The 71240-nt window shown below is 42.4% G+C and overlaps 4 protein-coding genes across 4 annotated transcripts in view; 3 read left to right on the top strand and 1 right to left on the bottom strand.

Moving 5' to 3' along the window:
- Window positions 1-4734: 4734 nt before the first annotated feature.
- Window positions 4735-6178, top strand: Rrs1 (ribosome biogenesis regulator 1 homolog). Its single transcript, XM_042666450.1, has one exon. The coding sequence runs from the start codon at window positions 4776-4778 to the stop codon at window positions 5868-5870; it is 1095 nt and encodes a 364-aa protein (XP_042522384.1). The 5' UTR covers window positions 4735-4775; the 3' UTR covers window positions 5871-6178.
- Window positions 6179-7465: 1287 nt separating this feature from the next.
- Window positions 7466-44136, top strand: Adhfe1 (alcohol dehydrogenase iron containing 1). Its single transcript, XM_042666440.1, has 14 exons — window positions 7466-7551; window positions 11305-11342; window positions 13100-13146; window positions 14482-14535; window positions 15435-15589; window positions 15976-16172; window positions 17866-17943; window positions 19544-19649; window positions 26541-26693; window positions 29190-29288; window positions 31891-31969; window positions 32198-32294; window positions 35071-35228; window positions 42894-44136. Exons 1-14 carry the CDS (start codon window positions 7496-7498, stop codon window positions 42975-42977), a joined length of 1401 nt encoding a protein of 466 aa, XP_042522374.1. The 5' UTR covers window positions 7466-7495; the 3' UTR covers window positions 42978-44136.
- Window positions 44137-49813: 5677 nt separating this feature from the next.
- Window positions 49814-50316, bottom strand: LOC122096441 (deoxyuridine 5'-triphosphate nucleotidohydrolase, mitochondrial-like). Its single transcript, XM_042667000.1, has one exon. The coding sequence runs from the start codon at window positions 50299-50301 to the stop codon at window positions 49879-49881; it is 423 nt and encodes a 140-aa protein (XP_042522934.1). The 5' UTR covers window positions 50302-50316; the 3' UTR covers window positions 49814-49878.
- A 9170-nt stretch (window positions 50317-59486) lies between these two features.
- Window positions 59487-71240, top strand: part of Vxn (vexin) — a 20233-nt gene continuing 8479 nt past the window's right edge. The window contains exons 1-3 of the mRNA XM_042666945.1: window positions 59487-59553; window positions 63571-63626; window positions 68309-68465. Of these exons, the coding sequence (XP_042522879.1) occupies window positions 59487-59553; window positions 63571-63626; window positions 68309-68465 (280 nt within the window). The remainder of the gene's footprint in view (window positions 59554-63570; window positions 63627-68308; window positions 68466-71240) is intronic.

A 71240-nucleotide genomic window follows, 5' to 3' on the forward strand; every position in this document is an offset into this window, starting at 1 on the left:
TTCGATTCCCCAGTATCACATAAGCAAAAAGAAAAAAGCCGGAAGTGGCCCTGTGGCTCAAGTGGTAGAGCGCTAGCCTTGAGCTGAAGAGCTGAGGGACAGTGCCCAGGCCAGAGTTCAGGCCCAACGACCGGACCCAAAAAAAAAAAAAAAAAACCTACCTTTTCACCATAAATACCCAATATCAAGCCAGTTCAGCATATCTCACTTGGGTACCCACATTCTAAGAGTATCCTTAGGGCCTGGAAGTATAGTTCACATTGTACAACACCTACCTACCAAGCACAAGGCCCTGAGTTAAGCCCTGAGTTAAGCCCCAGTACTACATAGATATAAGAGAGTGTGCTTTTGCTTCTCGGCTTGCTTTCTCAGTAACTTTCACAAAGGTAACGTTATAATTTGTCTGGAAGTTTTTTTCTGAATTCAAAGTCAAGGACCTGCATAAGGTAAAACCTGAGTGGAAAGTCCCTGTTTGAAAATGGGAACTCCTCAGACCCTCACCAAAAATTAGTGACAGAAAGAGGGTCTGAAGAACCAGTATTGGTAAGGTCACTGCAACGGATATAGAAAGAAAACAATACAAAGACAAACCTAATATGACTTCTGGAGATAAGAAGAAAAGAATCAAGAAAGACTTCTAACATCAACTGAGACTGTTTTCACAAATCATTGCATTTTCAATGGCACAATTCCTCAGGCATCAAAGGGAATCTATCAACATTTGCGGGAGGAAAAAATGGTGGGTTGGTGATAGAAGAAAATGCAAACTTGAGGAAAGATTATGTGTTATGTAGTGTTAGACATGGTTAGAGTTTGAAGAAAAAGCCCAGCAAGTAGTTGGAGATTTCAGACTAGAGCTCGGTAAAGGAATAAAGATGTGCCTCTAAAAATCATATGCAGCATAGTAGCTGAATAAACACCATGCCAGTGTATCACAGGCCACAGGGAGCAGGTACAGTGAGAAAGAAATGAGGTCTAATGAGCACACTTAAGAGTCTCTCTGAATTTACAGAACTAAAGTACCTAGTAGGCTTTCCTTAACTTTTTGTACATATGTGGTGTACACCAGTACTGGGGCCTTGAATTCAGGGACTCAGGGCCTTGTGCTCTTTCATATGGATGAGCTGGTACCATTTTTTAATTAGCTTCTCAATCACCATCTGGAAAGAAAACACTGTCAAGTAAAATTAACTCTGATAAAGAACAAGGCTTTGAGCTGGGAAGGTGGCTTAGTGGTAGAGTGCTTGCCTAGCATGCATGAAGCCCTGGGTTCAATTCCTCAGTACCACATAAACAGAAAAAGCCAGAAGTAGCACTGTGGCTCAAGTAGTAGAGTACTAGTCTTGAACAAAAGAAGCTCAGGAACAGTGTCCAGGCCCTGAATTCAAGCCTCAGGACTGGCAAAATAAAAAAAAAAAGGACAGTGCTTCATGCTCTAACATGGCTTTTTCACTCACGGCTGATGCTCTATCTCTTAAGCCACACCTCCAGTCCGGCATTTTTCTGGTTAATTGGTAACAGAGTCCAGAGGATTTTTGTGCCAGGACTGGCTTCAAATCTTCACCTACAGATCTCCAACCCTTGAGCAGCTAAGATTATAGATGTGAGCTAGCAGAGCCCAGCTAAGATTCTTTTGTCTTAACACTGTATATAGACTTGTCTAAAACAAGGATTATATAATATAAGCTAGAGACCATGACTTACCCACTCACCTCAATAAAATTCTTTTAAGTCCCAAATATCAGCCTTTGTTCAGTTTGAATCCAACATGGCCAACACCAATACCATTTTAATTTAGTAGTTTATTCATATATTCAATGGTGTTATGTGTCCAGCACTATGAGGAAATAAAAATCAGTCTTCAAGTAAATTAAAATGCATTTTTTATTTTAAAAAAAAAACACTGACCATCTGCCCATGTAATTGTAACCCCTCTGTACAGTATGTTCTCAAATAAAATAAAATTAAAAAAAAAAAAAAAAAACACTGACCATAAAACAACCATAGTTGAATTAAGAACTGACCTTAGGATAGGATATGGTAGTAAACCCCTGAAGTGGAGACAAGAAGATCTGAATTTGAGGCCAGCTTGGTCAAAAGTCAGCAAAATAGGCAAAGCTTAGTGGTGCACCCCAGTAACCTCAACTACTCCAGAAGTACAGACAGAAGGACTAAGGCCCAGGCCAGCCCTACAAAGTTACCAAGAGATTCTATCTGAAGAACAAACTAAATATAAAAGGATCAGGGGTGTGGTTCAAGTGATAAAGCACTCCACAAAACAAGTTCTTCAGACGCTGGTGTTTCACACCATCCTAGCTAATCAGGAGGCTGAGATCTAATGATTGCTGTTCCAAGCTAGAAAAAGTCCTCTGAGACTTTTATCTCGTATCAACCACTCAAAAACCAGAAGTGGTGCATGGCTCAAGTGGTAGAGCACTAGCCCTGAGCACAAAGAGGCTCCAGGACAGTGCTCAGGCCCTGAGTTCATGCCCCACAACTGATAAAAATAGAAAAGGAAAAGGAAAAAAAAAAAAAAGAAAAACTCCTAAGAGCAATCCCTAGTACCAGGGGAAAAAAAAAAAAGTACCTGTATAATCAGGACCAATTCATCCAGTAAGAAAGAAGAAAAAGGGGCTGGGAAGGTGGCTCAGTGGTAGAGTGCTTGCCTTGCATGCATGAGGCCCTGGGTTCAATTCCTCAGCACCACATAAGCAAAAAGAAAAAAGCCAGAAGTGGCGCTGTGGCTCAAGTGGTAGAGTGCTAGCCTTGAGCTGAAGAGCTGAGGGATAGTGCCCAGTCCCAGAGTTCAGGCCCCACGACTGGACTCAAAAAAAAAGAAAGAAGAAAAAATTACTCTTTTTCCTCTCTACTTCAGAAGATTAACAGAAGAACTAAATCCTACATCATTGTTCTTCCTATTAGAGGTTCAGTTCCATGGGGTGAGAATGAAGAGCAGTACAGAGGACTTCTAAGCAAATGCAAGGCCCTGACATGAAGAAAGGAAGAAAGAAAGAAAGAAAAGAGAGAAAGAAAGAGAGAAGAAAGAAAGAAAGAAAGAAAGAAAGAAAGAAAGAAAGAAAGAAAGAAAGAAAGAAAGAAAGAAAGAAAGAAAGATCACTATTTCTCTTTACCTAGCTATCTTACTTTCCCAGTGTTGTACAAAGTCTCAATTACCTCTATTTAGAATGTCTGGCTTATAAAAAAAAGTCATTCAATCAAATGTTTACTGAATGAATGAGTCAATCACTCAGTTGGGATTTCAGCAAATCCCAAAAGTTTTAAGCTAAAGGCTTAAAACTTTGAACCTTGTCCTAGACTTGGCCTCATAGAATTACTGATATTAAAGACTTGATGCTGAATACTAAAGCAAAGGCTCAGGGAAAGGAATAAATGAATAAAGAAATAGGTAATTCCCAACACTTTGGGTTTGAACTAAGGGTATCAGGCTTGTTTGCTGGCCTTCAAATACTTGACCCATACCTCTGATCCAAATTTTTTACTGGTTCATTGGAGATGAAATCTCTTGGAATTTTCTGCCTAAGCTAGATTTGAATATCTATCCTCAGATCTCAGCCTCCTGAATAGCTCACAGGTGTGAGCCACTAGCACCTGGTATGAGAATATGTATATATTCTTAATTCCAGAATTTAAGATCTACTGCTTCCACATACCCTAGTTGTAGAGCCTCACATAAAATCAATTCATTTCCTAACCCTTCCTTTTTCATCAATGGAAATTAACACAGCTAAAAACAATAAGAGTAGCTGGGCACTGGTGACTCACACCTATAATCCTTGCTACTCCGGAGGCTGACATAGAGGATCACGGTTTGAAAACAGCCTGGGCCAGAGAGACTTATCTCCAATTAACCACCAAAAAGCCAGAAGTGAAGCTGTGGCTCAAGTGGTAGAGCATTAGCCTTGAGCACAAAGAGGCTGAGGGGACAGTGTCCAGGCCCTGAGTTCAAGCCCTAGGACTAGGAAAAAAAAAAAGTATATTAACCTTTGGGAGTGTTTTTGTTTTTGAAGGGGGGGACTGTTTTTGTTTTGTGTTTTGTTCTCTGGTAATGAGGTTTGCACTCAGTCCTCACCCTTGCTAGGAAGGCACTTGAGCCACATGCCCAGGCCTTTTGCCTTCTTATTTTTAGGTAAGACTCGTGTTTCCTCCGCGTGGGTCTTAGATTCTAAACCTCCAACCTACTACCTTCCTGGTAGCTGGGATCGAGAACGTGAGCCAGTACGGGGGGAGCACCCTCTTTACCAGAGCCCCGAGAGGCGAGTGCTATTCCTCACAGGGTCTTGTAAACGCCTAAACGAATGAAATGGCCGAGGGTTAACCCGTGGCACAGCTCAGGACCGGCGTCCAGACCGTGTCACTGCGCCTGCGCGGCGGCTGGCTGGTTCCTGCCGGGACAGGGCGCGACCCCAAGCTGGTCGGCAACTCACTAGCTCCCGGTGCGCGCCGAGCACGCGGAGGGCGGTGCGGCCGTGCCCCCCGCACTCACCTCTTCCACACCCGGCCCGGAGCTCGCCCGTCACACCGGGTCCGCCCACCACCGCGCTCCGGCCCGAAGGTTCCGCTGCGAAACCCATGCGCTCTCCAATGCCGCCCTCTGCCGGCCACTTCCCTCCGCCATCCGGCTGGGGAGGCGGTCCCGGTGCCCCGGAAGTGAACCTTCGTCTCCTCTTCCGGGTTGAGCGTCCGCACGAGGTGGTGCTGTGCCGCCCAACTTGAGCCGCGGTCCCGAGCGAGTGAGGGGTTGGTGCGGGGCCGCCATGGAGGGTCACGGCGTGGAAGCGCTGCTGGCCGAGGCGGCGCAGGCCGAGGCGGAGACGCTGCGGCGCATCACGGTGCACAAGGAGCTGGAGCTGGAGTTCGACTTGGGGAACCTGCTGGCGGTGGACCGGAACCCCCCGACGGCGCTGCGGTCGGCCGGGCCCGCGCCGGAGGCCGAGCTGCGGGCCCTGGCGCGGGACAACGCGCAGCTGCTCATCAACCGGCTGTGGCAGCTGCCCAGCGCGCGCGTGGACGAGGCGCTGGTGGCGCAGCTGCCCGAGCCCACCACCCGCCTGCCCCGGGAGAAGCCGCTGCCGCGGCCGCGGCCGCTCACGCGCTGGCAGCAGTTCGCGCGCCTCAAGGGCATCCGCCCCCGGAAGAAGACCAACCTGGTGTGGGACGACGCGAGCGGCCAGTGGCGCCGCCGCTGGGGCTACCAGCGCGCCCGGGACGACACCAAAGAGTGGCTCATCGAGGTGCCCGGCGGCGCCGACCCCCTGGAGGACCAGTTCGCCAAGCGGATGGAAGCCAAGAAGGAACGCGTGGCCAAGAACGAGCTGAACCGCCTGCGCAACCTGGCCCGCGCGCACAAGCAGCAGCTGCCCAGCGCCGCCGGCCTGCGCCCCACCGGCCACCAGAGTAAGGAGGAGCTGGGCCGCGCCATGCACGTGGCCAAGGTGTCCACCGCCTCCCTGGGGCGCTTCCAGGAGCGCCTGCCCAAGGAGAAGGCACCCCGGGGCGCCGGCAAGAAGAGGAAGTTTCAACCCCTTTTCGGAGACTTTGCAGCCGAGAAAAAGAGCCAGTTGGAGCTACTTCGAGTTATGAATAGCAAGAAGCCCCAGTTGGACGTGACCAGGGCCACCAATAAGCAGATGAGGGAGGAGGACCAGGAGGAGGCCGCCAAGAGGAGGAAAATGAGCCAGAAGGGCAAAAGGAAAGGGGGCCGGCAGGGGCCCGGGGGCAAGAGGAAGGGCGGCGGTAGCGGCCCCCCCAAGAGGAAAGGAGGCTTGGGCGGCAAGATGCATTCCAGGCAACCTGGCGTGGGTGGCAAGAGGAAAGGAGGGCAGCAGCAAGGAGGGAAGGGGAGGAAGTGATCCTCTCCCCCCTGACTGGTCTGGAAAGCCAGGAGAGGACCGCTTACATACTTAAGTACTGTACTAGGGGAGTTGGAGGAGGGTGACCCTCCCCTCCAGAGAATGTACTGTTCATCCACCATTAACACTTTGGTTGACTTTGGCTGGATGTATTTGAGCACATATGAATGGGGGTGCAAATTGCTGGGAACTGGGAATTCTTTAACAGCTATCTTTACCTTTCTTCATTGTAACGTTCTGTACGGGGTGAGACTTGGTCCTATTTGAAAGATTTCACAGTTATTTTTAACAGTAAACTTTTAATGAAAGAGTGCCTGTACTCGTGTTGCTTATAACTTTTCTACCGTTGGTAGAATTGGTACTTGAAGCCTGTGGTCCAGATTCCCAGTATAGGGTATTTTTGTATATTTTCTAAAACCAAAGCAGTTAAATGTATAATGGTTTCATCAAGGTCACTTTTACTTAAAAAAAACTAAACCGTTCTTTTTTATTTAATAAACATACTAAAAACAGTGCAACTGGCGTAAGAAAAGACTTCATGCTTTCCAACATTGAACACATTCCTGTAAATAATAACTTGGAACTACACTACAGATAATGGTGATTGGCTGTGTTTGTAACCTCAAGTTTTTCAAGGAGAGTCTGGGGGAAAAGAGATCCACAAAGTCTTTATTAGCTGAGACATCACCTTTTCACTTGTCTCCTTAACTTGTACTTTCTTTTGGGGGGTGGGGGGGTTCGGTCGTGGGGCCTGAACTCTGGGCCTGGGCACTGTCCTCAGCTCTTCAGCTCAAGGCTATCACTCTACCACTTGAGCCACAGCGCCACTTCCAGCTTTTTTCTTTTTGCTTATGTGGTGCTGAGGAATCGAACCCAGGGCCTCATGCATGCAAGGCAAACACTCTACCACTGAGCCACCTTCCCAGCCCTTAATTTTTAACTTTTAATGTTTTGTTTTTAGTCTTTGTTTTAGTGAGTTACACCCTTAGATTAGATTTTTTTTCAGACTTTTTACAAGGTTCTTGATTGCCTTAGAAAAGTATCCATATTAATGCAATGACTTGCCAGTTTTGCTCAGAATGTTTTCAGAAGGGAAAGCATTGAGTGGAAAAAGAACTCCTCCGACCCTCTACCTTTCCCCAACTTTGTGTGTGTGTGTTGTCGGTCGTGGCTTCTGAACTCTGGGCCTGGGCCCTGTCCCTCAGCTCTTCAGCTCAAGGCTAGTAGTGCTCTACCACAGGAGCCACAGTGCCAATTACAGCTTTTTTCTTCTTGTGTGGTGTTAAGCAATGGAACCCAGGCCTCATGCATGCAAGGCAAGAGCTCTGCCACTGAGCCACCTTCCCAGCCCCCCAAGTCCCCAACTTTTAAAAAATTAAAACAGTGAGATAAAGTGACACTTGAGCCTCTGGAGCCTTTCCTGTATCAGAGGTGAGACTCAGCAGCTGGCGCAGCTGTGGTCCAGTTCTCAAGTCCTGAGCCACTTCTGCCCAAGTTGGGCCAAATGACCTTGCCAAGCGGGTAGGCAGGCCTTAGGCAAGGGGTGGGAGGAGGGCAGTGGCCAGGATTGGACAGCAGCGGGGGTGTGGCTTGCCGAAGGCCAGGAGTTCTCTGTCGGTGCAGCCATGGCCGCCGCTCGGGCTCGGGTGACACACTTGCTGAGGCTTCTGCAGAGCACAGCGTGAGTGCGGGCAGTGGGCGGGTGGGGACCCAAGATGCAGATGCCTGGCTTACACTCCACCTGGGCTGCGCAGCCTTCGATAAGAAAGCAGGTACTGCAGTGTTTGCTAGGGACATAGCCTTATCATATGCCTCGTAATGGGACAAGTTTTACTCTTCTCAATCTCCCATGAAGGAAACTGACCATTGGAAAAGAAAAGGCCTGGTGGCATACGGTGACAGTACAGAACTGGGCACAACAGCCTGGACATATGTATCCAAGTGACACATTTATTGGGCAGATAGTTATGCTGGAAACTACTTTTGTTTCTCAGTATACATCAATGAAAGGCTTAGGAGCCAGTCTAGCTGATCAGATGAGGGAAGAGATATAAAATCAGCCTGCTACAGATTCCTGCAGATCACCGCAGATAGACCAGAAAGGGAGAATCCACAAGAAGTTAAGACAAATATTTTTTGAATTGTTGTACAGGAAGGGAGTGTAGTATGAGTAGAATTATGTCAGTCCACACTGGGAACAGGATGGAGAGAGCCGAGGCCTGTGGCAAGACTTGACGGCAGTTTGGATGGTAGGGGGCGGGGAGGGTAAAGTTGTGGATCATAGAGAAATGAAAGAAGAAAAGTTACCTAGTAGGAAAGGGAAGGGAAGTACATTCCAAACAAGGAAATAAAAACAAGTTTCTGCAACCAGGAGGGAAGAAAAAGGATTACTGGAGGAAAAGAATTTTTCCCCCCAAAGCTAAAACCCAGAGATGAAGCAAGATGAGAATAGCAGGACCTGTTGACCGGGCTCAGTCTGAACTTTATTTGCCATGGAAGCAAATACAGGCAAAGAAGAGACATTCAAAATATGCCCTGATCACACCAGAATGAAGGTGACAATGGTGCCGCCAGGAGAAGCCGCTTAGGAAGTGAGTAGAAATCTAGATGAGGAGGCAGCAGAGCCAGAGGAGCAAGGACCCAAAGAAAAGTGAGTTCAAAAGAAGTATCTGCAGCCTTGGCGCATGGTATAGAGTAAGGACAAAGGAAGGGTCAGCAGGGCAGGGGCAGCTGAGGACAGCATCTAATAGTGAAGGAATGGGCAGAGTGGAGAAGGAGGCAGAGAAAGAACAATGAAGGCAAGGCCCCAGAGGCTCACACCTGTAACCCTAGCTTCTCAGAAGGCTGAGGTCTGAGGATCAAAGTTCAAAGAGCCAGCTAGTGCAGACAAAATCCATAAGATTCTTACCTCCAATTCACCACTAAAAAGCCAGAAGTGGAGATACATCTTAAGTGCTGGTGCACTAACTTTGAGCAAAAAAGCTAAAGGACAGCACGAAGCTTCTGAGATTGCCAAGATCCTGAGTTCAAGCCCCCTGTACTAGAAAAGGAAGGAAGGAAGTGAGAGAGGGAGGGAGGAAAAAAGAGAAAGAAAAAAGAAAGGAGAGAAAGAGAAAAAGAAGGAAAGGAAGGAATGAGCAAGAGAGGGAGGAAGATAGGAAGGGAGTTCAAAAGGAAGGGAAGAGAGAAAGTGAAAAGAGCAGAACAATGAATAATGAGAGGCAACTAAGATAAGCAGAGAGTCTTACCCTGTTTTACCCACTCAAGAAAAAGGTGGCTAAAATCTAAGGGAGGGTGATTCAGTGTTCATTGCTACACTCTGAGAGCCAGGTGCTGGAATGTCTAAGAAGTGAGGGTCCCACAAGACAGCTGGGCTTGAGGCACAGTGGCCTGATTCGGGGGCTAAGGAATGTACTGGTGGTAAGGAAATGGAGCCAGCAAATACAGGACAGGAGGGAGGGGGATCAGGGTGAACAAGCCTGAGCATTTCAAACATGACACTGTAAGTCTCATAGAGAAGGATGGAGTGAGGAGAGAGCTAGGAAATACAATACCCATGGTGGTCCTCAAAAGGCAAGAGGGGACAAGACAGGATCCTCAAGTAGTCCCAGAGCTTGAGAGAGATGCAGGCAAAAGGGTAGGAGGAAGACATGTGCTATCAGAAAGTTCAAGTTTTGATATTTTGTTAGGAAAGTATGGCTAGCTCACCTGAGAGGGAACAAGCCTTTGTCTCTTGTGGGTCCAGCCACTAGGTGGCAGCCTTGACTCATGATTGTCTTGACTTCACAAGTCTCAGGAAGTTTGAAGATCTAGAGGACTATTGAAATCCGCTTTTTCTTCCTCCCTTAGATAATTTAATTACAAATTTGAATTTTGGCGGGGTGAGAGGAAAATGAAGTTATGTACTCACTTGAGTAGCTACTGAAACCACACAAGGTTCCTCTGTGCCATAAAAAGAAACGTTGAGCAGAGAAGGAAAAGCCAGGAAAGGAGGGACTGGACTATTCAATAATTAAGACAGCCAGGGACAGAGAAGGATGGATGTTTCCAGAAAGGAAGACATGGACAGTCTGTGAGGAAGACAACTGAGAAGTGAGAACGGGTGCAGGTTTTTGGGAAGCAGATTGTGACTTTTACCCCTGGGGCAGTGATCTGGTGACATCTCAGAACAAAGGGAGTGTATTTAGCCTGGGGCTGCGGCCAGAGAGACCTGTGGGTCCAGAGAGGCCTGGTTAAAGAGAAACTAAACACCTTCAAGAGGCAGGGAAAGTACATAGAAAGTCCCCAGAATGGTGGAAGATGACAGTTAATCACAGGTCAATGTGATTGAAGTCCCTAACCTTTAAGAGCTGGGGCCTCAAGAAATGGGGAATCTAAATGCATTCCCAGAGTGCTTATCTCAGCCCCCCCCCAACCCCCCCCCCCACCCCCCGCAGGCCTTTACTCCACACTACTCAAATAAACGTGTTTGTGGAGGGGAAAATGATCTTAAAGCTTTGGAAAGACCCTAAGTCAACTCCCTCCGTCTCCCTCCCTCCCTCCTTCCCTCCCCCCCTTTCCCTCCCTCCCTCCTTCCCTACCCCTCTCTCTTTCTTTCTTTCTTCCTTCCTTCCTTCCTTCTTTCTTTCTTTCTTTCTTTCTTCTCTCTCCAATGCTGAGGTTTGAATTCAAGGCATGGATGTTGCTGTCCCTTAGCTTTTTCACTCAAGGCTTGTGCTCTATCACTTGAGCCATGCCTCTACTTCCAGCTTTTTGCTGGTTAATTGGAGATAACAGTCTCATGGGTTTTTGTGCCTGGGCTGGCTTTAAATTGGGATCCTCAGATCTCAGTCTCTTAAGAATCTAGGATTATAGTCATGAGCCATTGGCACTGGGCTTCCAAGTCAACTTGTTTTGGGTTTTTTTTTTTTTTCGGTTGTGGGGCTTGAACTCTGGACCTGGGCGCTGTCCCTCAGCTCTTTGGCTCAAGGCGAGTGCTCTACCAGTTGAGCCACAGCACCAGTTCCAGTTTTTCTGATGGTCTATTGGAGAAGATTAGAGTCTCACGGACTTTCCTGCCCAGGCTGGCTTTGAACCGTGTCAGCCTCCTAAGTAGCTAGAATTACAGGTGTGAGCCACCGGTGCCTGGCCAAGTCAACTTTTTATCCACTGTGATTTCTGGGTTCTTTTCAGTGCATGGTATTTGCCAAAAGCTACCAGTTCATAGTCTCTTAGGGCTAGAACACAATGTGAGAGTTACTTTAAAGCTTCATGTGTGTGTGTGCACGCATTTAGTTCCAAATGAATTTATTACTTTTAATTTATCGAGGCTATGATAATGAAACAACACCCCCCTCCCATCTTGACTGATACTAATTTGTTGCACAATATTGCAAGGCTTCTCATTTTTTGTGTTCCAGTTTCACATTGTGTTGTCCTGTTTTCTTTTCCCTAGATGCCAGTGTCCAACTCATTCTCATACTTACTCCCAAGGTAATACATTTGGTTTTTTATATCACCACAATTTTTGTTTCTGTAATCAGCAAGTATAATACTCGTGGGCCAGTCTTGGAAGAAAAGAAAGAAAATTATTTTCCTTCTTGGAAGAAAAGATTAGATCTAAATAGAGGAGAGGGACAGGAAGGAGGGGGGGGGGGCCTAACAATAGAGGATCCTAAGCAGAGGACCTCAGGGAAACCTATGGAGAAGAGGAGAGAGGGTAACCAAGAGAACAAAGAAACAAGGCTGCCATGGGGCCTCGCTGGTCACTAACCACTGTGCCTGAGACAAAAGAAGCAGTAATTTTATATTTGGAGGGAATACAATTAACAAAGATAAAATTCACTAGTAGGCCTTCCTTGTTCCAACTACACAGAAAATTGTTTTCACTGTAACTAAAACCTGGTACTTTACAGAGAAACAGTTTATTTTAAGGTATTTTTTATTACATTTCATCAAGAAAAGGGTTGGACACATGGCTTAGTATTAAAGCTCCTGCCCTGCAAACATGAGGCCCTGATTCATATCCTAGCATCACACATAAACACACAAACAAAAATTCAGGTTGAAATTTCACAAAGAAAACTAGATTTGGTTTATAAGCGTGTGAAATGTAACTATCTTTTGTGCTTTTTTTTTGGCGGGGGGCAGGAGGGAGGAGGTGAGGTGGCGAATGGGAGGAGGTGTGTGGAGGGCAAGGCTTTGTAGTGTTGCTTATCTTTTCCCTGCTCAAGGCTAGTGCTCTACCTGGTGCTCTACTGCTTGAGCCAAACCTTGACCTCTGGATTTTGGCAGTTCATTGGAAAAAATAGTCTCACAGATTTTTCTGCCCAAGATGGCTTTGAATCATGATTCTCGGCTTCCTGAGTAGCCAGGATTACAAGTGTGAGCCACCAGCACCCAACATAAAATATAATTATCTTACTATGCTAAGTCATTTATATGAAAAAGTTAAATGATCAAAGCGGGACTTTATTTAATTACTAATAGTTGTTCTCAAACAATAATGTGAATCTATAGGACTTTTACACTACATTTTCAAAAGTATTTCTTAATTTCAATGGAGGAAATATTTTTAATCTCCTTATTTTCACAAAATCAACATCAAATCATTTTTATATTTTATCTTTAAATGCAAATGTTGGCTTCAATTTGATGTGCGATCATGAAGCCTGAAAATTTTGGGGGGGAGGGGGGCGGTATCGGGTCATGGGGCCTGTACGCTGTCCCTCAGCTCTTCAGCTCAAGGCTAGAGCTCTAATCACTTGAGCCAAAGTGCCTCTTCTGGCTTTTTCTTTTTTGCTTATGTGGTGCTGAGGAATCAAACCCAGGGCCTCATGCATGCAAGGTAAGCACTCTACCACTGAGCCACCTTCCCAATCCCCTGAAAAAATATTTTTTAGGCAGCTTTAAGGAATTTATAAGACTAAGAGTGGTGTGGTGAACACTTGCAATTCCAGATACTTGGGAAGACAAAGGTAGAAGGAGAGTGGTCCCAGGCTAGCCAGGAAAAAAAAAAAGTAAGACCTTATCTGAAAAATAAAGCAAAAAGGGCTGAGGCATCACTCAGATGGTTGACCCTTGCCTAGCAAGCTCAGGCCCTTGCCTTCAAACCCCAGGGCTGCCAAGCAAGAAGGAAGGCAAGACAAGGCAAGGCAAAGCATTTATGTTTATTACTGGTTTTTACTATTCATAACCAATATTTATGTTTATTTTAAGGCCTATGCTAATGCTCATTTCTCTATTTCTAGTTCCTGGACTTTCACCTTCTGGGAAAACAACAGACTATGCCTTTGAGGTAATTTCACCAATCCACTCTTTCTTTTATGAGTGATCTTAAAAAAATCAAATATAGTATAATGCTAATTGGTGTATATTTCATTTGAAATCTGTTATTAGCCAATGTTCCATGATCTCTATTTGATTAGGTCCTATTTGTAAAGAAAATGGAATATAAATTTTCTGAGAACATGAGTAATATCTAACATAATATCTTCCATCTTCTTTATATTTGGAGGGAATACAGTTAGTAACTTCAGGAGAAAATTCCCACAGTGTTATTATGGTTTGATCTAATTTTAGTAGTAGTAACTTTTTAAAGCCCAGAGAGATAAGAGAAATTTCGATCTTAATAAAACTACCTTTGTCCTCAAGAAACCAATGTTAGATTATTGCCTAGAACAGGTCTATTTTTTAACATTAATAAGAAAAAATTGAGAGAGAAACTTATTCTGTAGGCTTTTATTTATTTTGACTGATTATAAATAACTAGATTAAATATTATTATAGGGTAATTAATTAATATAGGGCAAACTTCCAGTAGTATACACTCTCCAAATTATATATGATATATGCTGAATCTTTCTGTTATAAGAAATCCCAAAAGGGATCAAATTAATCTGTTGAAGCACGAACAATTAATTCTGGTATATTTTTATCACACTGCAATTACATAATTAGTTATAATTATTTGCTTAAATCCCTGCCCCCTCATAAGTCCAGGAGCCATAAATCAAAATGTCATTGAAGGTTATGGCCTCCTCTCAGCCACTGAGGAATATAGTCCCAGTGCTGCTGGATTGTTCTAGAGAGACTGAAAAATAGCAATCATATTAGATATTTTAAATCTTCGTTTTTAAAGAGTTATTGGCATATTTGAAAACAATTTAACTTAACATAGATCAAATAAAATCCATCTTCCATCTGTCAGCATGAGATCTCTTCGCTCACCTATAAATGCCATCTTTCTCTTAGTCTTTTATGCTATCTTACATGCGTGCAAGGGTGTTTGGGTGGAGGAAGGGGCAAAAAATATATATAAATGAAAATAAGAAAATTGAGAGTAAATTTAGATGTGGAGGTAGAGGAAAGCAGGCTTTTGAAGTGAGAGGAACAATTAAGAATTTATACCCTATTTGGGAAAAGACAAATACAAAATTCCAATGTGACTGAGGCCAAAGTTCCTTACAGCAGTGTGAGGCCAGATGTTAAGTGACATGGGAGTGTATAGTATAATATAGTATTTGGACAATGAGGAACCATTTCGGTTTTGGGTTTCTGTATTTTTTAGAAATGAAGCGGCCAACACTCTATTATACCCTAGATATTCTTGATGTTTTTCTTTCTTTTTTAGATGGCTGTTTCAAATATTAGATATGGAGCAGGAGTGACAAAGGAAGTGGGCATGGCAAGTATTTGAGATGTCTGCAATCTTCTACTGTAAATGTTACACACCTTATAAAGCAATTACTAACACACGCAGCAGTGCTACTCACTGGACACTATGTTGAAAACTTGTGGTAGGGGTGTGAGGGGAAAACAGAGTGTGGGAAGGGGTGACATTGTCTAAAAAGAAATGTACTCTTTACCTGACTTATGTAACGATAACCCCTCTGTACATCACCCACCTTTATAATAACAATTTAACCCCCCCAAAGAAATTACTAATGGACAAAATCAAGCCTTTTCTTTCTTCCTCTTTCTTTCTTTTGTCCATTCTTTCTTCTTTTTGTAGTACTGGTGTTTAAATTCGGGGCTTCCTGCTAATATATATTATCAATATGTAAATAAATTTATATATATTATAAATAGGCAAGAACTCCTGTTTATGCTTCCCACCACAGGTGGGATGACAGGCTCACACAACCATGCCCAGATTTTTCTGTTGAGATGGGGGTAATTTCATGAACTCCCCCTCCTTCCTCAGGCTGGCATGAAACCAAGATCTTCCCAATCTCAGTCTCCTAAGTAGGTAAAAATACATACATGAGCAACCCATTTAGTGCCAGTACTGGGGCTTGAGCTCAGAGTCTGGGTGCTGTCCGTTAACTTTTTCATTAAAAGTTGGTGCGCTACCCTTGAGCCACAGTTCTACTTCTGGTATTTTGGTGCTTAATTGGAGATAAGAGTCTCGCAAACTTGGGCTAGCTTCCAGCCAGGATCCTCAGATCTCCTGAGTAGCTAGGATTACAGGTGTGAGCCATTGGCAATGGACTAGCAGCCTTTTATGTTTAAGTATCTGTAATGTTAAGATTATCACCGTTTTATTTCAGTTAAACCCAACTTACAAATTATTTGTTATTGTAGGATCTACAGAACATGGGGGCCAAAAATGTTTGTTTGATGACAGACAAGAACCTCTCCCAGCTCCCTCCTGTCCGAATGGTTATGGACTCCCTAGTGAAGAATGGCATCAACTTTCAGGTTTATGATGCCGTGCGAGTAGAACCAACAGATACAAGGTAACTTGGCAATGTAAGCCAGCACAGCTCATTGTCATTGCACACTTGACCTAGGTTATATTTAATGGCTTCACAACTGTTTCTGAAAAGTATGACATAAAGCAGGGAGGCTGTGGCTCATGCCTATATGGAAACTCAGGAAGCAGTGGGATCTGAGGATCAAAGTTTGAAGCCAGCTCAGGCAAGAAAGTCCCTGAAACACTTACCTCCAACTATCCACCAAAAAGTCAGAAGTGGAGGCATGACTCAAGTGGTAGATAGATTGGATAGGTAGATAGATAGCCAGACAGACAGACAGATAGATAGATAGATAGATAGACAGACCAACAGATGGATAGATAGATAATGTATATTACATAATGGTTCTTTGTTTTCCATCCTCCAAGTTTCATGGATGCAATAGAGTTTGCCAAAAAGGGAGCCTTTGATGCCTATGTTGCTGTGGGTGGTGGCTCTACTATGGACACCTGTAAAGCTGCTAATCTGTATGCATCCAGCCCTCACTCTGAGTTCCTTGATTATGTCAATGCCCCTATTGGGAAGGGAAAGCCTGTGACGGTGTCTCTGAGGCCTCTCATAGCAGGTAAGACACTGCTTTTGTTTCATTTTGCAACTAGTTAAAAAATAAAAATGACAGTAGGAAAGATGCCAGCTCTCCATTTTAAAGTCTGTATTTCTAAACTTTCTGATTTGTTTGCTTCGACTGTGCACTTTATCTGGAGACCCAAACAGACAGCCATTTTATTTTAAAATTCTGATCTTCATTATTGCACAGATAGAGGCAATTTGGGTCAGTGAGAGGGAGTGTGCAGAATGAGGCTATTTTGTCCCCCTGTGGAAAAGAGGGGAGACCCCAGGTGACATTTGGTCCATCCCTCTGTGGGCAGACTTGTCCTCTAAACCCATCTGCTTTGTCCCATTTTCGCCCGCCACTGTGGAGTTAAGAGAATACTCATTGTCATTTTTTTCAATGACTCAACCCTTTCCCCAACATAATGGCTCTACAGCTGAGCTCAGGCTTTGTCTCCTTCCTGGGACATGTGACCCACAAGGCCACACCAGTCTGGATGACATCTGCTCCTTGGCTGTCCAAGGCGTAGTACACAAATCTATATCAAAATAGTGTGTGTGTTCCACAGGGGACTTTGAGGTCTTCCAGTCTTTCTTCTGTGCTCATTTTGATGACTGTGGGACTATTACTCTTCAAAGTTTTATAGCTAAAATGCATGAACTGATAGTGGGGGAATAGCTTCAGTGAAGTTTTTTCCTCACGTTCCCCCTTTCCTTCCCCTATTGTAAACAGTCCCCCAGAGCTGGTGGCAGGTGAACTGCTTTGACGTAAATGAGGAAGCAGCAGGAAGCAGCATAATTGGGGGCTGGAGAATAGAGCCCTCTAGGGGAACTGTGTCCTCATCACAGAGAGGGGTGATTAGTAAACTTTAGAAATTTGACAGAGCTACAAAACCACAGGGTCCAGCCAGGCCAGAGCATTCCTGTGCTGGCTGCCAAGAAGGAATAAAGATGTCTTTTAGGACAGCAAATATGAGTGTTCCTACCAGAGGGTGAGAACAGCCAGCGTCTGAATACCTGGCTCAGCTACAGCTGCAGGAGCTGGGGTGCTGGGGGAGCCTGAGGCTCCTACAGCTCACTGCTGCTAATACAGACACAGGGATCACAGATACACGGGTGATCAACACCCGGGCATGTGAACACACACATGCACACTATAGCATGTGTGTGTATCAGCACCAACACAGAGAATACATATTCAACACACAGACGCACTTCATTCATATTGATACATGTAGGTTTGTGCAGAACAGAGAGCACGCACATTAAGCACACATGCATGCTAACCACCTACACAGGTTAACACAGACGTGAATATTGTACATGTATGTTAACACAGATATAGAGACTGCACATTGAATCCACGTGTGTGTTAATAATGACATGGCACACATTAGACATAATTGTGTGTTGATGCAGACATCAGCACACATGTTAAATATATGCATGATGATGTAGATACACATGTCACATATGCTAATTAATATAACCACAGACCTCGTATATTAATACAAACACAGAACATCCAAAATGCTAATGAAAACACATACAAATAAATACAAATACAAGCATACATGTTATACAGATGATCAGCCAAACAGAAAGATCAGCAAAGCTTCTTTCTCTAACTTCTTAACTTCTAAGGCTGAAGAGCTCCGTGACGTTTGTTTAAATGCTTTCCTAAAAGTAATATTATTTTGTTCAAGTCCCAACTACCTCAGGAACTGGGAGTGAAACGACTGGGGTGGCCATTTTTGACTATGAACACTTGAAAGTAAAAACAGGTAAGAACTTTGCTCATGATTAACTTTTAATTCTTCTGTTTCTTTTCCATGTCATTCCCTTTTCTTTGTATGTGTATGGGGAGGAGAGGATGTAGTTGTTTACCAGGATTTGGACTGAGTTCCATATACTTGTTAACAGGCACTCTACCTCTTGACCCACACCCCAAGCCCCTTTCCATTTTAGGATTTTTTTAGATGGATCTACATGTTTTTGCCCAAGGCCCATCTCCAAATATGATCCTTCTATTTAGGTCTCTAGAATAGCTGGGATGACAGGTGGCCACCACACCTTAGCCCCTCTGCCCTTTTTTTTAATGCTGTCATTTAGAAATCAAGGACTTGTGAAGTTAAGGAAAGAAATATATGTATACCTTTTCTTTCTTTTTCCCAAGTACACAGTAAACGTCTTCTGAAAAAAAAAAAAATTCTGAGATACCATGACTCTTAATTGGCCACTCTACTCACATTAGTGACTATATCAATGATAAAGACATATTCCTTCTCTCCAACATTTTATTTTGTTTTTCTCTCTGTTCCTATTGTTTTGAGACAATGTCTTGCTATGTAGCCCAGGCTCTGAACTCACCATGCTCCTGTCCAGGTGTTAGGAGTCCAGATGTAGACCAACATGTCTACATTCATTATATCTTGCATCAACTATACTGAACTGTGATTTTTTAATGTAATAAAAATGTACCTGTTTGAAAAGTCTAGTTTAATAAGTTTTGGCAGATATACATGCCTATGTGACCAATACCGGAAGAAAGACACTGAACAGTCCCAACATTCTATAAAGTCGTATCATGATCCCTCTTAGCTAGTTCCTGATCCCCATTTCTCTTCTCCTTTCTGCCTTTTTAGTCACTTGCATCCTATCTTCTCAGCCTCTCATTGGCTCTTGGTTGATTACATAGAAATGTTCATCTCCTCAAGTCTGCCATTGTATAGACATTTATAGTAACTTCTTTAAATTAAACTATGATCCCTGGATAATGTTAAGTATAATAATAGTAGACAACATTTAAATTCTGCCTTACTGTTCTTAAAAGATTTTTATATCTTTATATCATTCAGTCTCGACAACATCTCTGTGAGAGAGAAGGTCTGTGTGTTATTATAGTCTAATGTGGCTCGAAGGTGTAGCACAATGGTAGAGCACTTGCCTAGCATGTGCAAGGGCCTGGGTTCAATCCCATGCAGTGAAATATGGGAGAGGAGTTAATTCTAATGTCAGAGAGATCAAAGTGACTTGTCCAATGACATGAAGTAGGGTGTACAATGGGTTCAGTTGTATACTAGTAAACCAGCTCTCTGGAATTTAATAAAAAAAATAAGCCCTGATTCTCTTTACTTAAACAATGGTGTCACTCTTCTAGAAAGTAAGAAGAAATAATCTATACTTCTCTCTTGGGATCTACTAGGAGCTAGCTTCCAGCATAACACTGGAAAAGCCAGTTTTCTGCTCCAAATCTCTTTCTACTTCTGGCTGCCTAGCTACATAACAATACACCTTGTCTGGTGCTTTTCCTTTAGAGTAATTTATTGTCTTAAAGTTATTTAATCTCTTTAAAACACTGCCCATAACTTTCACCTCTATTAGGCATTGCTTCAAGAGCCATCAAACCCACCCTGGGACTAATTGACCCTCTGCATACCCTCCACATGCCTGGCCAGGTGGTTGCCAACAGTGGCTTCGATGTGCTGTGGTAGGTACCAATGCCATCTAGAGGGTCTTTTTCAGGACCAAATCTATCACAGTATTTTACTAAGCAAATACCTATTTATAGGCACTATCACAGTATTTTACTAAGCAAATACCTATTTATAGGCACTAATGATCCTTCATTGATTAGTGATCAGCAATATCCCCCACATTGATTGTCATGGCCTCCCTTCTTAGAAGGACACACTGAAGCTGGAAAGGTGGGTGATTAGATGCAATCTAAGGGGAGCCTCAACCCTGTTGGATGGACTACTGCCTCCACCATGGCCTTGGGGGTCACAGCAGTTCAAGGTGACATGCACCATATCAGGACCACACTACACAGAGCAGGGAAGGCATAGGCTACACCAAGGAGGAAGGCAGGGAAGGGAGCGAGTATCTTCAGAACATTGGTCCAGACATGTGCTTGGAGACTGCATCTTTTTAAATTTAATTTAAATTGTATTGTAAAGGTGATGTACAGAGGGGTTATAGCTACATAGGTAAGGAAATGAGTACATTTCTTGTCAAACAGTGTTACCCCTTCCCTCACTCGTTTTCTCCCACTTTCCCTTCCTCCAACTACCCCCACCCCCAAGTTGTGAAGCTCATTTCCATATAGTGCCTTATATGTGTCACTATTGCATTGGCTCACATTTTATCCTTTGTCTCACCATTTTGTGATTCCCCTTCCCATCCCCAAATCAGCTAAATGTATTTACAAGACACAGGGTACCAAAATAAAAAACAGTGACAACAGGGGAGAGACCAAAGGAAAAAAAAGAAAAAAAAAAATAACTTCACACAGTACATTAAAAAAAAAGCCTCTTGTTTGCATATCTTAGAATTCATTTTGTTTAGCATCATTTTATATGGTTATATGTACATAGCTATTGAGCTATTGTGATCCTCTGCTAGGACTATCCTAGACATATACTAATGAGTACAAATGAGGGAAACCATGGAGCCTATGTTACTTTGGTTCTAGCTTACTTCACTTAATATGATTTTTTTCCTAAGTCTTTCCATTTCCTTATGAATGAGGTGATGTCATGTTTCTGATGGAAGCATAGAATTCCATTGTGTTATCTACCACATTTTCTCAATCCGTTTATCTACTGAGGGGCATCTGGGTTGGTTCCATATCTGAGCTATGGTAAATAATGCTGCAATGAACATAGTTGTGCTGGTAGCTTTAGTGTGGCCATGTTTGTGATCATTTGGGTAAATGACCAGGAATGTGATTGCTGGATCATAGGGAAGCCCTGTGTGTATATAATCTTTTGAGGAACCTCTATACTACTTTCCAGAGCGGTTGAACGAGTTTACATTCTCACCAACAGTTTAGTAGTATTCCCTTTTGGTCACATTCCCGCCAGCATGTGTTATTTTTTGTTTTCTTGATAATGGCCATCTTAATTGGGTGAGGTAGAATCTCAATGTAGTTTTTTGATTTCTATTTTTTATGGCTAGAGATGTTGGATATTTTTTCATGTGTCTATTAGCCATTCTTGTTTCTTCTTTGGAGAAGTCTCTTTTTAATTCTTTAGGCTACTTGTTAATAAGGTGGTTGTTTCTTTGAGGATTTGTTATTGGGAGGGTTAATTTTTTGACTAGGTATATTTTTTTATATGAGGCCTTCTCTATTGTAAAGCTAGTAAAGATCTTCCAATCTGTGAACTTTCTATTTATCTTGCTAGCTAGGTCCTTTGCCATGTAGAAACTTTGCAGTTTAATGCAGTCCCCTTTATCCAGCCTTTGTTTGATTTGTTGTATTTCTGAATCTTTAGGAAGTTTCAACCTGTGCCAAGGAGCCCTAGTGTATCCCCTATTCCTTCTTGTAATATTTTGAGGATATCTGCCCTTATCTTGGGTCTTTGATCCATTTGGAGTTGATTCTGGTGCAGAGTGATATATAAGGATCTAACTTCAGTTTTCTATACATGTATAGCCAGTTCTACCAGTATCATTTGTTGAAGAGGCTTTCTTCCATCTGATGATTTTGGCTCCCTTTTAAAAAATTAGGTGGCCCTACATCTGTGGGTTCCTTTCTGGGTCTTCAATTCTATTCCACTGGTCCTCTGGCCTGTTCTAGTTCTAGTACAAAGCTGTTTTTATAACTACAGCTTTATAATAGAGTTTGAAGTTTGGTATTGATATTCCTCCAGCAATGTTTTTCCTGCTAAGGATTGTTTTTTTCTATTTGGGGGTCTTCTATTATTCCATATAAATTTTTGGGTTGCTTCTTCTATTTCATTAAAGAATATTTTGGAGATTTGGTGGGTATTGCACTGAATTTGTAGATAGCTTTGGGCAGTATTACCATTTTCATAATGTTAATCTTCTCAATCCAGGAGGATGGGAGGTTTTTCTACTTCTTTAAATCTTCTTTAATATCCTTTTCCAGGTTTTTAAAGTTTTTCATCATAGAGGTCTTTCACCTCTTTGGTTAAGTTAATTCCTAGGTATTTTTTGAGGCTATTACAAAACAAGTTGCTTATCTGATTTCAGCCTCGATCTTCTTTTTGTTGGTATACAGAAAAGTGACTGACTTTTGTGGATTAATCTTATACCCTGATTTTTGTTTGTTTGTTTTTGTAGGTCATAGGGCTTGAACTCTGGGCTTTGGCGCTGTCCCTGCACTCTTCAGCTCAAGGAGAGTGCTTTACCACTTGAGCCACAGCACCACTTCCAGTTTTCTAGTGGTTTAGTGGAGATAAGAGTCTCATGGACTTTCCTGCCCAGACTGGCTTTGAACCATGATCCTCAGATCTCAGCCTCCTGAATAGCTAGGATTAGAGTTGTGAGCCACTGGTGCCCAGCTTATATTTTGCCAGAGTTTGGGATCAGCTCAAGTAACTTGGGCGTGGAGTCTATAGGATTCTTTAAATACATGATCATGTCATCTGCAAAAAGAGAGCGTTTTACTTCTTCTTTCCCTATTTGAATCCCCTTTATGTTTGTTTCTTACCTAATTGCTCTGGCTAGGAATTCCAATACTATATGGAAGAGGTGTGGAGAGAGTGGATATCCTTGTCTCATTCCTGATTTTAGAGGAAATGGTTTAAATTTTTACCACTAAGTATAATGCTAGCTTTAGGTTTGTTGTATACAGCCTTTATTATATTGAAGAATGTTCCATGGATTCCTAGTTTCTCCAGAGCTTTCATCATAAAGAGGTGTTGAATCTTGTCAAATGCTTTTTCTGCATCTGTTAAGATGATCATGTGATTCTTGTCCTTGTCGGAGCCCACACCATATATATATTACTACATATATATATTAGCACTTCCCTGTAGTGCTATGAGACAGGATACTCTCACTGATAGAAAGAGAAAACTGAGTTCCAGATGTTTACTGATTTGCCCAGTCTCATTGTGCATTTCTCTGGCTCCAGCTGCAATGTACTAACAACCACAAGTCCACATTTCTCCATAGACCTTGCTCTTGAGGTCCAAAACATTCGTTCCCTGGCCTCACAGAGTTCCCACAGGGCTTTACATTCAGCACACCCCACCCCAAATTCATCCATTCACATGTGCACATTTTGTTATCTCTGAAATCAGGACATACCTTAAAATTCGTGATTAATTATTTTTATCTTCAGCAGTATGGTTTATTTAAACGGTATATCTTATAAATGTATTCAACAGTATGATTTTAAAATGGTGGCATCTCCAAGTTGATAAGAAATGTTGTAATTCTATTCATCACACTATACACACCAGAATTTCTCTGGTCTACTGTCTCAGAGCATAGCAGGACTCAGCATGAAATGTTCTTGCATTCACACTCGGTCAGCAGATTCTGTCTCCTGTCCTGCTTGAATCTCTCTAGTACCCATTTTTTCAAGCTTCGTTGTTCCTATCTTTGTTCAGCTTTGCCCCAGTTCATGCTTGGACCATTGCAGTAGTCTTTTCTTATTGTTTTCCTTTATTCTGTCCTATAAGCCTTCCATCTCACCTCCCACATGGCCTCAACAAGTTTCCCATATTGCAATATGACTGTCACATGTACAGAATCCTTGACACACATATACATGTACATACACACACATCTTTCTACCTTACAAGTTTTGGCAGGTGGTCAGGGTTGCTTTCCATGTCTAATATCTGAAAGTAAACTTCTTATAGTTCAGTCTGTTCCAGTGCTCAGCTCTTTACCTTTGATAATTTGTCTCCAGTTCCAAAGAGCATCAACTCCTTGATGGAGCCCTTGCTGGCCCTCCCATGGGCTCTTCTCTATTGGGTAGCCATCCTCTCTTCACTTGCTTGTCTCCCTGCTACACTAAGTTTGATCAGGACAAGGCCATCTTACTCCCTTCTCTAGCCCTGCCAGAGGGACTGTCACATCACAGGTACTGAGTTAGCTGCTGCTGAGTGACATTCATGCTACCAGGAGGTGACAGTTCTGGTCTATACCTAATTCTATCCATGTCCTTCATCTACCTTTTCAATTGTGGTCTGCTGCCCAGAAAACTGTTCTCTTTTAAGGACACACCCCTAATTACCTAAATTCCGTGTGTGTACATGCGCTCACGCACACACACACACACAAGCGCATGCACCATGTATGCAAATACTAGGACTTAAACTCAGGGCCTGGGTGTTATTCTTTTAGCTTTTTTGCTCAAGGCTAGTATTCTATCATTTGAGCCATAGTTTCACTTTTGATGTTTTGGTGGTTCATTAGAGATAAAAGTCTCATGCCGGGCGCTGGTGGCTCACACCTGTAATCCTAGCTACTCAGGAGGCTGAGATCTGAGGATCGTGGTTCAAAGCCAGCCTGGGCAGGAGAGACCGTGAGACTCCTATCTCCAATAAACCACCAGAAAACCGGAAGTGGCGCTGTAGCTCAAGTGGTAGAGCGCTTGCCTTGAGCTGAAGAGCTGAGGGATAGCGCCCAGTCCCAGAGTTCAAGCCCCATGGCCGACCAAAAAAAAAAAAAAGTCTCACAGCCTTTTTTGCTCAGGCTGGCTTTGAACCTCAGTCCTTAGATCTTAGTCGTAGCTAGTAGTGCCTGACTTAATCTAACTTTCTTCTAACTAGGCCCCAGTACTAAAGGTTTTACCACTTCTCAATATTAGTTAGGACTATTAGTTAGGGAAGCAAGCCTTTACTCCATGAGGTTAGAAGAATATTTCAAATTCAAACTAGAATATTGCTCTCCCAAGGGCTGGCCAAGTGAGACACATAGCCCAAAGAATCTGCCTCTGAGACTCAGTGGTCTTGCTAAAGATGGTCATAGTCTAGCCTTGAGCTTCAGAGATAATTTCCCTTGTGAGGAGGACTTCATGGGCCTTCATCATAAAGTGGCCATCATATGGCTTTTATGTAAGAAGGTGCTGGGAAACTCACATACCTGCACAAGTTGCATTTCTTATTATAAATGGATCATCTGACTGCCATGTTTTGCCCATGTTTGTATGAGCTCAGCTCAGCATGTGAGTCTGCTCTTGAGAAACAGATCAACCCTTGAATTTAGAATCTACATGTAATATAGACATGCTGCCAGGTAGGGGTATGATTTGGGCCTTGTGGACCACCACCTTATCTTCCCTGAGCATGCACTTCATGCTTGCATTTCTCATACCCTTCCCTCTTCAGAACCATGATGCCATAGCATCCATCTACAAACTGGGGTGTTTTTTTTTAACTTTTCCAATGTTTTGTTCAAAATAAATCCAACACTGAAAGGTAAAATTGATGCAAAACACAGTTTATATTCTATTGTGTCCCCAGACCTTGATGGTGCTGTTTTGTACCATCTTTTCATTTTTTATTTATTATTTATTTAATTTAATTTAATTTTTTTTATTTTCAGGGCTTGGGAACTGTCCTTAAGCTTCTTTTGCTCAAGGCTAGTGCTCTATCACTTGAGCCACAGCTCCACTTCCCATTTTGTTGAGTAGTTGATTGGAGATAAGAGTCTCGTGGACTTTCCTGTCTGGGCTGGCTCTGAACCGTGACCCTTAGATCTGAGGGTTACAGGTATGAGCCACTGGCACCCAGCTTATTTAATGCCATATTCTGCAGATCAGTGCATAATGCTTTCAATAGAGGAGTCTGTAAAGTGAGGATTCTCTTTTTCTGGTATGGTATTTGACCATTGTGACATTGGTCTACAACAAAGTCACTTTTTAGATTCAGTGCTTTGTTTTTTGGCTCAAATCTTCATTAATCCAGCCTCCTAAAGACTTTTAAACTAGAAAAGGGCCAAGTGTCATATTTTTTAATTAAATGCATTTCACTAATACATAAAATCACAAAAAAATATGGATGATGTGGCTTAGTGGTAGACTGCTTGCCTGGCATGCACGAAACCCCAGGTTCAATTCCTCAGTACCACATAAACACAAAAAGCAAGTGGTGCTGTGGCTCAAGAGGTAGAGTGCTAGCCTTGAGCAAAAGAAGTGCAGGGACAGTGCCTAAGCCCTGAGTTCAAGCCCCAGAACTGGCAAAAAAAAAAAGGATCAGGTACTAGGTGACATCGTGACACCTTACACTATGTGATCAGGTTAGACACATCGGTCTTCTCAAGCATTTATCACTTCTTTAGGAGGAAATAACATGCAAAATCCATTCTTTTAGCTTTTTTTGAGCTGTTCAGTAACCACCACTCTGTATAGTCACCCCGCTTTATAGGATCACACCAGAAACTTCTTGCTCCTAATTTTGTGTACCCATAGATGGGTCATACACATACTCATTAAAAACCCTGCAGTGCTGTGAATGTAAACTTGACTTGAATTCCGTACTAAGCAATGACTATTGTAGACAAGAGTTGAGTGGAGTGGATTAGCATATCTGCAGGACAGTGAGTGCTGGTTTGTGATTGGATGGGAGGAAGGCGGGACACAATGCTTTAACTCTGTATTTTAAACATTTCTCTTTAGCCATGCACTGGAGTCCTATACTGCCCTTCCTTACCACATGAGGAGCCCCTGCCCTTCCAATCCCATCACTCGGCCAGCATACCAGGGCAGCAACCCAATCAGTGACATCTGGGCAGTGCATGCACTGAGGATCGTTGCTAAGTATCTGAAGAGGTATGTCACCCTGAAGGGACAGAGACAGAACACACATGAAATATGATGTGCCTGCTCCTGAGATATCCTGAGGGAGTTTGAGAACCAGATCAGTCATGCAAGTGGAAAACTGGATAGTCTGAAAATAATCATTTTCAGGAGACAGTGGAGGCCCCTAATTTATGAAGGATACAGATATAGTCAAAGCAGGTTTCTTCATGAAAGCCTCAAAGCCAAAGCTAGGCTGAGGTGAGATGCCTTTAGAGATTTGGCTACCAGGGCAGAAATGAAAGCACACTGGCCATCCAGGCCCTCCTAAAGATACATAGAAATCAGCCATTTAACAAACTCACATATACCAAAACTCAAAAAGTAAATGTATAGAACCTTCTGACCCAGGAGATTTAAAAGGCAGAAACCATAAAAATAATTTCTGAAAGGTTTTGAAGGATTTAAGGATATAACCAAGTACGGTGGTGCACACCTGAAGACTCAGCTACGGTGGGAACTGAAGCAGGAAGATAGAAGGAATCCAGGAATTTAAGGCAGCCTGGGCAACATAGTGAGACCCCTATTTCTTAAAACAATAACTAATTGCTGATCTCTGGTGGTTCAGCCCTGTAAGCCTAACTACTCAGGAGGCTGTGAGACCTAAGGATCACAATTAGAAGCCAGCCCAAGCAAGAAAGGCTGTGAGACTCTTATCCCTGATCAGACACCGAAAAGGCAGATGTGGAGCTAAGGCTCAAGTGGTAGAGTACTAGCCTTGAGCACAAAAGCTTGGGGGCAGTGCCCAGGCCCTGAGTTAAAGCCCCAGGATCGATACAAAAAAATTACAATAAAAATTTAATAATACAGATGCATACACTCATTTATAGCCATACTTTTGAGAAGACAAATAACAATAACTTTCTGAGGAGACGAAAAATATAAATCCATCCCCCCTCCCCCCCAGTATTCATGGGCATTGATTCAAGGTCTCTCAGACAGGAAAATCCACTGGTACTCAAGTCCCTTTCATATAAAATGGAGTGACACTTACATATGAACTACATACGCCTTCCCATTATAACCCTTAACATAATGTAAGTGTGTATAAATAGTTATTGTGCTGTATTGTTTAAGGAATAATAACAAAAAAATCTGTACAAGTTCAATTCAAATGCAATTTTTTCTTTTAAATATTGTGACACAATGCCTCCTCTACCCTTGACTTAGAAGCTCCTCTTGTACAGAGGGGCCTTGGAATCAAGAGCTGAGCAAGAGGAAAGGGACATAGAACCATATCAGACTCCTGAGAGGCCCATTTAGTTGACAAATGAGCCAGTTTGTTTAACCAGGACAGAAGGTTTGGCACAGCTATAGTAGGAGGTGAGGGGGTAAGGACAGTGGAAGGCTAAAACCCTGGCATCAGCTGCTTTGCCTTGTTATAAGGAACTAACACTGAGTTTTAGAAAGAAGACACAAACTATTAACTGTTCCAAGGAAAAGCAGGGGGAAAAAAGGTGCCAGCACTTTTATGCTATAACAGAAACCCTTCCTCCAGGAAAGATCGTGAAACACCCAAGTAGAAGTGATTTTCTTGGCAGCCTTCAGACTGCCTTCCTGGGGCTGAATTTTTAAGACATGCATGCAGGAAAGGCAGTGCTGGAATTCAAAGGGGCTTCTGAGAATTGTCTTTTCAAAAATGACACTGAAACTGGGTGCTGGTGGCTTACCACTACTCAGGAGACTAAAATCTGAGGATCATGGTTCAAAGTCAGTCCAAGCAGAGAAGTCCATTAGACACTGATTTCCAGTTAACTAGCAAAAAGCCAGAAGAGGGTGTGTGGCCCAAGCGATAGAGCACTAGCCCTGAGCAGGAACAAAAAAAGCAAGAGCAAGAGACTTTGAGTTCAAGTCCCAGTACCAGGATGAGCCTTATCCTAGGATAGCATCACATTTCCACAATCTGAGGACAGGAGTGCAGCTTCCATAAGTGCCAAGAGGGATCCATGTCACAAGTAGATAGATGGCTGGGCTGGCTGCAGCTTCTATAAGTGCCAAGAGGGATCCATGTCACAAGTAGATAGATGGCTGGGCTGGCTGGAGTTGGCCTACAGGTAGCCCTTGGTGACAGGCTCAGCTTTGTTTGAGAATGTGTTTCCAGAGTCCATTCACAGCTACCATCAGGGTCATGGACAGTGGAAGAGAAAGAATGAGTCCCAGGCCACTGCCCTTGAGCAGCTGTCCCTCACAGTCGCAGGACCCCAGCTTTGCTTCCTGCAGGCAAAGGTGCTTTTGTATTACATGATCAGCTGACAATGTACTTGTTATGGCTTTGGTGAAATCTCATTGATGAGAAAGTGTTTCCCTTCAGTTTTCATTTCAAAGACAAGGTGTTGTTTGAATAGCTTGCCTGTTTTCTTCCTACTGAATAGCATTTCTTTTTCCAGATCTTTCCCTAAGGCAGTTCCTTTATTCAGTAGGAAATACCAATGTTGATGTGTTATTGTTTGATATTTATATAATTCACAGGGCTGTCAGAAATCCTGACGATCTTGAAGCAAGGTCTAATATGCATTTGGCCAGTGCTTTTGCTGGCATTGGCTTTGGAAATGCCGGTGTTCATCTGTGGTGAGTCAATATGAGATTTCATTTCTTTACCCAAACTATTGCTTTTCATTTTTTAAAAATATTTGTAATTGAGGACAAGTGGTAAAATTGAAGCATGCTATAATAGGAAGACAGTAAAGGTCTCTAATATTTTCTTAACTTGAATACAATTGATTGTGTCATGGATTTTTTATAACAGCTTTTTAAGATATATCAGATACAGTGCAATTGACATATTTAAACTATATGAGTCAATGGGTTTCAGTATCCACACTAAGGTCTACAAACATTAACTTTAGAACATTTTATTACCTTCCAACATTTTATTACCTTATCTGTCATCCACCAATTCCTGGACGTCCATCAGAACTAAAAAAACTACCCCTTTCCTTCCCTCCCCTCCCCTCCCCTTCCCTGCCTTCCCCTCCCCTCTCCTTCCCTTCCTTATCTTCCTGCCTGCACCTCCCAAGTTGCTAGGTTTACACACATCTCTACGGCATCTGGGTCGGAACTGCTTTTTATCTGTATAGATTTCCATAGTCTGAGTATTTCATATAAATGACATCACAGAAGATGTGGTCTTATGTGTCTGGCTTATTTAATGTTAACAAGGTTCATTTGTATATAAGCACTTCATCTTGTTATTGTCAAATACCATTCTGTTAGATAAACAGACCATACTTTATTTATCCATTTATGAGTTAATGGACATTTGAGTTGTTGGCTATTACAAATCATGTTGCTAGGAGCATTCCCATACAAGTTTTTATGCACACATGTTTTTATTTTGCTCCTTTTATTCCAAGGGGTATAATTTCTGGGTCATGTGGTAATTCTGTATTTAACTTGAAAAAAAAAAAACTACCAGTGAGTAGAGCACACCCAGAACCTAAAAAATATTTATACAGCTTGGTCTACTAACTCACTTCTAAGAACCTAGCCTAAAGAAATTCCCACAATATGATCAGTTAGTTTCCTTATAAGGATGTTTGCTTAAGTGTTATTTATAATTGAACTTTTTTGGGTGTAAAGATTCCCAACAACAAAGTGACTAACTAATGTACAGTACTTCAGGAATAAAATAAAAGAGGATTAAAGTATCATTTTAAAACACATTATGTGGGAAAATGTTTACAAAGAATATTAAGTGACAAAAGCAATTTATAAAACTATATGCATAATGATTGTGAATTAAGTATCTGAATAACTAGAAGGAAAGAGAAGCATAGATCATTTTTATTTTCAACAAAGAACACAAACAACTATTCAAAGCAGTCAACCCAAAGTTTTCAATATTTCTAGAGAGCTACATATTTCATGAAGAATGAAATATTTAATAAATAATAAATATTTAATAAATATTCCTATAATTCATCAAAATATTTCTCTCTATAAAATGTAACTCATGACAAACACAGATCATCCAATATTAACTGCCAAGCCAAGCACTGGTGGCTTATGCCTGTAATCCTAACTATTCAGGAGGCTGAGATCTGAAGATTGAGGTTTGAAGCCAGCCCAGGCCAGAAGCCCATAGGACTCTTATCTCCAAGTAATCACCAAAAAGCCAGATGTGGAGCTGTGGCTCAAGTGATAGAGCACTAACTTTGAGCACAAGATTGCTAGTACAGTGCCCGGACCTTTAGTTTAAGGCTCAGGCGTGGCACAAAACAAAACAAACAAAAACCTACCAAGCATTCTGTTAATGTGAAGAATTTCATCTTCTCTATATGAATTGCAAATATATTCACCTGTTATATATCTTCCAAGTCACCTATATCACTGTAATATTTTCCTATTTGTTTACTAAGAATTGAAGAGCATATAAAATTATTCTTCACCTGACTTATGTAACTGCACCCCTCTGTACATCATCTTTATAATAGCAATAAAAAATTTCTAAAAGGATATTTAAAGATTTTTTTCAGTTAAAAAACACATAACTGTTTCAATGGCAACTACATCTAAATACATCCTTAAGGTAAGAAAATCAGGCAAGAGTAATCAGTTAAACTTAAACTGACAAGCCTAGCCTCTCAGGCTGGAAGAATGCATTAGGATCCACTGTCACTTGGCACCCATGGCTCATTCATGTCCTCCTGGCTACTAAGGAGACTGAGATCTGAGGATCTTGGTTTGAAGCCAACCAAGCAAAAGAGTCCATGAGCCCTTATCTCCAAAAAGTAGTCAAGTGCCAACCTGGAGTAAAAAAGCTAAGGGACAGTGCCCAAGCTTTGCGTATAAGCCCCAGTTCTGGCAACACATACACACACACACACACACACACACACACACACACACACCGGGGGGGGGGGGGGGGAGGGAAGGGGTCATTCATATATAACAGTTGAAAGGATTTATCAATTATTGGTGGGATAAATTACTGGCAAGTCTAGTTTGCATGTCATTAAATGGCATAGATTTCTATGATCATTTAATCTGACCAGTTCAGAGGTTGGAGTGTATCACAGTACATACTTATATCCAAGATAAAGAACATATAACTTTGTATAGTAGCAGTACTGTCCACAAACTGAAGGGCAGACTTAAAGAGTGTCTTTGTGTTATTGACTTGAATTCTGGGATCTGTATTCAATGTAAGAATTCTTGTCTTCTCTTCTAGCCATGGAATGTCTTACCCAATTTCAGGTTTAGTGAAGACGTATAAAGCAAAGGATTACAATGTGGATCATCCATTGGTGGTAAAAATAATAACTAATTTAACTAAATCATATATTCCTTGCAATGTCCATAAGTATATTTGTCGACTTTTTTGTAGTAGAGATCAAACCTAGGGCCTCATGCATGAATCCCCAGCTTAGTGTGCTAGACTCCCTAGCCCATATTTGTCAATTCTTAACTGCAGGGTAAAGTCTACATATGTAGAGTACTAAGAAGGAAGAATAGCTTTTCTGTCCATCTCTCCCCAGCCCCATGGTCTCTCTGTGGTGCTCACATCTCCAGCAGTGTTCACATTCACAGCCCAGATGTTTCCAGAGCGGCACTTAGAGACGGCAGAAATATTGGGTATGAACCATTATTCATAAATCTGTTATCCTTGGAAATGGGGGTGTGGCTCTATTGGTAGAGCTCCAACCTTGAGCAAAAAAGCCAGGCAAATGTGTAAGGCCCTGACGCTCAGCCCCAGTACTACTAGATAGATAGATAGATAGATAGATAGATAGATAGATAGATAGATAGATAGATAGATCTGTTACCTTCATGGGTAGGGACCATTCCTCTGAATTGCTTTTGAAGATAACATGAGGAATATAATACTGCTTTAAGGTAGTGTAATAATAAAATGTCAGTGCTGCCCAAAGCCCTAGCCAACACTAAAATACTGTCTTTTCTTTTTCTTTTTCTTTTTTTTCTTTTTTTGGGGGAGGGATCCGGTTGCGGGGCCTGAACTCTGGGCCTGAGCACTGTCCCTCAGCTCTTCAGCTCAAAGCTAGTGCTCTACCACTTGAGCCACAGTGCCACTTCTGGCTTTTTTCTTTGTGCTTATGTGGTGCTGAGGAATCGAATCCAGGGCCTCTAGCATGCAAGGCAAGCACTCTACCACTGAGCCACCTTCCCAGCCCCTGTCTTTTATTTTTCTAAGAGTCTGTTAAAAATGAGAGAGCCAAATATTAATTCTGCTAAGTTTGTATAATACTATTTCCTCTTTTCATTCCCAAAAAAAGTATATACAATTCTGTATATACTATTAATGTTACAATTGACTTTTGCTAGAGTAAATGGATAATAAAAATGCATCTAAGTCAGGAAGCAATGGCAAATTTCCAACCATAGAGAAGTTAAACAACAATAAACTTTATTAAAAGAAAGATCTCAAATAAGGGATCAGTTTGTATACTGTAATATGTTTAGAAATAAGATAGCCAAATGCTTTTTGAATCTTACCAGAAATAAAATCATGTTCAGGGTAGATAAAGTGGAAAGTAAAATATAGGTATTTTCTGAAATGAGAACTCTTTTAAGTAGACTTGAGTACTGTATTAATTCTACAAATCAGCTTATTCCCCTACTCATGTTTAGGGTAGGCAGGGAAAGAACTTTTCATTATGCTCTCCTAGCTCTAGCCGTTGGAAGGATGCTTTCCAAGGGGACAAGGATGACCACAGAAATCCTCTGTGTACCGCCTCCTTCCCTTCCCTCACACTCGCTGTTTGTGCTCAGAAGCCCAGGATTGAGAGCCAGCCCCAGGGTTGATTTTCAGAGTGAGCTGCTAGAACACACTGCCAAATGTACCACGTATTTTTACTTTGGGATGAGTACTATATTCCACTATATGTGGCATACAGCTGCCTTTGTAACACCTGTTGGCATCAAAATAAGGAAAGTCTTAGAGAACTTAAAGGTCCCATTCCAGACAATCATCCACGCTACTGAGAACGCAACTACTCTGTTGTTAGACAAAGGCAGACTGGAAAAACCCACTGCTGCTTCTTGCACAGGAAACTAAAATTATCCCCTACTTTGCAATTAAATATTTGGATTATGTGATCATTGATTATCTTAACTTTAAGCCAATATAGTCTCTTTCCTTCTGTCCCTCCCCCCCCCCCCCCCGCAAAAAAAAAAAAACTTCATAGGAAATCCCAGAAGTTTTGGTAATGTGTTTTATCACAGCCTCCTAGGAACATAAACGTATCAGAAACCCTCTATCATGCGTCACTGAATTCACATGTTAGCTGCTGGTGAATATTACAGACCAATCTTGTCAGGTTAGTTTTGCCTTTTATCCAGTTGTTCTTTATGGAACCTGTGTCTGGTTCTGTTCATGCCATTTCCTGTTTACTAACACATTATAACATCATAGAAAGGAAAGCTTAAGGGCTGGGAATGTGGCTTAGTGGTAGAGCGCTTGCTTAGCATGCATGAAGCCCAGGGTTTGATTCCTCAGTTCCATATAAACAGAAGAAGCCAGAAGCGGTGCTGTGTGGCTCAAGTGGTAGAGTGCTATCCTTGAGCAAAAGAAGCTCAGGGACTATGCTCAGGACCTGAGTTCAAATCCCAGGACTTGTAAAAAAAAGCAGGAAAAGAAATGAAGGGAGGAAGGAAGGAAGGAAGGAAGGGAGGAAGGAAGGAAGGAAGGAAGGAAGGAAGGAAGGAAGGAAGGAAGGAAGGAAGGAAGGAAGGAAGGAAGGAAGGAAGGAAGGAGAGCTTAAAACCGATCCCCTGACGTGCTTCCCTGTGGAGGAAGACTGCCCACTCTCATCTTTCTTGCAGGCATTTAGATTGACTTCAGGCAGTGTGAGACTTCATTTTTTAGAGTTGTAGACATTCCACTCCAGTACATGGCAACAGGGCAAATGCTAAGTGATGCGCTAAGAAAAGACACGGGACATGCACACCTCAAGAGGTCAGCCAATTCCAAGCCTTGAAAGTCACATGAGAGCTGTATTTCTTCTACTAGTGTGCCTTATGCCTCATCTCAACGCCATTCCCTTCCCCACCCTCTTTCTGCACCTCTTTGGCTCTGTTCCTCTTCTTCCCAGCATACTTGAGCGAGCAGGTAGGACTTGGTTCCTTGGAAATGTGAACAGCAAGGAAGTGACCTAGTGACTTCTCCTGCAGTAGCTCTTAGCTTCTCCTCTGGCCTTGCCAATGCATCTTCTATGTGCTTGACCTGCCCCCACCCCATCTCCGCTGGAGGAAAGCCCAGGGCTGCCCTCATCCTGGAGTCTGGAGATAGCATTGAGTGGGCATTATGTGTTCGGTCTCATATTAAGAATATGACATCCAGAACCTGCTTCCTCTCTTGCCTCTCTTCACAGTCTGCATTTGTGTCTTCTAGGGGGCAATACCCGCACTACTAGGATCCAGGATGCTGGGCCTGTGTTGGCAGACACGCTCCGGGAATTCCTTTTTGACTTAAATGTGGACAATGGCCTAGCGGCCATCGGTTACTCCAAGGCTGACATCCCTGCATTAGTGAAAGGAACCCTACCCCAGGTAAGAGGTGCAGTGTGGTGCTGCCAAGCAGAGATCTTCCGGAAAGACATGCTCCACTGGGGTATATTAGAGGGCATGGAAAACCTGGGGTCTTCCAATGATTCCCAGGTCTTCCCCAAGCCACACAGCATGACTCTTCCACCCTGGGCCCAAGCTCCTTGACTTTTATGTCTCTTCTATAACACCATGAAACTGGCAAACTAAAAAGGTCCGTTATGAAAGTTCAGGACAAAAACAGCCAAATTGATCTCAAGTTATAGCAAGCTCCCCTTTCCCATTTCTTTCTTTTTGTGGTACTAGGGTTTAAATTCAGGACCCTGTGTTTACTAGGCAGGTTTTCTACCACTTGAGCTATGCCCCCTTTATTATTCTGTAGGGTATCAAAGTTCTGTCCAGTGCTAGCCTTCAACTGTAGTCTTCCTACATATTCCTCTTGAGTAGCTGAGATCACAAGTGTGCACCACCATGCCCAGCTTATGTGTCTTGACTGGCCTTTAATTGTAATCTCTTTCTCCATTCCTCTCTCTGTCTCTGTCTCTGTCTCTGTCTCTTTCTCTTCCTCCCTCCCACCTCTCTCTTATGCCAGTTCTTGGCTTGAACTCAAGACCTCAGTGCTATTCCTTAGCTTTTATGCTCAAAGCTGGTGCTCTACCACTGGAGCCACAGTTCCACTTCTAGCATTTTGCTGATTAATTGAAGATAAGAGCCTCACAGACATTTCTGCCTGGACTAGCCTTAAACCATGATCCTCAGATCTCAGCCTCCTAAGATTATAGGCATGAGCCACCTGTACCCAGCTCTACTATCCTCTTGATCGCTACCTCCTAGGCATGAGGCACCATGCCTAGCCCACTTCAGCCTTATAAGGGTCCTCTAATAAAACCATGCAAAGCTGTTCCTGAAAGACCACTAATATTACTTCTGATTATAAAGACTACTACTACATGGGCACCAGTGTCTCATGTCTGTAATCCTAGCTACTCAGAAGTCTGAGATCTGGAGGATCAAGATTTGAAGCTAGTCTGAAACATTTACTAGACTGCCTCTCCAATACAACCGGCTAAAGTTTTGAGCTATAGTCGTGGTTCAAGTAGTAGTAGTAGAAGAAGAATGCTAACCTAGCAAGCATGAAGCCCCAAAACATAGTACCACCAAAACCCTATTACAAAATTGCTTTTGAAAGAATTTAGAATATTGCCTATTTTGTATCTAGATTTTATTTCATTTAGTTAAATGTTAATAAAGACCATCCTTTATTCAGTCATTCTATCAACCTATGATGACTGGCAGAATCATAACAGATGTAAAAGTCTCTCTCCCAAGAATCTCATGAAGAGAGCTAGTCTTTTTACGGATCTATTTTGAGCTGGTACTTCAGATCCCAATGTACCAAGATCCTGTTCACCATAAAGATCCCTTCACTTCATAAGTGTTTCAAATGTTGATGACCTCTCCACTTACATAAGATAATATTTATGTAGATTGAGTTTATGTCCAAAAGAGCCAAGTAGGTAAAAATCAATGAACAGCCAGACAGAATTGCCATGAAGCCTGTCCAGGGACCACAGACTTTAATGTAGCATAGTCCCAGCCAGACTATTTGTTCATCAAAGGACCATATGAAAAGTTCTATTTGTTAGTCCAGAAAAGTATGCAGGAGTATAGTTGTTTGCCTACTTGCAAATATGCCATCCATGATTTTCAGATGAACATGTGTGGTATTCTTAGTCAGTAAGTGCTGGTTGCAATGCATCTTGGAACTATCAACTCACACCGACAAGTGTTGACTGTTCTGATCCTCCTCTGCTCACATCTTCACTTTCAAAAGCAATTCCAGATTCAAACTAACACTTGAGACCATCCACAAGTTCATTAGGTATTGTTTGGAATGCTTGTCAATAGTGGGAATCCCAGAAACAAAACCGGAATTAAGAAAATGAGTTTTTTGACCTTCATAAAAGATGGGAAGCAGAGGCTTGGATGGAAGTCCAATGTAGAGTAGAAAGCCAGGTTTTCCTCAAGCTGAATCTGCAAAGCAGCCAGAAGGCAAAGACTGCCTTTCCCCACCTATGACCACATTTTCATGCTTAGGAGAAACATGGTTAATTTTAATTAAATTGCACTGATTCCCAGTTGGAGCTGATAAGATTGAGATATTATGAATTCACAGACTTAAGAGGATTTTGGAGGAAATCTTAGAAGAAATGAATCTGTCCATTCTGCAGATAAAGAATTATATGGGTTTTGTTGTTGTTGTGTTGTTTTCTGGCAGCAGTGAACATTGTAAAAGAACACCAGGGCAACCTCAGAATGTCACATATACAGCGGACTAATCTTCACTTATTAGTATTTATAGGATTTAAGGTGGTGAGGGAGTATGCTATTCCCTGTAATGAACATTGCCAGAAGGGTTATTGCTTGCAGTCCAGGTTTGATAAAGGTTCGTTTATGTTCAGCCGCAGCTGGGGGTGGGAGAGCGGGGGAAGGGGTCAGTTTTCTCTGGAAAGAACAACCTGGCCTGTATTCTTGACCAAACACCATAGCTCAATGCTGGTGGCAACACACAGCAGCCCTGTGTACAGAGGCTTCCAATTGCCACAGCCAGGGTGCAAGGGCACCAGGCAAGAATAAATGAGTTCTCCAAGCTGGACTTCTGAAATGTTTCTGGAAAGAAACATTTACATTCCAAATCAAAACATTTCATTACCAAGGAGAGCTGTCTCCCCAAAATGAACACTTCCACCCTCTGGTAGACAGGCCAGCTGCAATGTTATTTTATGAATGTACTGAAAGCAGAAGTCTGAATTTATTTCCGTGCCCATGCTAATCAGTTGTTCTCTGGTCTTACATGTCTATAAATAATAGCAAGTTGCTTCCTTCACATAGCTTCGTGCTGAGAATTTGGCTTCTGCACAGCTGATATGTCTAGTAGCAGGTCACGTGCTTTATGTCTTTGCCTTCTTTTCCAGTCCCTGGACGTTGGAGGCCTGAAAGAGAAATTCAAAACAGTTTTGGCCTGAGGGACTTCAGAGAATCCTCAAGTGTTTCATCAAAGATAAACAGGATCTTGTTAAGGACCCTTGGCCTCATCAGATAAGCCCGTGTAGCCTACTGCTTTACAGATTAGTATCACTATGTGGTTGTAGCCTGCAGCACTGAACTACAGCTTTAGGGATGGCAAGGTATAAGGGGTTTTGAATTCAGAGCCTTGCATTTGCTAGGTGAGAAATCTACCGCCTAGCTGCAATCTACAGCCTGTCATCTACACACATTTAGGGCTGGTCTACAGCTTTTGTGTGTGTGTGGCTTGATCTCAGACCCTGGGCCCAGTCCCTGAGCTTCTTTTGCTCGTGGCTAGTGCTCTACCACTTGAGCCACTGCTCTACTTCTGGCATTTTGGTGGTTAATTTGAAATAAGAAGCATTAGCAGGGGCTGGGAAGGTGGCTCAGTGGTAGAGCGCATGCCTTGCATGCCAGAGGCCCTGGGTTTGATTCCTCAGCACCACATAAGCAAAAAGAAAAAAGCCGGAAGTGGCGCTGTGGCTCAAGTGGTAGAGCGCTAGCCTTGAGCTGAAGAGCTGAGGGACAGTGCCCAGGCCCAGAGTTCAGGCCCCATGACCGGACCCCAAAAAAAAAAAAAAAAAAAAAAAAAAAGAAGCATTAGCAATCCTGCCTTGCATTGAGTTTTCAAAACTCTTCAGTGGATTTTTAGATCTCCTAAAAATTGTGCCCAGCCCCACCCATCTTCATCTACAATGTCCCCCAAATATCTTCCATCCTTCTGTTTTTAATTTTTTTAGTTATTATTAAGGAGTTGTACAAAAGGATTATGATTCTGTTTTCAACCTTTTTCAGTGTGGTAAAATATACATAACAGGAAATTTACCCTATTAGCCATTATTAGTGCTTTTTAGTATATTCACTATTTACAGCATCCACAGCTCTCCAGTTCCAAGACCTTTTTATTTTCTCAGACACCTCTACATACAATAAACAGAAGCTCCCTGTTCTTGCCTTCTCCAAGTCTCCAGTAACTTCTAGTCTACCTCTGTATTTGCCTCTTCTAGCTTACTTCATGTGAGTGGAATTGTACAACAGCTCTCCTTCTGTGTGACTGACTTATTTCACTCACCTCAACATCTTCAGCATTAATCCATGTTGTAGCATATGTCAGGTCCACATTCTTGTTCATGTCTGAATAATATTTCATTGTATGGATGCATCACACTTGGTTTCTCCATTCATATGTTGATAGAGACCTGGATTCTTTCCCACTTTAGCTCTTATAAATAATGCTGCTATAAACATTGTTGTGCATTTATCTTTTTAAGTCCCTTCCTTCAGTCCCTTAGGGGGACCTATGAGTAGAATTGTTAGTTTGAGTGGTAATTCCATGTTGAAGTTTTTGAGGAGTTGCTGAACTGATTTCCCCAGTGGCTGTACTAGTTTACATTCCATGAAGAATGCACAAGGTTCTAATTTCTCTATGTCTTCACCAACACTTGTGATTTTCCATTTTTTAAATAGCAGCCATCCTTCTGTGTGAACTGGGATCTAGTTGAGGTTTTGATTTGCATTTCCCCAGTGACAAATAGTGTTGATCATCTTATCATATGCTTACTAGCTATTTATATATCTTATATGGAAAAGATTCTGTTCAAATCTTTTGTCCTTGTGTGTGTGTGTGTGTGTGGTGTGTGTGTGTGTGTGTGTGTGTGTGTATGGTGTGTGTGTGTGGGGGGGGGTGTGTGTGTGTGTGTGTGGTGTGTGTGTGTGTGTGTGTGTGTGTGGTGTGTGTGTGTGTGGTGTGTGTGTGTGTGTGTGGTGTGTGTGTGTGTGGTGTGTGTGTGTGTGTGTGTGTGGTGTGTGTGTGTGTGTGTGTGGTGTGTGTGTGTGTGTGTGGTGTGTGTGTGTGTGTGTGGTGTGCGTGTGTGTGTGTGTGTGGTGTGTGTGTGTGTGTGTGGTGTGTGTGTGGTGTGTGTGTGTGTGTGTGTGTGTGTGGTGTGTGTGTGTGTGTGTGTGGTGTGTGTGTGTGTGTGTGGTGTGTGTGTGTGTGTGCGTGTGTGTGTGTGTGTGTGTGTGTGTGTGTGTGTGTGTTGGGGTACTAGCGCCTTATGCTCTTACTTAACTTTTTCACTCCAGGATGGCGCTCTACCACCTGAACCACATCTTCACTTGCCTTTTGCCCATCTTTGAACTGAGTTGTTGATGTTGAATGTTAGAGGGGCTTTTTTAAATTGGGGACATTCATCCCATATCAGATAGGCAGTTTGAAACTATTTTCTTCCATTTTGTGAGCTATCTTCTTATTGTCTTGTTAGTGCTTTTTGATACACAAAAGTCTGAACTTTTCATCTAGCCCAGGCCATCTGGGTTGTTGTTATTGTTGCCATGCTTTTTGGTCATATCCAAGAGTTGCCATTTCTATGTCATGAGGATTGGACTTGAGTTCTAGGAGTTTTAAGGGATTTGCTCTTATGTTTAGGTTTTTGATACATTTTGAGAACATTTTTAATGTATCCATCTTTTCATTTTCCATCTTTCTATTTACTTAAGGTCTTGGAATTTGTGGAGTGTGGTAGAGTGCTTGCCTAGCCTGCATGAAGCCCTGGGTTCAGCTCCTCAGTACCACACTAATAGAAAAAGCCAGAATTGTACTGTGGCTCAAGTGGTAGACTGATAGCCCTAAGCAAAAAGAAGCTCAGAGACAGTACTCAGGCCTTGAGTTCAAGCCCCAGGACTGAAAAAAAAAAACAAAAACAAAAAAAACTTTTGAGTTCTGTCCTATACAATTCATTATATGGTCACAGTCCTTTTTGCCCTCCTGGAACTTACAGTGAGGGGTGACAGGCAATGAAGATCTATAAGAAATATAAATACAATTGGTTCAGATGAAGATTTGATGGTGTGAAGGAAAACTTGAGTAATGAGACAGTAATCTTGGGGGTGGGGACAACAAGGAGGAAACCCCAGGGAGTGTGGTTAAGTCTTCTGTTCAAAGTCCTCTTCATGGACATGCTACCCCATGAAGTGTGCCAGGCAACGGGGAAAGACATAATATTTAAAAGGAACAATGGGACTGAAGCAATGGGAGCAGAGAGCACTGGGACAGCCAGAAGCCAGCATGACCTGCTCAGGGCCAGCATCACAGGCCATGAGAAAGTTGTCTGAGGGCACTGGGCACAGGAACAGTAGGACCAGAAAATAAACCTGTCAGGCTGCTGTGGAGGGAATGAACTCTAGGGGGCAATAGGGAAGCAGAAAAAGAAACAGCCCACAGAAGGAGGTGTTCCAAATAGGACTGGGACACGAGGTGCCACAGGAGCTGCTTGTGGTTCAACAGCTAAGACATGCTCAGATTGATTTTCAAGTACATCAGACAGACTTTCTGATGAGTTGAACTTCCAAAGCAAGAGAATGAGAACTCAAGAATAGCTTCTAGGTTTTGTCTGAGCTACAGGATGTCATCTGGGAGATGAGGAAAAAAAGGAAGGGTGGGTGATTCAGCATTCTGGTACACGTGGCCTTTGAGGTGCCACTTCCCCTAACCCACCCCCCCATCTTCATTAACTGAACAAGTAATTGTTGAGCATCTGAGTGCTTGAGCCTGCTGACCATTAACTATGATAGGCATGGGCAATTGTTCTCCCAAACGGTGCTTACCACCAGGAAGCAGACCAGAGACCTAGGAAAATGGAAACTCCCCAAATGGCACATGTCTTAATTTCATTTAGGGCCACAAAAAAAGTCATCATTTCTTTTAGCCCAGAGGGATAATAAAGCAGCCACTGAGGGAGTACAAATAGCCTGAAAGATATACGGGTCATCTTTGCTGATCTCACTCATAATCACTGAATTCATGTGGAAAAGTAGAATTTAAACATTAAGAAAGAAAGAAAAGGAAAGAAAGAAAGAAAGTCACTTGTTGCACACAGCCTTGACATCTTGTTTCCCTTCAAATAGACCATAAATCCAAGCTACAGAATAAATGGCCTTGCCAGGTACCAGTGGCTCAGACCTGTAATCGTAGCTACTGAGGAGGCTGAGATATGAGGATCACAATTCAAAGCCAGACGAGTCAGGAAAGTCCAGGAGACTCTTATCTCCAATGAAACACAAAACCAAAACAAACAAACAAACAAAAACAGAAGTGGAGCTGTAGCTCAAGTGGTAGTGTACCAGCCTTGAGTAAAAGAAGCTCAGGGACAGCTCCCAAACCCTGAGTTCAAGCCCCAGGACTGGCACAAAAATAAATAATAATATATGGTCTTGAAGTCGAGACCAGGAAGATTATTTGTGTTTTCCTTGGCAGCCCTGACTGGGGCTAGACAGGGCTTTCTGAAGTGGACAACTCACAGGGGCTGTGGCAATCTTACTTTGAGCTTTATTGGAGATATTTTCTCTGTGGCTCATTTGAAGCTCTGCCTTGGGGTAAAAGGCTGTTGCCAGGGCCGAAGGCAAGGGACAATGGCTTTTAAAAACTTCATGGAAGAAAGATATTACTTGATACAATCTTGAATTTCAAGTTAGCTCATGCAAAGCATTCCAGAAATAAGATGTTCTTTAAAGATGTAACTTTTCTTGTGATCAAGTTAAATTACCCCAGTAGCTTTTATGAACTGTCACTTGCAGAGCATGGGTAACTCCGTTTGTTTACTGTTGCAGGAAAGGGTCACCAAGCTTGCACCCCGTCCACAGTCAGAAGAGGATCTGTCTGCTCTGTTTGAAGCTTCAATGAAATTGTACTAATAATCATTACAATTGCAAGAATTACCATTTATCATTGTAGTTCTGAACATGGAGCAAGATCTGGCTAGAGCTCTAGCTAATTCTTCACACCTAACTGTTGCTGATTTGAATGTGACCTAAATTTATCATGCAGGAGATTCACTGATGCTTACACTCAAGCTACTTTCATCGAGCAGTCTGGACAAATGCCCACTGTGTCAGACCCTTGGGCCACCTTTCAGGGTCAGTGTTCCTGTGCCAACCTCTATACAATATCAGGCCTATACTTTGTGTCAAGTGGGAAGAATTTAGCATCTACCAAATACGTAAATATACATAGCCTATGTCCAGGACTACATGTCTAGAAATGGATCCTATAGAAATATTAATATATATATGTGAAGTAATATATCAAGAATTTTTTGAATAATAAAACATTTGAAGTAAGCCAGATGCTGGTGGCTCATGCCCATAATCCTACCTATTCATGAGGCTGAGAGCTGAGGACTGTAGTTTGAAGCCTGACCAGACCAGCTTCAAACCTAAGTCCATGAGAGTATTATCTCCAATTAACCACTAAAAAAACAAATGTGGAACTCTAGCTCAAGTGCTAGAGTACAAGCCTTGAGAAAAAAAAATCAAGAAACTAAAAGCAAAACCCAGGGACAATGGCCCAGGCCCTTAGTTCAAGCTTCAGGATTGGCACCCACACACACAAAAAATCGAAACAACCTAAATATTCATTAATAAATCATAGTATGTTAATCAGTGTATACTATGCCCTTGTTAATAAGAATAAAAATCTGTTGGCAATATATATATATATATATATATATATTATACAAAAATTGGCAAAAAATAAGTTGCAGGGAAGTTATAGGTTATGATCAGCTTTTTACTTTTTCAACTATAAATAAACATGTTTCTACAAATAGAAATTGCAGAAGTGGAACCCATAGCCCAGAGGGTCTACTGTACATGCTGAGTTCAATATGATATCATTAAGACAGCATTGGGTTTTGCTCCAGTTTTATCTGAGTCCTACTTGATTCAACCATGGCCTCTTTCAACTTGAAGAGGCTGTGACTAGATTTTATGAATCACCATTTCTTTGTGAGATTTTGAATTTGAAAATTTTAACAGAAAATAATTTGAGATACAAAAGTGAATTCTTTATCTCTCTTAAGTGATATCTTTCCTTAGAGTAGCCAAAAGTCCAATATGACTCACCAAAAGCCTTTGGTATTCATATTAAGAAGGACTCTGAGGGAAGACTTTGAAGGTCCAACTCTAAGAAACAGATTTAGGAAGCTTTAATGGTTTTTATCTCGACACTCATCATTTTGGTCCTTACAATTTGAAAATATGTGACTTTTTTGTTTTGGCATTTTGTTTGTTTTGGTTTTGCTTAGTTTGTTGTTTGTTTTCTTTTTTGGTGCCAATACAAGGGCTTGAACTCAGGGCTTCATGCTCATGTTCACAGCTGGCACTCTACTACTTGAGCCATGCTTCCAGTTCAGCATTTTGCTGATTAATTGGAAGTAAAGAATCACAGACTTTTCTGTCCAAGCTGACTTTGAACTTTAGTCCTTCAGATCTCAGTCTCCTGAGTAGCTAGAATTATTGGTATGAACCATGCATTCACTCTTGTTTTGGTTTTGGTTGCGGGGAAGGGGGGAGGGTTTTTTTTTTCTGTTTTTGTTTTGCAATACTGAGTTTTGAACTGGAGCCTTGCTAACAAGGTTAGACAAGTTCTCTAAAAATCATGTTTTGTTACTTGCTAGCTTTTAAAAAAAGTGTGAAACAAGACTATTAGGCTTATTTCTGTAATACTTTCATGTTGCAAAAACAACAATTCTTACAATTTCAAATCCAACTTTTCTATTCATTTTCTTTAAAATTTTCTAGAACTATAGCTCCATTCAATGAGGCACAGAAAATTAAAGGAATGATATTGGAGAGTTTGTATAATAATACTTTGATAGAAATATCATATATGGCTGCATTCTCAACTAACATACATACACATCTATAAGTTACTTCATGTGTAAAACACTAACTTGTTTAAGTTAGCCATATTTCTGTGATTTATTGTCAAGTACACAGAAAGTAGTTGCCTTTCTCCATGTACAGGAAGAGACATTGGGCATTGTTTACATAACTCTGGATATAGCTGTGGGGTATTTTCAAGTGGTCAGTGAAATAAGTCTACTCTCATAAAATACTGACAAGTACAGTATCAAAACAGAGATGTATGTGAGTACATGTGTGTATGTACATATATATGCAAAAATTGCTGTCCTGACCTTTAACCCTGAAAAAGATTAATGGTTGTTTGGATTGGAAACTACCCTAATGAGACGCTGTTGCCTCTGGGGATGATGTAGGAGAAGCAGACTTTTCACCTCCAGGTCAACATTGCACAGGCAGTAAGTCTCTGATGACCAGCAACCCCACACCAGACAGCTGCCAGCGCTCTGCCATGAAGTGCCTGGTCTTCTGGGAACTGTTGAGGAACCAAGCCATCACCATCACAATGGCCTGGGGGAAGCATTCCCCAGACTCCAGCCATAATGAATGGACAGAAATTGGTCCTTGAAACCATAAGTTGAATTACTGGCAGCTGGGGGTGGGCGGGTCTCGTGTCTCTTGTTATTATTCCACCTTTTTTCTGATCACCCCCCCCCCAATCACTTTTCACAATAAATGTGTTCCCTTTCTATAAATTGCAGTAACAGACTTTGTCCCATGTGAGATCCCATAAAACTATGTGCAGGACAGTTAACTTCAAAGTAACACAGTTTCATTCTCTCTGGCTTTAAATATTGCCTTTTTAATTGGAATGCCTTTCATTGGTTTCCAGTTTGTAAATGTTTCCAATATCTGACTAAAATAATCATTAGCAAAAAAGAAAGGAAAGAAATTACTTATGATCCTATTACCCAAACACAGCTGTTGACTTTTGATATGTTTCCTTTCCATTTTTTCTGTTGTGACTGTACAACCTTTAGCATTTCTTATAAGTCATGACATTTTAGGCAATTGTCATATTGCCATATAATCTTTATAAATCATCATTTAAAGGTAAACAGGAGTCTATAGAATAGGATTTTAATAATTCACCCTGATGAGAGGCAATTAAGATTGCCTCTAAAATTTAGTCAACCACTCATGTAGCAAAAACTGAATGAATACTATATATGAGGCCTTTACATATTCTAACTGAATTAAGTTCCCTCACAATGAATTTTTACTATGTAATGTAATCATATTGATTCATAGTTGCAAATTGTGTATATAGTACCTCGCCATTAATGTAAGTGTTGACTCTCTCCTCCTTCAATCTTAGGTCTCTTCAAAATAAATACTGGCACAAAGCAACAAGAAATGAAACAAAGTTAATTCCCATGAATGGTTGTTATGCTGTACTGTTTGAAGAATAGCAAAGTGGGAGGGGGAGTCTATACATGTTTAATATAGGTTCAGTGTGTGTGTGTGTGTGTGTGTGTGTGTGTGTGTGTGTGCGCGCACACACACGTGGGGGGGCATATGTATGTGTACAGAGGCCCTATGTGGCCAATTTACTTTGATTTAACTGTAAAAGAACCAATAGCTACACTCTGAAAGCTCAGGGACATTGGTAGAGGCCTATAGTTTCTCACTCCAAATACTGGAGGAGGCATTAGCTAAACAGTGCATGTTCAGTGAACTGCTGATAATGTCTGATTTTATGAAGTATCTGGCAACTCATGTGTTTAATCCTAGCTACTCAGGAGGCTTAGATTTGAGGATTGCTATTCAAAGCCGTATTGGGCAGGAAAGTCTGTGAGACTTTTCTCTCCAATTAACCTCAAAAAGCCAGAATTGGAGCTGTGATTCAAGTGGTAGAACACTAGCTTTGAGCACAAAAGGGACAGCTCGGTGCCCAGCCAGAATGGTTTTTGAGAAAATGGAAATTATTGTATGGCTTTCAGTGTCTTCTCATGGCTTTCCATATAGACAGGGTCATCATGCCCTTGCCGTTGCCTCTTTGTCTATTCTCATGTCTATTCTGAAGATGTAATGGAAGGCACATTGACTCATCAGGTTCCCACATGCCCAGGAACTGTCCCTGGCCTCCATAGCTCTGGTCAGATAGTCCCTGTGCCTGAAATCCCCTGCCAAACCACATTGCAAACTCCTGTCCATTCTTCACTCCTCAGCCCTACCCTCTCCTCACAACCTCCTCCCTAGGGAAATCCAGGAATCGAATTTGAAGTTCCCCTTAAACTCCCATAACATTCTTTGTGTGTCTTTACTTGTACCCTGTGTACCACCAGCCATTTTTCTTGTCAGTCTCCTCTTCTAATCTGTCACCAAGGGGTAAAAAATGTTGACTTGATGATTGCAGATCTTTGTCAGCTGGCACAAGAGCTGGTAGATGCAGCAGTAGGTCATCAACATGCACTTGAAGAATGGAAAGGAAAGGAGAAAATGAAACAACTACTATACTTTTTTCTTCCTCATGTTTTAATTGACCAAATTGACTCTTTCTGAGTGAGTAAATAAGAAGCCTGTATGCTATAGCAAGTGAGTAGTGGAAACAACATCTCTTGCTTGTAGTATCCTGGTTAAAAAAACAAAACAAAACAAAAATCTAGCAAAAAATAAAAATGAGAGAAATTCTACCTCTACACTTCTTTCTTTTTCTTTCCTTCTTTCTCTTTCTCCCTTTCTCTCTTCCTTTCTCTGTCTCTCTGCCTCTTTGTCTCTGTCTCTCTGTCTCTCTCTCCGACTCTGTCTCTGCCTCTCTCTGTCTCTCTGTCTCTGTCTCTGTCTCTGTCTCTGTCTCTGTCTCTCTCTCTCTCTCTCTCTCTCTCGTGTGTGTGTGTGTGTGTGTGTGTGTGTGTGTGTGTGTGTGACCGCGCATGTGCGCGCTTGAACTCAGGGCCTGGGTGCTGTCCCTCAGTTGTTTTGCTCAAAGCTTGCTGGCATTATATCATTGGAGCCATACATCCACCTTCAACTTTTTGGTAGTTAACTGGAGATAAGAGGCTCACGGACTTTTCTGCCCAGGCTGGCTTTGAACCACAATCCTCAGATTTTAGCCTTCTGAGTACCTGACCAATAGCATCTGGTTGGAATTCATTCTTTAAAGTTCTGGCCCATGGTGCACTGAGAACATTAGAAGAACAGTCTGGGAAATGCAAAGAATTTCAAATCTGCTTTTTCAGGTCAATGTACAAAGAACCCATTAGCTGATCCGATGCAGAATTAATTATAAAGAGCAGACAACTGTCCACACAAAATAAAGTTTTCCTATCAGTAGTAACATCTTAGCAGCTTTCCTTTTATGATCCTGACATTTTCTCCTTTTTAAAAATCCAATTTGAGCTGGGACCCCCAGGGGTTCACACTTGTAATCCTAGCTACTCAGGAGGCTGAGTTCTGAGGATCACAGTTCAAAGCCAGCCTAGGCAGCAATGTCCATGAGACTCTTATCTCCAATTAACCCCAGGAAACCACTGGCACTGAGGCTCAAGTGGTAGAGTGCTCGCCTTGAGCTGAAGAACTCAGGGACAGCACTCAGGCCCAGAATTCAAACCCCATGACCAACAACAACAACAACAAAAATCCAATTTGAGTGCTTGTGATTTTTAAATGAAATAATAAAGCCATCAACACACGGTAAAAAGCTACATTAGCACTAGATGTGATATATTAGCTAAAGACAGTATTTATAATCCTGAGTGTCTAGAGTCTATTTTATGTTAAAGTATTGAATCACTAGTCCTTCCCAGTTACAGCCCCTAAATCCATGAACTTCGGAATGACAGATTGGACTCTGGAGTCTTAATTTTTATATGGCTTCTTATTACTTTTTAAAATCCCTTCTAAAACTCCAAATCCCTTTAGCATGGCTGCAGGTTTTTCCTCAGCTGAACTGGCAGCAGGCTGATCTTTTCATTGGTGGGTAATGGATTTAGTTTGATTGCTGACATGGGAACAATGAGAGGATAAACAATTCCATTTGTGGGCATGAAATTCCCCATCTGTTGAGTGCATTCATGACTGAAGAGCGCTGGGCAAAGACAGATGAATGAGCCTGCCACGCCCCATGTAAATGACATCCGTCATAAAGCCAAACATGTGGTTTCATAAATCAAGAAGTAATAGAAACTCTGGTTGCTCACGTCATTAACAAGCCATCCACTTAAAGACCTAAGAATTTATCATAATATTGAGCCTATAAACGATCTCATGAAAGAAGACAAAAGTAGTAAAGAAAAATTATTCTTGAAGGTTAAACTTTCTCAGCTAGACACTCAAATATTTGTAAATGAAACAATATAATGTCTAAGATGGCCTCAAGATAAAATTTTAATGAAAGCATAGGTACAGAGATGGATAAACAAGATTGGCCATGAATTGATTGGTGTTAAAAATGCATGATGGATGGGAGGAAAAGATGGAAGAAGTCACATTGATCAGGACGCCTTGTGCTCATAAAATGACCTGTTGAACCAAAATCCTCTTGTACAACTACTAAAAGATAATTTTTAAGCAAAAAAAAAAAAAAAAAAAAGAATGATGGGTGCCCGAGGGACTGTAGTTTAATGCATATATTTAAAATTATTTTTTAAAGCAGAACCAAAGAGATACTCTTTATTGAATTAAATTGTACATCTGATTTTTTAAAACTTGTCAAGTATTCACAAAGCAGATAGATTTTCATACTACCAATTGCAGAAACACAAAATAAGTTTCCATATAATCCCAACAGAAGTAGCCTTTCCTTCTATAATTAAGAAAATAAACTATTTTTTACAAGTTAAAACTATTAAGTTTACTATAGTGCAAAACACCAAAAACACTTGATGCAAAATCTATTACTTTTTAATAAAAAAGTATGCCTTTTCATTTTCTATTCTTGGCCCAAATTTTAATTCTTTCCAGTAGAACCAAAACCTCCCGAACCCCTTTCAGTATGATCCAAGACTTGAACTTCTTCAATTTCTGGATAAAAAATCTGTTCACAAATGAGCTGAGCAATTCGATCACCCTTTTTCACTTCAAACTTCTCTTTGTAAAAATTGAACAATATAACACCAACATTTCCCCTATAATCTTCATCTATGACACCACCTCCTACATCGATGAAGTGTTTTGCAGCCAAGCCAGAACGTGGAGCTACTCTTCCATAGTACCCAGAAGAAAGAGCTATCTGAATGTCCGTCTTCACAAGGGCTTTCTCCACAGGTGGTATTGTACAATTATAGGCACTGTACAGGTCGTAGCCTGCGGAGCGCGGACCCCCGGGTTGGGTCGTGATGTGCTCCCAGAGCCTCACAAAGCAGAGCCGCATGTTTAGCAGGTCGAGTCCGCTTGCAGGGGGAGCTGGCGGGGGTCTGTTTTGAGCAGGGCGTGGCCAACCGGGGAGAGGGAGGAAGAAAGAGAGAGAGAGAGAGAAAGAGAGACAGAGACGGCGCCAGGTGAGCGCTATTTAAAATTATTATACAGAGAAATAAGAAATTTTAAAAATCGACGATAACTGGAGAAAATGGTATCATCCATCGTTCAGCATAAACATGTTTGTTCAAGTCCATCTTTCCTCAAAGAGAGAATTATCTACTGAGTTCAAATATTTAACGAGTGAAGAGGAAGCTATCACTGACAAACAGAGATGCACATATTTCACAGGGAAATCAGGTAACACCTGCTGTGGTTTCTAAGGGTCCCACTCAGAATACTAGAGTCCCAGCCCCTTAGCCCAGGACATGAGTGGACACAGGAAGCCTGCAGATGCTCCAGTCACACACACACACACACACACACACACACACACCAGCCCCTTACAATAGTGAGTTACCATTGTTATCACCACTCCTGTATTCCATGGCTTCTTTTCATGGATGCTCTTCTTAGGTACTTTAATTAATGGGTTGATGTCAAAATAATAGAAAATGTAAGAACAATGAGAAGGGAGAACAGAAGGGAAGTGGAAACACCTTGTGCTGGGGTCTGTTCTGTTCCCTCTGAATCCTCCCAGGGCACCTTGTTTCTGGTTCAGCTGGATTTCTCAGAGGGAATGATAAGTTTGTCCGCATTAGCCTTGACACTGTTGCAAAGAGAAGAAGAGAAAGAGAAAGGAATCTATGGTCCCAAAAGGCCAAAGAGAGCACAGGCCATAATTTACTCCAAATAAAGTTACTAAGGACCTACTCTCCCCAACACTGCACAGAACATGGAGATCCCTACACTAAATAAAACACATAGCCTTTGTGGAATAGAGAAACAGAGGCATCCCTACTTGGCATGAGAACTATAATAAAGTACAGGACTTATCCTGCTTGAGGGCATGATGATGCACTGAGATCATCAAGTCCAAAGTCCTGGTGCCTGAAGAGATGTGACAAACTAGACAACCTCTAGAACTGCAACTTCCAACATGGTGGCTATGGGCCTTCCAAGATCATTGATCTCTTGAAATGTGACCAGCCCAAAGTACAGTGTGCTAAGACTTATCATGAGTGAGAACGCTAAGGGACAGTACCCAGGCCCTGAGTTCCAAGTATCAGTATGAGCACAGAAAGAAAGAAAGAAGAGAAGGAAGGAAGGAAGGAAGGAAGGAAGGAAGGAAGGAAGGAAGGAAGGAAGGAAGGAAGGAAGGAAGGAAGGAAGGAAGGAAGGCAGGAAGGAAGGAAGGAAGGAAGGAAGGAAGGAAGGAAGGAAGAGGAAAATATTGGGCATTCAAAGGCTAAGACTGTAGTTTAATGGTAAAGTGCCTGGCATAGGCCCTGGAAGTTTACATGTGAGTATATTTAATTGACTATAACCAAACTATTACTATTTTAACATGTAATTGACATGGAAAATCATTCATGAGGTAGTTGATTTATTTTAAAGTTTTGATAAACATTTACTTTGACCCACAGGATTTTTTTCTTCATGGTAAGTCTTAAAAATCTGGAGAACACATGTGTAAAGATTCACACTACAGATAATAGTTACAGTGTGATTATACTATAAACAACTGGAGTGATCTTAATCTTTATTAAGTATGTTAAAACTGATCTTTGCCAGTGTGTAAAGTGTTTTGATTGAAAATATACTCATATATTGTGATGTGTTCATCCTGTGGCAGCACTGGAATGTGAATTCTGGTCCTTAGCCCTCGATAGGCTTGTGCTCTACCACCATAGCCACGAGTCATGTCCCCAGTCTTTCTTTTTTCTTTCTTTCTTTTTTTTTTTGGTTTGGGTTATTTTTCAGGTAAGACCTCCCTCACATTTTTGTCTGGTTCAGCTTCAGACCAGTATCCTCCTCCTCCAGCCTCCATGTAACTGAGATTACTAGTGTGAGCACCTCCTAATACAAGCACCACTGGTTGCAAGGAAAGTGGGGTACATGCATCCCTGGTCCCAGAACACTTGCTCTAACTGGAAAATAAGAACCCAACATGACTAGTTATATTTAAATTTCAGTAAACAACAAATAATTTTTAGTCTAAGTATTGCCCATGCAATATTTTAGGCACACTCATTATTTGTAAATAGTAAGTTGCTATTTACTGTAAAGTAAAATGTCACTTGATTGGCCTGTATTTTAGCTGACAAGTCTCTACTCAAGCACCTGCCTGTGATCATAAGGGTCTTCATACACAACTTTGCATAAGTTAAAGATTGAAACCATCTCTCTTTCTCTCAGAGGAACTGAAAGTAGCATGTTAGGCTTTCTAAAATTATAACTATGGCTCATTTTACAAAACAAGCTGCTAAAGATGAAATTCAGAGCGTTCTCCAATGCCCAGAGACTTGTAGACCTTTGCAGAGATTGCTTTTGGAGAGGTGAGAGTCCAGATTTGGGAGTTATGACTAACCTAGGTTACTGACCTAGGTAGGTTCCCTCTGCAGGGTTTCAGAGTACATGTCTAAAGTGCTTGACATATAATAGATATGCAACAGTAATGTTTGCTTATCATCATGGTTAGTATGTGATGGGGTGCCATACATGTTAACAGATGAGCACTGTCCAGCACAGGACAGAAAGTGACACATATCCCACCATTCAGGGCGAGAGCTAGTAGCCCTCTGCTTGGCCCCTGACTCAGCACCCTCTGAGTATGTTTAAAACCACACACTCATGGAAACAACCTCAGAGCTTTGGGATCAGAAAGAATACCCAGTCTACCCAGGCATGTGTGGATGTTTACCAAGATACTTAGTAAGTCTATCAGATCCAAATATCAGAGCTCTATCAAGAACTCTCTTTCAAAATGACTGAAGGTAAATATCAAAATATGGCATGGAACCAGGCTCTAGTGGCTCATGCCTGTAATTCTAGCTACTCAGGAGGCTGAGATCTGAGGATTAGGGTTCAAGCCAGCCTGGGCAAGAAAATCCATGAGACTCTTATCTCCAATTAACCACCAGAAAACAGGAAATGGGGCTGTGGCTCAAAGTGGTAGAGCATTAGCCTTGAGCAAAAGAGCTCAGGGATAATGGCCAGGCCCTGAGTACAAACCCCATGACTAACAAAGCAAACAAAAAACACAAAAAGCAAGCATTTTTTATTTGTATTTGTATTATCAAAATTATATATATATATATATATATGGTCACATTGGCAATCCTAGGTACTCAGGAGGTTAAGATCTGAAGGAAGTAGTTTGAAGCCAGCATAGGCAAAAAAGTGCATGAGACTCTTACAACTAACTACAAAAAAAGGTGGAAATGTACCTGTGGTTCAAGGAGTAGAGCGCTAGCAACCCTTGAGTGAAAAAGCTAAGGATAGTGCCCAAGCCCTGAGTTCAAGCTCTAGGATTGGCACAAAAAAAAGAAAGAAGGAAGGGAAGGGAAGAAAGAAGAGAGAGAGAGAAAGAGAAAATAGAACAATGAAACCTGCTGAAACTGTTTTAAGAAAGGAGGGAGGAGGAGATTAGGGAGAGTGGTTGGGGGTGAGGTGGATGGAGTATGTTATACAGATACATGGAAATGTTATAATGAAATCTCCTTTGTATAATTGATGCATGCTACTAAAAATATATAATATTAAAAACATGAACCCTTTTTGCTTAGTTCACCAGAAGTTCTCAGACTTATTAAAAGTCAGAATCCCCTGAAGAGTTCATTCAAACAGATTGTTTGACTCCACCCAAATCAGAGTTTCTGACTTGGCAGGCAGATGGACCGTGATCATTTGCATGTCAAGCAAGGTCCCCAGAGAGGCTGATGTTTCTGCCTGGGTACAATTTGGGAACTACGGTGGCTCATCAAGAACCCTCTTTTTTGAGGGGGAAAGTTGAGGAAAGGTAAACAGGGCTCATGTATGTAGTCCAGGCTGGCTTCAAGCATGAGCTCTTCCTGGTCTGATTGATCATAGAACTGGATTTTAATATTTCAGGGGATGACCAGAGCTTCTTATAATTCTAATGCTTTTGGTTCAGAAAAGGGAAATGCTGTCTCCAATGTGCCCTGGGACCTGAAACACTCCTGCATAGACTGTTGTAACAGAAACCTGTGTTTTAGCAAGCTCCCTGGATGTTTCAGACACACACTAGCCTCTGAGCAATGGCTTGGTGGGTTCCAGCCTCAAGGCTGTTTTAAGAGGGAAGGCTTCTTCTAACACGGTCCATGGGCTAAGCCTCCAGAACTCCAGGTTAGAGGAACACACAGAGATTGCACCGCTTAGTATTTCCCATTCATCACATTAGTAGCAAGCATTTTTGTAGAGCCTGCTAGGTTAAAGAAAGTCTTCTATTGACATAAATCAGTTACCCCTGGAGGAATTACAGAAGCCAAATCTAACAGTGGCAGTCAGGGTGCAGCAGCATGGAACCCACTGTAGTGAACTCCCAGAACTTCAGAGGAGACTGAAGACCAGAGCACATGACACTTTAGGTTTAATCTTGTCCTAGACAGTGGTTACCTCAAGCATTCGCAGGCATAATATGCACTTACTATCGCATATGGACAATACAGTATGCATTCCAAAAATGACGTTTCATAGAACACACACACACACACACACACACACACACACACACACACACACCCCAAGGATTCTAAAGTACCAGGGGCAGGAAAACCCTAAGTCATCTATTATAATAAAGATTCTGGACTACAAGCACAAAGATGGATTCATATCAAGCATTGCCAAGGATTTGGGAAATATATCTCTCATGTCCTACCAGTGAATAAGGGTGGTAACTGATACAGAACTATTCAAAGGTAACTTGGAAGCCAGGCGCCAGTGGCTCATGCCTGTAATCCTAGCTACTCAGGAGGCTGAGATTTGAGGATCTCGGTTCAAAGCCAGCCTGGGCAGGAAAGTTCTTGAGACTCTTATCTCCAATAAACCGCTAGAAAACCTGAAGTGGTGCTGTGGCTCAAGAGGTAGAGCGCTCACCTTGAGGAGCATAAGGACAGCGCCCAAGCCCAGAGTTCAAGCCCCACTATCGACAAAAAAACAAAAACAAAAAAAAACAAAGGTAACTTGGAAAAATTACTCAGAACTTTAAACAAATATACACTATGACCTGCATTCCCACAATGTTGCTTTTAGAAGAATTAGGGGAACATGTTTAAAGATACCCATTAACAGAAATACTTCACACCCAGGTACTAGGGCTCATGCCTATAATCCTAGCTACTCAGGAGGCTGAAAACTGAAGATCAAGGTTCAAAGCCAGTCCAGGCAGGAAACTCCAAGAGATTCTTATCTCCAATAAACTACTCAAAAAATCTGGAAGTGGCACTGTGGCTCTAGTGGTACAGCACTAACTTTGAGCACAAAGAGGCTCAGGGACAGAGCCCAGGCCCTGAGTTCAATTGCTAGGACTGGCCAAAAAAAAAAAAAGGTACTTCACAGCATTCTTCTTGTGGGGGAGGGTAGGGAAATGGTATTGGGGTTTTGAACTTGGGTTTTCTATTTTTTTTGTGTGTGAAAATACCATACAGAGGGGTTACAATTACATGGGCAAGGTAATGAGTACATTTTTTATCAAGCATTGTTGCCTCCTCCTTTGTTTCCCCTTCCCATCCCTTCCCATCCTCCTCCCCCCCACTTTCCCCTTCCTCCCCCCACCACCGTGCCAAAGTTGTAAAGTTCATTTTCCAACATAGCATCTTGTATATCTTATTGTTGCAATGGGTCCACCTGTATCCCTATTTAAACAATTCTGAACTTGGGTTTTCTAAGCAGAAACTCTACCTACCACTTGAGCCATGACAACAGTTTTTTTTTCTTTTAATTATTTCTTGAATAAGGTCTTACTCTTTTGAACAGACTGGCATCGATGGTGATCCTCCTATTTATGCCTCCCACCTAGCTGGGATTATAAACTTGAACTACCAGTTGACTGATCTTTATGTAATCTCACTAGCTGTTTTGCCTTGGCTGGCTTTACAATCTTCAGACATAATCCTCCCAATCTCCCTCTCAAGGAACTAGGATTGCAAATATGAATCACTACATCCAGCCCTCTTTTTATTTATTTATTTATTTATTAGCAGAAGAGATATTTGTTGCAAAGCAAAATATAAAGCTTCCCAGGGAGATGGACAGGGGACCAAAGCCGATTATCTACCTTCTCGAATTTTTAAAAATGGAAATAAACTATAGATCTACCAAGAAATAGTATGTACATTTCTATAATTCAGAAATCTCCTACCTACTTATTTTTAAAATGAGAACTAAATATGTTGCACACAGGTGTGCATGTGGTATTTATTAACTTGATTTCTAGTTATAAAAGAACATATATAGCCGGGTGCTGTAATCCTAGCTACTCAGGAGGCTGAGATCTGAGGATCGCAGTTCAAAGCCAGCCCAGGCAGGAAAGTCCGTGAGACTCTTATCTCCAATAAACCACCAGAAAACTGGAAGTGGTCCTGTGGCTCAAGTGGTAGAGCACTAGCCTTGAGCTGAAGAGTTGAGGGACAGCACCCAGGCCCAGAGTTCAAGGCCCATGACAGACAAAAAAAAAAAAAAGAAGAAAGAAAGAACATATATATAAATGAATAAGCGTGGAAATATGCAAATATCAGGCATTTGTATAGTGGTTGCTTTAAGGAAGCAAGACAGTTGTGGTTTGGCTATAAAGTGTCTCCCAAGAGGCTCATGTGTTGAAGGCCTTGTCCCCAGCTGGTGGATCCAATATTTTTTTATCTAATCAATGTTTGATCTAATCAATTATTTTGTGATCCAGTCTGTTTGATCTAATCAATGGATTCATCTCTGATAGATTCGTAATTTGATGGCATCACTGAGAAATGGTGGGAACTTTCAGAGGCCAGGCATATGTACAACAAGATCACTGGAGATGTCCTTGGGGCTGTACCTCATCCCAAGCCCCTGCCTCACTCCCTGCTCTGCCTCCTATGAGCAGCCTCTGCCACACGTATCCACTATCATGAGATTCTGACACTTAAGCAGCCCAAAGCAAGAGATCTAGCCAATCTTGGAGTGAGACCTTTGAAATCATGAGCAAAAAAAATTCTTCCTCCTTTAAGTTGTTTTCTGTAGGCGATTTTCTCACAAGGACAATTTAACACAGAGACTTGTATTTGAGAAAGTAAGGAAGTAAAAGTATATTTGGGGAAGCGGATTTTACTTTTTCCTGCATACCCTTCTATAATTTTAACATTGTGACAACAATGGTACTACTTTTATTAATTTTTTTTCCAGAACTGAACACTATACCCGTCATCCTAGCTACCTGGAAGGCTGAGATCTAGAGGATCTCAGTTTGAGACCAACCAAGATGGAAAAAATTATGAGAAAAATTTATGGGATTCCATCTTAATCCACAGATAGGGGAGGTGATGTATGTCATCCCATGTTGCATGGGAGGCTAAGATTAGGAAGAAGAGGGTCCAGGCTGGCCCAGGCAGAAAACTTCTTGAGATTCCATCTCCAGTGAGTGAGGCTGACTGAGTAGTATGTTCATGTTATCCCAGCAACAACTTGGAGCTTAAAGTAGGCACTGTGCCCTCTCTCAAAAGCAATCAGTAGGGAGTGTGGCTCAAGCAGTAGAGTGCCTGCCTAGCAAACACAGGACCCTGAGTTCAAATCCCAGTACTGCCAAAACAATGTAAAAATAACCACCAAAACAGACCTGGAAGCATTGCTCAAGTAGTAGAGCACCAATCTAGCAAGCTTGAGGCCCTGAATTTAAACACCAGTTCCAAGGGAAAACTATTAATATTTGGGCTGAGCAAGTGGCTAAAGAGATGGAAGGGAAGGGTTTCCTAGCCTATTTGAAGTCTAGAGTTCAATCCCCAGAACCACAATAAATAAATAAATTCAAGCAAGTGAAAGTGATTTCCTAGCTGGGTGCCAGTGGCTTACATCTATAATCGTAGCCATTCAAGAGGCTGATATTTGAGGATTGACATTCAAAGCCAGCCAGGGAAGAAACATCTGAGAGATTCTATCTCTAATTAACCAGTAAAAAACAAAACAAAAAATGGAACTGGAGTCATGGCTCAGGTGAAGCCCTGAGTTCAAGTCCCAGTACTGTCACAGAGAAAGAGAGAGAGAGAGACAGAGAGAGAGAGACAGACAGACAGACAGAGACAGAGACAGAGAGAGACAGAGAGAGAGGAGAGCGAGAGAGAAAGATTTATTAGAGATAAATTTTCTCTGCATGCATCTTTCCTTATATTGGCATTGTAATGGTATTAAATAAAAGGCAGTGGGTTTGGCATGATACATATGTATTTCAACCATAACTTCATGTGTATATATAGACAAGGGAAGGAATATATAGGGAAATACAGGGCACACATAACCTATGACTGTACTCAATCAGTGCATTTGGATCTATAGGATAATGAAACTATGGTCTTAAGAGACTGGGCTCCATGAGTGCACTCTGCTCCCACCCCTAGACACCTGTAGGGAGCTATAGGCACTTGACTCTGGAAAGGTCAGCTTTGTCATGTGCCAGCTCTGTAGAAATAGTTCTCTGATTTAAAATAGAAACTTTGGAGGAAGCCAAGTTCACCCAAGACCACTGCATACCCTGTTCTTCTGGTATGCATTGGGTGGGCGGCAGGGAGGGAGGGGTGGGGGAGGGAGGTCAGAAAGCCCCTTTGCATTGCAGAATTATAGGTATCAAGATTTCATGCTTCCTTTTTGGTGAAATTCTCCAGCCAAGCTTGGCGTGAATGAAGTGGGCGACTTTTCTCCATCACTTCACAGAAGACTTCCAAATTCACTGCGGCAGACAGGGCAAAATAAAAATGTCAAGTACATCCTAGCGGGGAGGGGGTGGTGTAAGGGGGAGACGAGGCTTCACGCTCAATGGAAGGTTTGCAGTAATAGGATTCATAAAAAAAAAAGAAAGAAAGAAAGAAAAAGGAGGACAGATGGGATTAGAAAATGTTGCAGCGAAGATTGGAACGAGATGAGCTCACAGCCCCAGCCTGTCTTTTGTGGACCTGCACAACAAATGCTCCGAGAGTCAGACTGGGCTAGGAAGCCTCCACTAGTGGTCCAGACACAGAGCGCCGCTGCTCAGGCACGCCAGGCAGAGGGGCTGGAAGGATGCATCAGATCTACAGCTGCAGCGATGAAAATATAGAAGTTTTCACCACTGTCATTCCTTCCAAAGGTGAGTACGATTGTCCTTGACGGCCGCCTAGCTTGGCACCTTTTGGGGGAGAGTGCAGACATCACGTGCTGTGGCACGACGGTGACCCCTCAGGCCCCGCATGTCTGATGGCTTTCTCTGTGTTGATGGTCTTTCATTTGTATATTTTAACCCCCTGCCAAGGAGGCACAAGAATGAAGAGCAATCACGGCCACAGGGAAAAGCAGGATATTTACGTGCTCCCAGACTCAGCGAATTCAATCCCCGGCCCCCCCCTCCACAGGCTAAGGGAAAGTGACAACAGGATCCTGGTGAAGGAATCAGAGATTCCCAGGGCAGCCACAGAGATTCTTTTCTGCTTCTCCCGGGAGCAAATGGGATGGGAGAGGAGAAGCAGCTGGCTCTTAAGTATGACCTCCAGCTATGCCGTGAGATGCCTGGAGATCTGATCCTAGCACTGGCCTGATGTCCAGTGAAGCTGTTCAATAGTGCCCTGACCCCAGGCTGACCTCACTCCAGACCCTCCTCTTCCCCCCCCCCCCAAGGGTCATCTGGACCTAGTACAGCCCAAAAATGCAATCCAACACCTGACTTTATAAGTCCAGGAGTCCCCATAGAGAGGGCTTTGCGTGAGGCTGCATTGGTGCAGTGTCCAGTTGCTAGGCAGTCCCCTAGTCCTTCCAAATCTGACCCTTTCTCTTGTTCCCAGTTCAGTCCTGCAGCTCCTGTCTTGCTAGGGGAGCCCTGGCTCAGGCTTAACCCCTGGTCTCATTGTCAGACTTGAATGAAATGGGCTGTTTGCTGGTGTTGTGACTCGACATTCAAACAATTGCTTTCTTCCCTCTGTGTCAGCCACTGACAGGGCCAGTGCTGGGGGGTAGGGGGTGGAGGAGGGGGGAGGGCGAGACTGGGCCTAGCCACAGAGAGACAGCCAGCGGCACAGAAATTAAGCTGTAGACATCTACTGTCAAGGAGGAGGGAGAGGGGGGGTAGGGGGGGAGTGTTGGGAGTCTGCCCACGTGTAGGAGTTAAAATTCTCTCTAGAGCTTCTGAAAGTCAAAGCCTCTGAGCCAAGCACTTCCATGCTCAGATAAATATGTTTGTGGTGTGTGTGGAGGTCCATGTAAGGTGCACATGGTGGCCTTGACTCTAAGAGGGAAAAATTAAGAATAAGAAACCCAGTAAGCAAGGGATAGGTAAATATGTACCACGGACTCCTCCTGTGTGACGAGCCAGATCATGCACTGTGGTTTTAGTTATTTGTTCACTATTATTGCATCTCAATAATAATAGTAATTAGTTATTATGTATAATAGTTATTATTGATAACAATTAGATTATCGTTATTAGTTATTGTTTGTTATTATTTAGTTATTATTATTAGCCTAGGGCTAAGCATAGGCTACAAGGGAGCCATGATCATCAGTATGCCACAGTGAAACCTTCCTAAGAACAATCTCAGCAGTATGGGCAGAGCAGCCTAGTGATTAGAGGGTGTGGTCGTAAGCTGGGTAGGGGATGCATGCCTGTAATGTCAGTCACTCAAAGCCAGCCTGAGCAACATAGCAAAAAAGAAAGAAAAGAAAAAAAGTATAGTTTTTGTCCAACCATTAACTGCATGGCCTCTTCCTTTAGTTCCCATCAATTTACTGGAGTCGATGAAGAAGACCTGTGTCTCCAAATTTCAGTAACAATGCAAGAGCTGAGACAGTAAGCCATCACACAGAGACGCTCGAGAGCTTTCTTGAATCTAAATAGTTCACCACATCCTTCTCTCCACTACACACAGTCTAATATCTACATCTTAAAACAGAACCCTAGCTGGGCACTGGTTGCTCACGTCTGTAATCCTAGCTAGTAAGAAGGCTGAGATCTGAGGATTGTGGTATGAAGCCAGCCCAGGCAAGAAAGTCCGTGAGACTCTTCAGTGAATCACAGAAAAAGCCCAAAGTGGTGCTGTGGCTCAAGTGGTTGAGTGCTAGCCTTGAGCAAAAGGAGCTTAGGGACATATCAATAAAAATAAAACAAAACCCTCTTTTTTTTTTTTTTTTTTTTGGTTGGTCATGGGGCTTGAACTCTTCGCCTGGGCATTGTCTCTCAGCTCTTCAGGTCTAGGCTCTACCACTTGAGCCATAGCACCACTTCCAATTTTCTGGTAGTTAATTGGTAGTAAGAGGCTCATGGCCTTTCCTGCCCGGGGTTGGCTTTGAATGGCGATCCTCAGATCTCAGCCTCCTGAGTAGCTAAGTTAGGTTAACAGGCATGAGCCACCCGCATCGGGCTAAACAGAACCCTCTTGAACACTTCAGAATTTGGCAACAGCAAATGTCTAGTTACTTAGACCAAGTCTGTAACTTGAAGGAAAAGATTTTTGTACATATAGTTCTCAGTAAATGCAAAAGATGAAAGCTGTGGTTTTACTAAGAAGGTGTACCAGACGTGATTTCCTGGGGTGCACCAGAGTAGATTTGATTGGGGCGAAGAGTATGGCAGCTGAAAGCAAACAGTTCTGGGGAGGGAGGGGAGGGAGCCACAGGGGAGGGAGGGAAGTAGAGTCAGGGAACAGTGGAGGCAGAGGGAAGGGAGTGAGTCCAAGTCCCAAGACCCAGGTGGGCACCTACTCCTTCCTCCTTCCCCCATCCTGTCACAGGAAAACCTAGTCACCACCTCCAGTTCTAGGAACTTGCTCTTGCCACATCTGAGCAAGGGCTTTACCAAGGTTGGTTCACTTAGTCTGTGACACAGGCCTCTGGGGTTAGTGCCATTGTCTTCCCTGCCAGACACAGAGGGAATGTGAGTCATCTGCTCCTCACACAACAGGCAAGGGGTCAGGTTCAGATCTTCACCCAAGCAGACTGAGTCAGGAGCCCTCGCTGTTAGCCAGTGTCCAGTCCTCCAGACTTCACAGAGGCAAGGGCTTTACAACACTCGCCTGTCATCTGATAGGAGATAAGAAGACATTTGGGTTCTATCAGGACAGGCATGTGTAGGAGTTCCCATTCTAGCAGATCATCTTCGCAGCAGTGAGGAAAATACATGCCTGGAATGTGGAAAATATGGATTGTGGAAAATACATACCTCATTGTGCAATAAAATTGACAACTTTTCCCCACAAAGTGCTATAGGGTCTTTTGTTAATAGTCAATCTTTTGTTGTTGTTTTGTTGCTGTTCATTTTGGCAGTACTGGGTTTTGAACTCAGAGCCTTGTGCTTGCTGGACAGGTGCTCTACCACGTGAACAATACCCGCAACTCTATTTGCTTTCACTTATTTTTCAGATAGGGTCTCACTTTTGCCCCATACAAATGGCCTCTGATCACAATTTTCATACTTCCATCTCCCAAATAACTGGGATTTCAGGCCTGTACCACTCATGCCTATCTTGGCTAATTTTTAAGCTGTTTAGTTGTTGTTGTTGTTTAAATTGTGGTAAAATATACACAGCAGAATTCGCCAGCCTAACCATTTTAAAGTGCACAGCACAGTGGTATTATGTACATATGCACTGTTGTAAAATCATCTATCTCCAGAATTTTTTGTTATACTAAACTAAAACTCTACCCAGTAAACTATAATCTGCCCCCATCCCCTAGCCACTAGTAATTACCAGTCTACTTTCTCTCCCTATGAATTAGACTACTCTATGTGCTTCAGGTAAGTGGAATAATAATATAATGTTTATCCTCTTGTGTTTCATTTATATCACCTACTACATTTTCAAGATTCTTCCATGTATAGCATGTATCAGGATTTCATAATCCTTTTCAAGGCAGAGTAATATTCCATTATATAGATATACCATAATTGTGCATCCATTCACAAGTTGATGAATGTTGTGTTGTTTCTGACTTTAACCCATTGTGAATAATACTGCTATGAAGTTTGATATCGTTGAGTCAAATAACATCTTCTTTTCCCCCTTTCCCCCTCCCCCATCATGTCCCTACCTCCTTCCAGGTGAAACTCTTGGTGTTTTTAGTGTAGCTATCTGAGCCTCATGGGCAGTCTCTGAACCTTCTTCTTTTTCTCTCTTTACAGTGTCCAGTCCAGCCAGGAGAAGAGTCAAAAGCTCTCAACACCTCCTAACCAAGAATGTAAGGAAACGTAAATCTGGGTTTTCTTTGACTAATTTTATTACAAAACCAACACCAACTTTTTCATTCTGTCTCCTCATTTCCAGAGACAAGGAGACAGTCTATGTACCTTGTGGCTGTGGCTGTACTCTCAGTCCTCCACTTAGCTAAAATAACTGACATATGTCAACTAAACACCGTAGAGCCTGAAGCAAATTCCCCTCCTCTGCTGTTTTCCCCAGGCACAGAGTAAAACTCTCATTGCTTGCATGCTTTTTCTTGTTTAAATGGTCTGTGGTACCCCTGACTTAGGTTTTATCCTATTGATGGTATTGCTAAGGATCATCTTCTCACTACTATAGATAGCACAGTAGTGAACTTATTGGTAGAAAGGTAATTTTTTTATTAATTCCTTTGTACATAGTTCTTGAAGCAGAATCCACAGATTAAAAGAAAAGTTTTGCTGGGCATTGGTGGCTCATGCCTGTAATCCTAGCTACTTAGGAGTCTGAGATCTGAGGATCACAGTTCAAAGCCAGCCAGGGCAGGAAAATCCATGAGATTCTCATTGGAATTAACCAATGGAAGTGGTGCTGTGGCTCAAGTGGTAGAATGCTCACCTTGAGCTGAAGAGCTGAGGGATAGTGCCCAGGCCCAGAGTTCAAGCCCTACAACTGGCAAAAAGAAAAAAGAAAAGTTTTATTCATCCATCTACCCATTCCCCAAATACTTGCATTCCTAACTGAGTGACACTGGCTAGATGTGGCAAATATAGAGTTAATTTTTAAAAAAAATCTGTCAGCCACTAGTGGCTAACGTCTATAATTCTAGCAACTCAGGAGGCTAAGATCTGAAGATTGTGGGTTCGAAGCCAGCCCAGGCAAGAAAGTCTGTCAGACTTCTCTCTAATTAATAACAGTAACAATAAAGCCAGAAGTGAAGCTGTGGTTCAAGCAGTAGAGTGAGCAAAAAATCTCAGAGACAGTGTCCAGGCCCTGAGCTCAAGCCCCAGGACCAGCACAAAGAAAAGAAAACTCACCAGGCAATAGTGGCTCACACCTATAATCTTAGCTATTCAGGAGGCAGAGAACCTGGGGAATCAAGGTTCAGAGCTAGCCTGGTAAGAAAAGTCTGTGAGACTCTATCTTTAATTAAACAGCAAAATGAAAATGTTGGGCTGGAGGCATGGCTCAAGTAGTAGAGTCCCAGCCAAGCTAGCTGAGCAGCCATCAGGCCCTGAGTTCAAATCCCAGTACTATGGGCAAAAAAGTGGGGGGTGGGGGGAGAATTCCAGCCACCATTTACCTCAACCTCACCAAAATTGGCTTTTATTTCTTTAGCATTTTGGTACTTTGATACATGCAGCATCTTTAGAGCCTAATACTGCTATGTTTTATAAGTAGATATTTGTGTAAAAAAAATCTATCAATATATCTTTGCACTTTATTTTAAAGGGGAGACTGAAATTGTTTCCTTTGATTATTCTGGAGTCTATTAGTCACAATTTGTGTGTGTGTGGTGTGTGTGTGTGTGTGTGTGTGTGTGTGTGTGTGTGTGTGTGTGTGTGTGTGTGTGTGTGTGTGTGTATGCTGGTCCTGGAGCATGAACCTGAGTGCTGTCTCTGAGCTTTTTCTCTTAAGGCTAGTGCTCTGCCACTTGAGCCACAGCTCCACTTTGGGCATTTTGGTAGTTAATTGGAGATAAGATAGGAAATTTTTATGGAATGCCATCTAGGTTTTCTAAATATCTCAAAATTTAAAAGCCTATTCACTATTTATTATTATTATTGTGGTTTTTTGTTTTTTGTTTGTTTTTGTTTTTTGCCAGTCCTGGGGCTTGAACTCCAGGCCTGGGCACTGTCTCTGAGCCTCTTTGTGCTCAAGGCTAGTGTTCTACCACTTGAATGACAGCACCACTTCTGGCTTTTTGTGAGTAATTGATTGGAGATAAAAGTCTCATGGACTTTCCTGCCCAGGCTGATTTCAAACCATGATCCTCATATCTCCGCCTCCTGGATAGCTAGGATTATAGGTGTGAGCCATCAGAACCCTGTGCATTCTCTCTCCCTCTCCAGATAGATAGATAGATAGATAGATAGATAGATAGATAGATAGATAGATAGATAGATAGATAGATAGATAGATAGATTTATATGGTGGTGGTTGTCATGGACCTGAACGCTGGGCCTGGGCGCTGTCCCTCAGCTCTTCAGCTGAAGGTTAGAACTCTACCACTTGAGCCACAGCACCACTTCCAGCTTTTTCTGCTTATGTGGTGCTGAGGAATCGAACCCAGGGCCTCATGCATGCAAGGCAAGCACTCTACCACTGAGCCACCTTCCCAGCTCCTCTATTTATATTTTTAAGTGCCCAATTTTCTGTTTCTTTTAAACTTCATAGGTTTGTAAGAATTTTATGAACATAGAGATAATCCCCATTCCATGTAACACAGGTAATGTGTTATATTTGTGCTTTTGGTTTGTTTAACTTGAAGCTTTGATCTGACAGGTATTCATTTCCAGAAATGAGCAGAGATTCATTTCCCTGATGGCCTGTTTATCACCAACAATGCTTATTAAAGATTCAGGTTTTTCTCCCCTCAGTTGAAATTGCACCCTATCATAATTCTTTAAATTCGGTTTTGCCTCAGCACCACCCAAAAGCAACACAATTGTGTTACGTGGGCAAGTGCAGAGGATCTGCAGAAATCTGGGCTGCAGAGCTGGGGCCATCGCCTCCCTCACAGAGGCAGAGTGGGCCCAGGATCTGGCAGAGAGCAAGCCTTGTCCTTGCAGAACAGCTGCGGGAGGAGGGAGCCAGCCCTGGGCAGTGCACACTCAGAGAAGCTGCAGTGTTGGGAGCTCCTCAGGGTGAGGGCACTCAGAATGAATGACCCTACTGTCCTGGATATGGAAAAATATGCAGGATTAGAGTCCAGACTGCTAAGATTTCCCTTCATGACTCTCCATATTAAGAAAAAATGGCAACCTTCTTTGTCTCCAGTTTTTACATTTAAATTATTTCCCTAAGTATAGTCATACCACAGTACCCTCGGGGGACTGGTTCTAGGACATACACAGGTCCACACGTTCAGATCTCTGACGTACAATAGTGTACTATTTGTGTAAAATTTACACATCCACTTATTTACTTGTGCGTGTGTGTGTGTATGTGTGTGTGCGTGCGTGTATAGCTTGAACTGGGCATGGGTGCTATTCCTGAGCTTTTTTGCTCAAGGCTAGTACTCTACCACTTGAGCCACAGCTCCACTCCAGGCTTTTTAGTGATTAATTGTAGATAAGAATCTTACAATTGGAAATAAGAATCTTTCCTGCCTAGACTGTCTTCAAACCACACTCTTCAGATCTCAGTCTTCTGACTAGCTAAGATTACAGGTGTGAGCCACGGGTGCCCAGCTTCATACACCTTGTTTATTTTTATTTTTATTTTTTTTGGGTCTGGTCGTGAGGCCTGAACTATGGGCCTGGGCGCTGTCCCTCAGCTCTTCAGCTCAAGGCTAGCGCTCTACCACTTGAGCCACAGCGCCACTTCCGGCTTTTTGCTTTTTGCTTATGTGGTGTTGAGGAATCGAACCCGGGGCCTCTGGCTTGCAAGGCAAGCACTCTACCACTGAGCCACCTTCCTAGCCCTTATTTATTTTTTAATGGTACTAAGGATCAAACCCTGAGCATTGCACCTGCTAGGCAAGCACTTTGCCACTGAGCTACACCCCAGCCCATTCATATACCTTAAATAATCTCTAGATGATTTACATTGCCTAAAATAATGAAATGCCGAGTACTTTTGTTATGCTGCATTGTTCAGAGAATGGGAATAAGGGAAATAAACCAAGTCTGGATGTGGATTTTCTCAAGCACTTCCTATCTGCAATAGGTTGTACCTGTGGCTACAGAGCCCGTAAATGCAAAGGATTAATTGATTAATTGTATTTTTATTACAATTTTTAAGGTTCATTGTGGTGGACCCTATCCCAAGAGGGGGGCCTTCCCTTTGTGGATCTTCCTGAAATAGTTTTGCTGCAGTTGATTTTTAAAAAAGAAATCTCAGTGAGCAATCAGTCCTGGTTTACTGGGATTTCCATGTAGCAGCCGCATTCGGCGAAACATCGCTGTACCAGCTGTATGTTCCCTGATAGGCCCAGGTGCAAGGGAATGAGAGTGTTGGGGAGCATTCCCTGCCTCATTTGGCTGGTGGGGATTTCCGTTTGTTTGTTTGTTTTTTAATCTGGGCCCAACACTTCCTTCCTGATGTCTTCCCTTCACCGAAGCACCCAAAACCTAGTCCTCTGCAGTTACAAGTGTGCTGTCCCCCTCTCTACAAATACCACAAAACCCCGATTTCCAGAACCATCCCCACTTCTAATAGCCTGTCCTGTTACCAACACATGTCTGGCCAGGGAGCAGCTGATGTGCTCTATTTGGGCACATGGGTTTGGGTCCTGTGATGGATTGCTGTGGAGGGACGCTAGGACCTTCATTTTGTCGCACCATCGCGCCGTTATTTGGCAGTTTGAAGTCAGCTGAAAAGACCATTTCTGTCCCCTTGCTTGCTTTCCCTGGACTAAGTAAGTCCACACAAATTCCTTTACCAACACAAGGTCCAACACAAACCTCCGGTCCTGGGGCTGTAGGGCTTGAGTGCTGAGCGGAGGTTTAACCTCGCTGTCCGCCCTCCGCCGGACAGGTGGTGATCGAGTCCGACCTGTACACGCCTCGGGCCCTGGAGCTGCTGCCTTACCGCGGTGACCGCAGGGGGGATGCCGGAGACAGCCACAGGTTCGGCCGGCTCCAGACAGCCAGGCCACCGGGCGCCCATCCTACCAAAACGCCTACCAGGCCTGGTAAGTGAGTCCTTCACCTCAGAGCCCCCTAAACCTCTTTGGGTGCCGAGATCTGCCCAGAGTCCAACCTGTGGTCTCAGTCACACAGGTGAGTGAGCACCTGCGTTTTCCCCAAATAAACGGAGTATGCACTACAAAAGCACCTGCTCCAGGGCATCAACTACAACACCCAGCACCTTCCACCCAGAGAAGTGGCAGGCGCGAGCCATCTGGCTCCACAGCTAGCAGGTGCAGCATTCAGAAGATGTAAATCACTGTGCTCTGGGAGGGAGAAAACCACGACTCATAAAGGGGAAGGAAGCTCATGTTATATATTTGAGAGAGAGACAGACAGACAGACAGACAGACAGAGACAGAGAGAGACAGAGACAGACAGTGAGACAAAGAGGAAGAAGGAAGGAAGGAAGGAAAGAAGGAAGGAAAGAAGGAAGGAAGGAAGGAAGGAAGGAAGGAAGGCTTCTCATTTAATTTTGGATGATATAATAATAAATAAAAACATTTAATTTTTGAAATCTGTTCTGAAAAATAGAAATATTGGAATTTTGTCTTGGATACTATTTATTTATTTACCCTGGGGCTTGAACTCTGGGCCTGTACACTGTTTTTGAGCTTTTGTGCTCAAGGCTAGCACTCTATCACTCTACTACTTAAGCCACAGCTCTACTTCTGACCTTTTATTTTTTCTTTACTTTTTTTTTTTTCCTCCTCTTCTTCTTTTTTTTTTTTTTTTGCTGAAGCTTAGTGGACATAAGAATCTCAGGGACTTTCCTGCCTGGGCTGGCTTCAAGCCTTAATCCTCAGATTTCAGCCTCCTGTGTAGCTAGGATTATAGGCATGAGCCACCAGTGCCTGGCTTGGATGCTATTTTTAAAAATAACTTCCACATTAAAAAGTGAAATAAGATACCACCATTGAAATCTAGAATAATATTGTGGCTTTTATTGATAGTTTAGGATTTTTTGTTATGCCCAAATCTAAACTGATTCATGCTTTAACTCCAAAAATTCATGACAGAAAGTCCAGGGCTCCTTCTCAAAGCTTTTGGGCATTAACAATTTTGTATAGTATGGAGGACTCCATTGAGTATGTTCCTTCCCTGGTCTTTTCCCATTCTTCTTGCCCATTTCCCCACTTCTTTGCTTTTTTAAAAGAATTTTATTTTATTGTAAAGATGCTGTACAGAGGGGTTACAGTTACAAGAGTAAGGCAATGGGTTCGTTTCTTGTTGAACATTGTTACCCCCTCCTTTGTTTTTCTCCTACTATCCTTGCCCTCCCCTACTCTTCTCCCCACGACCCAAGTTGTAAAGTTCATTTCCAGCATAGTGTCTTGTGAGTATCCTTGTTGCAATGAGTCATCCTGTGTCCTTGTTTCAGCATTTTGTTATTCCTCTTTCCCTCCCCAAATTAGATACATGTATATACAAGATGCAGGGTGCTTCTTGTTTTTATACTACCTTTTTTTGTTGTTCTTAATTTCCCTGTCTGCTCTTTTGAGCCAATGTATAAGAACACATAAATCAAGCTAGATTCTCTAGTTAAGTGATCGAATATACATGGACATATACAGAGTGAAAGCATTGGGAAACCACAATCTGCCTTGCAGATTAAAAGAAGATAGATTTTTCTGTGTCTATGTATAGGTGAGGGGGTGGGTGCATGTGGGTATGGAAAAAGAGGCAGAAGATTTCTCTTTGCTACAAAATCACGAAGTAAACTTATAGTCAAGCTTCTCAAATTTCAGCATGCAAAGGAATGACCTGGGAGTCTTCATTTTCATGCAGATTTTTACTTAGGAGGACTAGGTGAGCCCCAAGGTTTTATGTATCTAAGAAATTCTCAGGTGCTGATCCTTCTCAGGAATAATGGATTAAGTAGCAAACATTTAGACATACCAGTACAATGGTTCTCAAAATGCCATCTCAGGAGCAGCAGCTGGAAATTGGTTGGAAATGTCAATTTTATTGAAATTCCAGGGTTAGAACACATCAGTCTTTGTTTTAGGAGGCACCTCTCCCTTCGATGGTTCTCATGAAAGGTGGAGATAAAGAACCTCTACCAATTTACAGAGGAGAACACTGTGCTGCAGAAACTGTTTGCCCTATATACAAAGTCACTCTACCTGTCAGCTACAGATCCCAAGACAAAATCTCAGGTCTTCCTGAGTCCCCCACCAGTGTCTCTTCCCCCAGGGGAGAAGGACTACCCAACTGTTTAGTTTTTGTATTGGTTTGTTTTGTATATGTATGTATTATTGGTAGTACTCGAGTTTGAACTCAGGGCCTCATGCTTGCTAAAGCAAGCACTCTACCAGAGAAGCCACGCTCCCAGCCCAACGGTTTCATTTTTTGAGGTCACTTGCATACCACTCTCTAAAGAATCTTTTATGTAGCCAGACTGTCTTCAAACTTCATGACCCTCTTGCTTCAGCCTCCTGAGTGCTGAGATTACAGACAGGTACCATCATCAAGTCTGGTTACTTTCATGTGTTTCTAAATAGTCTGTGGCAACTTAGACAACCCAAGTTCATCTTTTAGTCTGAAAAACAAGAGCAGAAAGTTATAAAATAGAGAGAATCTGCCCAATGCCTGACAATCAGCTCATGTTAGAATATGCTAGTCAGGTTAAAAAAAAAAAAAAAGAAAGAGATTGAGCTGGGCATTGATTCAATTCTTCAGTGCCTCCAATCTGATAGATTCCAGAGTGGGTAGGAGGGAACATTTCTGAGCCAAAAACAGACCCTGGTGCTCTCCAAAGAAAAGTCTAGGCACCAGCC

The sequence above is a fragment of the Dipodomys spectabilis genome, unplaced genomic scaffold (assembly GCF_019054845.1).
Source record: "Dipodomys spectabilis isolate Male_0828 unplaced genomic scaffold, ASM1905484v1 ptg000015l, whole genome shotgun sequence".
In the NCBI taxonomy this organism is placed as follows: Eukaryota; Metazoa; Chordata; class Mammalia; order Rodentia; family Heteromyidae; genus Dipodomys; species Dipodomys spectabilis.

Bases quoted from the DNA above. Each gene is read 5' to 3' on its own strand.
- Rrs1 (XM_042666450.1), top strand. From the start codon at position 4,776: ATGGAGGGTCACGGCGTGGAAGCGCTGCTGGCCGAGGCGGCGCAGGCC.
- Adhfe1 (XM_042666440.1), top strand. From the start codon at position 7,496: ATGGCCGCCGCTCGGGCTCGGGTGACACACTTGCTGAGGCTTCTGCAG. The intron at 14,536-15,434 runs GCAAGTATTTGA...TTGTTATTGTAG, and splicing joins TGACAAAGGAAGTGGGCATG to GATCTACAGAACATGGGGGC. The intron at 17,944-19,543 runs GTAAGAACTTTG...CACCTCTATTAG, and splicing joins ACACTTGAAAGTAAAAACAG to GCATTGCTTCAAGAGCCATC.
- LOC122096441 (XM_042667000.1), bottom strand. From the start codon at position 50,301: ATGCGGCTCTGCTTTGTGAGGCTCTGGGAGCACATCACGACCCAACCC.